This window comes from Phyllostomus hastatus, unplaced genomic scaffold, assembly GCF_019186645.2.
Source record: "Phyllostomus hastatus isolate PE091 unplaced genomic scaffold, TTU_PhHast_1.1 phas_contig_159, whole genome shotgun sequence".
Lineage (NCBI taxonomy): Eukaryota > Metazoa > Chordata > Mammalia > Chiroptera > Phyllostomidae > Phyllostomus > Phyllostomus hastatus.
In genome coordinates, this window is record NW_025333640.1 from 8,505,137 (window position 1) to 8,575,263 (window position 70,127).

General features: G+C 47.6%; 2 protein-coding genes and 1 long non-coding RNA gene across 5 annotated transcripts; 2 read left to right on the forward strand and 1 right to left on the reverse strand.

The window, feature by feature from the left end:
- Window positions 1-647: 647 nt before the first annotated feature.
- Window positions 648-28,524, forward strand: FDFT1 (farnesyl-diphosphate farnesyltransferase 1). Of its 2 annotated transcripts, XM_045831769.1 has the most exons (8): window positions 648-840; window positions 10,195-10,292; window positions 11,086-11,269; window positions 14,237-14,365; window positions 17,082-17,273; window positions 21,426-21,602; window positions 22,698-22,850; window positions 25,909-28,524. In XM_045831769.1, the coding sequence occupies exons 1-8, from the start codon at window positions 742-744 to the stop codon at window positions 26,128-26,130; spliced, it is 1,254 nt and encodes a 417-aa protein (XP_045687725.1). In that variant the 5' UTR covers window positions 648-741; the 3' UTR covers window positions 26,131-28,524. The 2 variants fall into 2 exon arrangements, with proteins under 2 accessions (XP_045687725.1, XP_045687724.1); XM_045831768.1 differs by lacking the exon at window positions 648-840 and having other exon boundaries at window positions 9,882-10,292.
- Window positions 28,525-29,320: 796 nt separating this feature from the next.
- On the reverse strand, window positions 29,321-48,607 carry CTSB (cathepsin B). Of its 2 annotated transcripts, XM_045831770.1 has the most exons (10): window positions 48,457-48,607; window positions 37,359-37,509; window positions 36,293-36,378; window positions 35,137-35,251; window positions 34,225-34,343; window positions 33,319-33,404; window positions 32,858-33,004; window positions 32,241-32,357; window positions 30,768-30,896; window positions 29,321-30,283 (listed from the first exon to the last, which is right to left on the reverse strand). In XM_045831770.1, the coding sequence occupies exons 2-10, from the start codon at window positions 37,482-37,484 to the stop codon at window positions 30,186-30,188; spliced, it is 1,023 nt and encodes a 340-aa protein (XP_045687726.1). In that variant the 5' UTR covers window positions 37,485-37,509; window positions 48,457-48,607; the 3' UTR covers window positions 29,321-30,185. The 2 variants fall into 2 exon arrangements, with proteins under 2 accessions (XP_045687726.1, XP_045687727.1); XM_045831771.1 differs by lacking the exons at window positions 34,225-34,343; window positions 36,293-36,378; window positions 37,359-37,509; window positions 48,457-48,607 and having other exon boundaries at window positions 35,137-35,210.
- Window positions 46,877-48,447, forward strand: LOC123814150. The gene is made up of 3 exons (XR_006784841.1): window positions 46,877-47,308; window positions 47,823-47,920; window positions 48,250-48,447. It is a non-coding gene; the product is annotated as an uncharacterized LOC123814150 (long non-coding RNA).
- Window positions 48,608-70,127: the final 21,520 nt, after the last annotated feature.

Consider the following 70,127-nt stretch of genomic DNA (forward strand, 5'->3'; position numbering starts at 1 on the left):
CAGCAGGTCAAGGAAAAGCTAATTTGGCTTGCAAGATAAATAAAACTAAACACGTGGAGGGCTTGTGGACGAAATCGTGCGGACTCTGGCCCGGTCTCCTAGTATCGTCTGGGTTCTCACCCAACGCCCAGGCCAGAGTTGGACTTCACCACGCTGGAGCTCCGGGAGGGCTGGGTCTGCGCCCACAGCCCCTCCAAGGGCAACCGGAGGAAAACAAAGGCCCGGCCCCAGCTGAATCACACCAGTCCAGCTCGCCTTCCCCTTTCCACCCTTCATTTGGCTTCTAAGGCGTATCTTGCCATAGTCATCCCACCGGCGGTTGGCCAGCGTCTTCCCGGCGCGAGTCGCCCTGGCCAATCAGTGTCCCTAGCCCCACGAAGGGCGTGGGGAAGAAACATGAGCCCGCCCCCAGTAGGAGCACCAATCCCGCTTGCCTGCCTCTTTCTCGCTCTTCAATTAGCTTCTAGGGTGTGGTCATCACGCCAGACTATCCTACCTCCGATTGGCCAGCGTCTCTCTGGTACGAACAGCTCTGGCCAGTCAGCGCGTGTCAGTCCATCCTACAAGCCACCGGAAGTGTCTCGAGAGCCCGGGGCCCGTTAAGATGGGCGGGAAGTGGGCGTGGCGTCGCCGCTCTGGGCCCGCCTCTATTCCCGACTGGTCCACCTCACCTCCACAGGCAAGTGCCAGCTGGAGGGATTAAGGGAGTCAGTCACTGAGGCTTCGCATCCTGCTTTCAGTATGGAGTTCGTGAAGTGCTTGGGACACCCGGAGGAGTTCTACAACCTGCTGCGCTTCCGGATGGGGGGTTGGCATAAGGCGATGCCCAAGATTGACGAGGTGGGTTGAGCATCCCTGCGTTCCTGCTGGGTTGGAGACGCTGCGCTCGACGTGGGTCTTTCCGACCTAGCCCAGCGGGACCAAAATCGGGGATGAGGGGCGCGGCGAGCCAAACGTTTCAGTCTCCCTTCTTCCCTCCGGGAGCAGACAGTTGCCATCCTGGTTCATTCACTCTCCTTAACCCAAGGAAGCACCCAGCTGGTTTTGGTCTCCTACGCAGACCTCCTCTGGCCCCTACCCTCCCTCAGGTTGCCTTGCTGCTTAAAATGTTTCTACTCGCTCAAGACATTGGTTTTCAGGTACTTTTGCTTCACATTTCATTCTTTTTACAAAAAAAAATATTTTATTTGTTTATTTTTAGAGAGAGGGGAAGGGAGAGAGAGAAACATCAATGTGTGGTTGCCTCTCCCACGCCCCCGGGGGCCTGGCCGGCAACCCAGGCATGTGCCCTGGCTGGAATCGAACCCTCATCCTTTCGGTTGGCAGGACGATTTTAAGTCCCCTGAGCCACACTTGTCAGGGCCACATTTCATTCTCCACCTTGATGATTGATTCATTCTTCGCGTTGATGATATCTTATTTTAACCTTTGTTTACACAATAGGCTATGCGGGTAGTGTAAGTGAGACAGGACCTTGGAGAGGCATATGGAGCAAAATGAACTATGTAAATAGTGTGAATGCCTTTTTTAGAATGAAACCGGACTTATCTTTCCAGTTTTCTGTTACTCCATGTCCTGCAGAAGCTTCCCTCGCTTTCCTGCGGTCTGACCCACATCTTCCTCAGCGCTTTCTCGGTTTTTTTATAACACTTATTTACTCTTCCAAGTTCTTATTAGTTACCTGTATGTTGATTAGCTACACTGTTGGCTTTTTGAAGGCCAGACCTGGTTTTTTAATTTATATTTCAAAAAAATTATATTTCATCTGCCTCATTCCTGTACCCTTTGTTAAGTGAATACTTACAAAGGTATTTATTCCAACAAAAAAGATTATCCTAAAGTGATTATTGAATGACTAGACACCTTCAGCTGTATTAGTGGGTTATGTCAAGAGTTTTAAATTATTTTTCCCCAATGGAACTATCACAGTGAAATACTGTTCTTTGCTTAAATGTACCCTTAATTGTTGTCCTTCATTAAAACACTTTAATTTCAATGAAAAAAACTTTTATCCCTTCGTCTCATGACTTAACGTCCTCATCTTTCAAGGTCTAGTTTCATTGAGTGCCACCTATTGATCATTCAGCAGTCATTTTTTTATTAAGATTTTATTTATTTATTTATTTATTTATTTTTAGAGAGGGAAGGGAGGGAGAGAGAGAGAGAGAGAGAGAGAGAAACATCAATATGCAGTTGCTGGGGGCCGTGGCCTGCAACCCAGGCATGTGCCCTGACTGGGAATCGAACCTGCGATGCCTGGTTCGCAGCCTGCCGCGCTCAATCCACTGAGCTCTGCCAGCCAGGAGCAGTCATTTTTTTAAAGCATCTGTTCTGTGCCAGGAATTATAGAGGGTTCAGCATGGCAGGCCGACATGCATGACAAATAAAACACTCGAAGAGCTCATCATCTTGTTAGGTCAGTAAAACGTTGTGAAATTAATTGTTCATAGAAAACTTTAGAAGGGCACCGTCACGAGATGCTTTTTCATGTCACCTATGACATGGAAAACCATTTTCTCTAGCGCTGTTTTTTACCTTATATCAGTAGCATAACCTTGTGTTGTGGTTATTTGTGTATTGGCGTTATGTTCCCCAAATCCCTTTCAGATGTAAGATTCTGGCTTGTAAGCATTTTGAAAACAGGAATCTTGTTTGATGTATCTTTAGTGAGTTAATGAACAAAAAGTAGATGCACTGCCCTGGAGAAACATCTAACTTTTTAAACAAGATAAACATAAGTAAATGTGGCAGATAATAGTAAATGCCATAAGGAAATTAACAAAAGTGAAAAATCACTTTTGGCTGGAATAAGGGCTTAATCTTTTGAGGAATGCCTAAAAGAAACACAGCTTTAAGTTGCTCTTGTGCCTTATTCAATAGATATTTTTTGCATGTGTCCTGACTGGGAATTGAACCAGCCACCCCCTTTGGCTCGTAGGCCAGCACTCAATCCACTGAACAATACCAGCCAGGGCTCAATAGATACTTTTTCGTTTAGAGATTCTTACTAAGAGTTCTTACTTGAAGCTTTCCTGAAGTTATTTGGAAAAATTTGTTGTGAATTTGTGTGTTTTAGGGGGAGGAGAATGGTGTCCACTGTTACCACATTCTCCCAGGAGGGAGCTGTAACAAAACAAATAGTGATTCCTTTACAATCCAGGTGGTGCAGTCACCTGAACACCTCCTGGGACTCATAATTCACTATCTCTGGAGACTGTCCACTCCATCTCCAGATAGTTGAGGCAGTGTTACCTAAGTGAGCTGAACTTCCTCCACTCTGTTCTCTCTCTGGAGCCGAGAGTCTAACCCTTGTTACGTAATACAGTACTTGCAGTGTTTTAAGGGAACTTCATATCCTCTCTCTATACAGATACACAAGCCAAATGTTCTGTGTTCTTCCGCTCGATATCTGTTCCTCTTTCCAGGTCATTTACCAACCTGGTCTGTCTTTAAAGTCTATTGTTCAAAACTGAACAGCAGTAGTTTAGGTGTGGTCTGGTTATTTCAGACTTGAAATTTCTTTCTTATGAATGTTACATATTTTTGACGTTAAAATTTTATTTATGCCCTGACTGGCATAGCTCAGTGGAATGAGCGCAGGCTGCGAACCAAAGCATCTCAGGTTCGATTCCCAGTCAGGGTACATGCCTGGGTTGCAGGCCACGGCCCCCAGCAACTGCATATTGATGTTTCTCTCTCTCTCTCTTTCTCCCTCCCTTCCCTCTCTAAAAATAAATAAATAAAATCTTTAAAATATATATATATGACCAGAGTAGCATAAAAGACTTGTTTTCCATGCTCAAAAAGAAGAAAAAGGTCTTAAGCAGGTCTGCTGCTTACCTCTCATTCCTTACCCATCCCATCCTTATGTTTCTTGGTTTTTCTGTTACACCTGTGGAGAGCTTCATTGCCATCTGTGAGGGGTGTCATAGTGCTTGGCAAGACACGTCACGTAAAAATAGTCCGTCTAGGATATTGTATTTCTAATGAACATAGGTTAAGATTGCTTTAACTTTAGCAAATGTATTTTAGTTATAAAATATTTCAAACAAATAGAAAATACTAAAAATATTGTAACAAACTATTTTGTGTTGGTCTCCAAGATTAACTACATACTAAGTTTTTGCTGTATTTGTTTCAGCTTTTGTGTTGCTTTTGTTAAGAAATGAAATGTCCAGACACAGTTAGGTTCTTCTCCCGATCTCACCCTCCCACGTCAGTGTTCAACTGGCTTTTTAGGCAGGCTCATCATGCCATGGACTTGAATCTGTGGTCAGTCCTGATCCCTAAATGTACTTGTTCAGGACCTGTTCTCCTGGACAAGAGATGGAAGACCAGCCCAAAGACTTTTTAAACCTAGATCTTCACTTTTTAGATCTCAGGCTGTCGTGATAATGCTTAATATTTATTGAGTTATTGCTGTGCGGCAAGCGCTATTTTAAATACCTCCTTCCATTTGTTGTTTAAACCTTCCCAGTAACACAATGAGGAAGCAACGATATACTTTTTCCTATCTTATCGAGGGAGAAGCAGGCACGGAAAGGTTAATTAATTGCCTGAGGTCCAACAGCTACTTAGGGCAGGAGCCTATTGTGGAGCCTGGCAGTCTGACCTGGCAGTCTGACCTAGAGCTCATTCTAGGCCAAACCCCACAATGCTGCTTACCATGAAGGGGAGGGACCTCAGAGACAATAAGCAGAGTGTTGTCCAGATTCAGCTGAAAGATGAATACACATTTTATTTTATTTTATTTTAATCATTGTTCAAGTACATTTTTCTCCCTTTTACTCCCATTCCAGCCTGCCCACCCATCCCTCCCCACTTCCCTCCCATTACTACCCTCTTCCTAGTTTTTGTCCATGTGTCCTTTAAATTTGTTCCTGTAAACCCTTCCCATTCTCCCCTGAAATTCCCTCTTCTCTCCCCTCTGGTCACTGTCAGCCTGTCCTCTATTTCAATGTCTTTGACTATATTTTCCTTGTTTCTTTGTTTTGTTGTTTAGGTTCCTGTTAAAGGTGAGATCATATGGTATGATCGTCTTTCAGATGAATACACTTTTGTATGATGGATGCAAAGTGGGAAATGCCTGCTCGAAACACAGTCTAATGGAGAATAGGTGTGCAAAAGTGAGATAACCTAAGAAGTGCCAAGTAATTTGAAGGACATTTTGATTTCAGGAATTTTTACTGAAATGGAAATGTTTCACAGTGAAAAGTTTTCAGAAAACACAGGAATCGTGCTTTGTAAGGGTTGGGGCCTTGAAGAGGTATTAGATTTTAGACTAGGAGGGAGGATTCTCAGTGGAAAAAGTCAGCACGAGCCAAGTCGTGTAGGTAGGATCCAGCATGAAGCGTGTAGAATGATAAGGAACCCACCCTGGCTGGCACTGAAGCATGTAGACTGCAAGTATGAAGTTGGGTGAGTGTGGGTGGGGACACAGAAGCTGAGCTGTGCTTGGTCAGACAGGTAATGGTTAAAGCAGAACTAGGTCATGATGAAAGCAGTGTTTCTGAACCACGCCTCTGGTAGGTGAGTAGAAGTAGGAGATTATATTGTAAGCTAGATTAATCAAATTAATGATGATGTTAATAATAATAATAGTCATCATTTATTGAGTTCCTATGTTTGCTAGGCACAGTGCTAAGCTTTTTAAGCCTGTTCCCTCAGCGTACAAGCAGCTATCATTGAGTAAGAAGCCCCGAAACTGGGTGGCTCAGTTCTGAAGACTGGTTGCACGGCAGCGTGAATGTACTGAACAGTACTAAACCCCACGTGTAAAAATGTTCAAGACAGTAAATTTTATATTATGTTTATTTACCACAATTAAATTAAAAAAAACAAACTGACCAAAAATGACAGCTGAGTTCACACATCTCTAGAACAGGGGAGTTCTAGCCTGGGCCAGCTTGGTTGATTTCTCCTGGGTTTGCTCAGCTGAACCATTCAGCTGTGGCTGGACCACCTGGTGGTTAGCACACTGGGCTATGTGCGTGTCTCATCCAGCAGGCCAGCCCCAGATGCTCCTCCTCGTGGCTGGAAGAGCACAAAGTTCAGTGTGCATGCACTTTTCAGGTCTCTGCTCTAGTTACATTTGCTACTTTGGGGCCAGAAAAAAAATCAAAAGGAAAGCCCAGAGGAGGTGGAGAAAGGTCCCATCTCCTAATCAAAAGACCCACAAAATTTTGCAGCCATTTATAGCTTAACCACACTAGTCAATGTTGACAACAACCCTGAAGAGAGAGAGTCCTATTATTGCTGCCATTTTACAGATTAGGAAATGGTGGCATAAAGGAATACAATAACTTTTGTGAGGTCACACAGCTCCTTTGTGGTCGTGCCAGGGTGCCAACTTAGGCTTGTCTGGAGGCCTCCATGTTTTCTGGTTTGGAGGCCACCTGGTGGGATAAAGAGCATAGGCTTTGGCTGTTCCCGACAGCCAATCAAATGCCAGCGCTGTCACGTGTTCCCACATCATAGCAGGCATCCTCCTACCACTTTTCTTCCCTTCCTGCTTCTGCTGTGCTTTAGCTTCCTTCCTCCCTCCTCCTCTCTTCCTTCCTTCAACAACTGGAGATAACAGCAGTGAACAAGATAGGTAAAGATCTTGATCTGAGAGTCTGAAGTCAGGGTATTCAATTTGTAATGTTGAGATTTGGGTCCGGAGACTGGACTTCTCTGTGTCTCATTTTTCTCGCTGTAAAATAAGACTGTTGGGAAAAGTGGTAGCATTGGGTACTTCTAGAGAAAGAAGTGGGTGGCCATGGTAAAGGGGTAGGAGAAAAGCTTTTCACAGTATCATCTTTTTAAATCTTTTAAACAGACACTCGGGCTAGTCCCTCTTCTAGCTCTGAGATTTGATGAACAATACTGTACGACATTATTGGTTTTGTTAGTTGCAGTTTTGAGCCCTTTTTAACCCTGTGAGCCATTTTAACATAGTTGAGTGTACCTCAAATTAGAGCAAACAGCAAAAACCATTTTCCTTCACTTAACATATTAGTTTCTCTCTTAAGTAACAAAGAAGTTAGGGGGATTTGTACTTATCAGATATGGTTATTTCTATCAGCAGGATTTGGCTATAGGAATTCAGAGTTCAATAAACTTGATTTATACCAAATTTTTAGGAGCATATCAGTAAATCCAGGGCCTACTGCCACCTGCAAGGTGTGACATTCCTGAGGGTACATAATGGGGAGAGCAGGTGTTTTGTAAACATGCAGTTCCAGCATCTGTCACGCTTCAATCCTGCTATTTAGACAAATATCGTAAGTCCGATAAGTCTAAATCCTGACTCTGTTAATCTGAATAACTTTTGGTCATTTAACCTCAGAGCAACAGTGTGTTCACCTGTGATGCAGATACCAGATCACAGTCCCTGCATCACATTTCCCAACTCCAAAATTATCTGAAAACAAGGAGTTTGGTAATAAGTCTGGCTCAAGGTTATTTTGTAGCAAAAAAAAAAAAATTGCTCTAAACTGAAGTGACCCCAGTTAGTATAAATATTCAAATGTTTTGCTGAAGAAATGTTAAGATCAATTATGGGATGCTGCTCCACAATGACTGTGGCTGTATATGCATTTTATCTCCTGTTTTCTACAACACAAAAAAATCTGAATTCTGCTGCATGCCGCTGGCCATGAAGATTTCAGGTGGGTTGTAGGTCTGTAACACCTTCCTTAAAGGGTTTTTTCAAGATTAAAAAGGTACAGCAGGTTAAGGACTTACAGTAATGTTTGTATTGTGCTCAACATGTAGCTGCCCAATAAATGGAAGCTATTAATCTTGTCACATAAATTCAGTTCTCAAGTTTGTGGGTCTTTCCCCTGCCTCTGAGGGAACCTGTGCTACCTAAAGTCTTAATGGAAGACTGTGGAGAGGGTTGGTATCTTTTCACTTGTGGAACTGTCTTTCAGCTCGAGACTGGAGCCCCAGTCCTGGGAGCTCAGACTCGCGCTTGTAGCCACCCCACAGGCTTCTAGACGCCCTTCATTCCCGTCTGCTCTCACTTGAGAGCTCTTGGGAGTGCACTTGATTTCAGCAATGGTAAACATCAGGAGGCTCTAGGGACAGGCAGCAGGAGCTTCAGCTTTTCTTTGTCTTTCCCTCAACTGGGAGTCAAGCAGTGGAAATTTTTAGTGAGTAGTGTTTTCCGTAGTGTGTTTAATAGTTTCATCTTCTTGTGCATTGGTGATCTGAGAAAATTTATTGTTCCAGGGTGAGGCACTGAAACAAATAGGTGCTAGAAGGAGACAGGGACGTGATTTATTGACCTCAGTCCCCTTTTGAGAGTGCAGGTGGTGTGCTGGAAGGGAGGGGTAGAGTGTTCCTTAAGAGCGTTGCTCTTCAGAACCAGTGACTGCACCATTGCGTTCAGTGAAACATCAGCCTCCACACCATTCGATTTCACTGAGGAGTAAACATGTGGCAGTGCGGAAAGGAGTCCCTGCAGCCTGGTCACGGCAGTGGGTGTGAAGAGCTGGCAGGGAGCTTAGCAGACAGCTCTCCTTCTCTTTCTTTTATTTTACTGTGGAGTCCTGGGAAGGAGTTGGTGAATCATCTTTAAATACTCTATGAATGTGTTTGTTTATTAATCATACCTTTACTGAATATCTGATTCTAATATAAGATGCTTAGTATATATTTTTACTAATAATTTTTATTCGACATGACAATAAAATTAAATTCTCCTGATTGTGTGATTTAAAAAAAAACCCTCCCTGGCCCCCCACACACCAGGGTTACCACTGCAATGTGACTATGGGATTTCTGGTGCATATGCCGTATTGTACTTTTTTAACCACTCCCCTGTTAGATAATTCAATTTTCCATTTCTCTTTTAAAAATAGAGTGGTGGAGATTGGGGGTGTGTAGGAGGGTGTATGGGAACTCCTCACTTTTTTGGGGGGGGACTCTATACTTTTGATTCAGTTTTCCTGTAAACATAAAACTTCTAAAATGTTAAGTCTCCATAAAACACAGTAGTTCTTTCTGATACGCTTGCATATCAGAATATGGTTTTGTTTTGTTTTGTTTTGTTTCGGGAAAAACAGTTCTTGTTTTCCTTAGGGAATAATAAAGTTAAGAAAGCAGCTAGTTACAGTTCAGATTTGCAGAGGAAAAGACTAATAGAAATCTTAAAAAGAAAAATAGTTTTCCAGAGACTAGTAGAGGTTTACTAGGTGTTAAAGAAAATGCAACTGAACAGTAGCTAAAGCGGTAAAAACAGATTTTATTCAGAAAAGCTATTGCAATAGGGGAGAGAGACCTCAGTTATAGAACTGGGCTTCTCTAACTCCTAGTACTGGGGAAAGTGGGGATTCGTAGTCAAGGAGCTGGCAGAATGGAGGGAAAAATTGTAAGGAAACATCTGGGACGAGGACTTTCTGGTGCAAGGACCTAAAGGGAGCTGGAGGCAGGCCAGGGCAATGGGCCGTCAGAGGAGGGGTCCCGTCAGATAGTGAGTGAGGTTGATCGGGTATCCGGGTTTGGGGAGTTTGGCCAAATGAGTTTAGGACTTTTGCTAAAATTGGGTGATGCAGACACAGACACACAAGTGCGGACGTGGAGGATTCAAGGGAGCCTGACTTAAGTTTGATCAAGGAGAGATGCAGTCGCAGGAAGTAAAAGCAAGCTTCTTGCAAGTGAGGCCTGCATGGTTTAGCTACCTTTGGGGTCTGGGGAGAAAGGGTTGCTCGCGGGGCGGGGCAGGGGCAGGGCGTGGGGGGGCGGCGCGGGGTGGCCAAGGGGCCGGCCCTTGTCCCTGTGCTCTGTGGACCTCACTTGGCAGTGGGTGGGGTGGGGAGGGGCAGGTGGGCGGACTTGCGCTTGGAGTCGGCCAGTCCGGAGTCTTTTAGAGTGGCAGGAGAGCTCGCCCCGCCCCGCCCCCTCGGTGGGCGTCTTCCAGCTCCGCTTAGGTCTATGGAGGAAAAACTTGGCGCTAGAGCCTCGTTTCTCATGGCCGCAGTCGCCTGCGGCACCAAGGCCATGTCCCTCTTCAAACGGACCTTGGTGCTGAGCCCCGCGGCCGCGCCCAGGGGCACAGGTAGTCCCCCGCGCTGCTGGCCCTCCAAAGAGTGGCCACGGGGAGAGGGTGTCTGCGTTCGGCTACTGAGCCAGACAGCTGCCTGCCGCCTGCCCCAGTCCCACTCCTGCTCCTCGAACTCTGCTACCTCCGTGTGTCTCTGCCCGCAGGACTCGCTCAGCAGCAGCTTGAAAACTTGCTACAAGTATCTGCATCAGACTAGTCGCAGTTTCTCAGCTGTTATCCAGGCGCTGGATGAAGAAATGCGGTGAGTGGCAGGGGCAGCTCTCTTTGGCGTGGGGAGGAAAGCTTTCCAGGGGGCTTTGTGTCATTCCGAGCAACTTTGTTTTGACAGAGCCCCCAACCGTTGCATTCTGTGTGCTTGTGGTTAAAGCACAACATGCACCACTTGAGTACAGGAGAAGTTCCCTGTTGGGACGCCCATGTATTTACTTCAGACTGCCCTTCCGGGCACCTTGCCACCTAATGATGTCTGCTGGCCCAGCTCTTTCAAGGAAGGGGGGGGTTGTTTATTCACTTTTTTTAGTCTTGGCAGCTGAACCTGTCCCTGAACAGGTCATGAATTTTTCTTATGCTGCTTTATATTTGTAGTATTCTGGGGTAATTCTTCTCAAGTTGCTCTGTGCAGATTACATGCATACGTGAATTTAGACCAATTGCCTTAATGTACAATAGTATTTGTATGAGAAGTTGTATCTCTTGACTTTATTTTTTTATCTGCAAAGTATTGGTTTCATCTATTCATTTGGTCTGTTGGCCTTTGTACAGTTGTTCTACATTAGTTAATTGTAATTCATTGTGGAGTAGTGACATCCAGCTGATAGGTTTTTTATTTTTATAAATAAACTATATCAGTCCATTGTTGCTCTATAAGAAAGGAAAACCAAGATATCTGAAGTATGAAAGGCTTTGGAAATTCTTTCATAGTTCTGCAGAGTGTAGGAGGGTTTACAAAATGACCTGGCATAAATGAGATGCTATTTTGAAAAAAATATCTTTGAGTTTGTTCTTGTATATTAATACTTCTCCATGTTTTACAGCCATGCAGTGTGCATATTTTATCTGATTCTCCGAGCTCTGGACACTGTGGAAGATGATATGACCATCAGTATAGAGAAAAAGATCCCACTGTTACACAACTTTCACACTTACCTTTATGAACCTGACTGGCGGTTCATGGAGAGCAAGGAGAAGGATCGACAAGTGCTAGAGGACTTCCCAACGGTAGTGGAATTACAGATCTCTTTTGCATGTAGTTTATAGAGTTTATAATTGATGGTAGTGTCCGACAGCCTGCACATTTATAGAGAACGGTTAAATAAGCAGTCTGTGGGCAGCATAATATAATGTGATTGGTAAGACTGCCTGGGTTGGAATCCCAACTTTCCCACTTATTTACTGGTGCTTAGTTCATAGCCTGCCAGTGCCTCGTTTTGTTTTGTTTTGTTTTGTTTTCCTTCTATAACAGAGAGGTAATAATAGTACCTACCTCATAGTATTGTTGTGAAGATTAAGAGTTAATACAGATAAAGCTCTTAGAGTCGTGTTAGCTACTATAACTATTGCTGTAGTGTTTGGTCCCATGTTTACTCCTGTGGAAAGACGCACTCAAGTTCTAGTGGCATAAAGAGGGAATCTCAAGCCAGCCCACAAAACCTATTGCCTATAACGCAGCTTAGGTATGCAGCACTGCTGGCGTCCTGGGTATCCTCAGCACAGTAGCACGGATGGGCTGCTCACCATGGGGAGAGTTGGCTGTGCTGTAGGGAGCAGTTGGGGGGAGAACGCAGAAGCAGGATGATCCTCTGTAGCTTATAGCTGTGTGGTGTTGGACAAGTTCCTTAACTTCTTGGTGTCTCAGTTTTCTTATTTGTAAAGTTAGAACTGTGAGGATTGAATAAGTTCATATGTGTAAAGTACTTGGAATAATGCCTGGTACCTACTAAGTATTCTGGAAATATTGGATGTTTAATCCATTCTGTTGGAGTAAAGTGGATTATAATTAAAATCTTGAGCTTTAGAAAATCCCACAAGTTTATGTGATATATGTGACTGGGCCCTGCTTTTCTGGAATTTGCACATCTTATCACACAAATAAGTGATTCTTTCATATCTTATAAATAAAGTTTTGATTTAGCGAAGTCTCATGTTCCTAATGACCCAAAGGAGCCCTTCTGTATTTATACATACCTGCCAGAATTTTTAGGCTCTTGCTATTGAAACAAATCTATGTTTCTGAGTGGAGAGGGAGGGATCCACCCATTACAAAAGAATGTTTTGAGAAAGACTCCTTTGAAGCGAAGCCTATTTCAAATTATTGAGAATATTTTTTCAGTGTCAAAGCCAAAAGCACAGTACAACACAAACCAAAAAGTCTGTGAAGAATAGTTCAGTGGAGTTGATACAGTACAATACAATATAAAAGAAGACAAAAGGAAAAGAATCAATGAAAAATAATTAAGTGAAGAATTAGAGCTCACACCTTTCTCCGTTACACTAGTGGACTCCTCCTGGTAGCCTTCCTCCACGCACTAAGGCTCTCCAGAGGGCTTTGACTCCTCCCGAGCAACTTCCTCACATGCCTCCGCCATTGCGGCCTCTGTGCTTGCGCTGGCCTGAGCAGAACATGCACCCCGAGTAGAGGAAAATGTTCACTGTTGGAACGCCCAGGAAATCTGTGGTAGTTGTGAAACAGAATCACCTGGAGGAGTAAAAACTAGGTCCTCCTGGCTGGCTTTCTTGGGCAGAACCCGTTACTATCAAGATCGTGTGAAATGAGCACCGAGTTTGGAGTGAGTCCTTAGTGCTCCCCTCCCTCCCTCAGGCTTCTGGGAAAACAGCTCTTCACTGACACCCTTTCCTAGATATTTTTGTTTTCATTTTGTAAATTTATATGATTATGTAACAAGTACCACAGAGTTGTTGGAGGAGATGGTTCAAATTCAGCAAGGAAATGTTTATTTTGGAGTTTTTCAGAGTCTAAGCTGCTCCTCCTCCCCCACCTCCCTGGCCTTTCCTCCCTTGTAAATAGAACGGACCTGGCCCAGGATCTGGGGGAAGAGCAGGTCCTGGGGAGATTCGGGGACGAAGAACCTTTGGTGGACTAGCTCATTTGTTGTAGCCCTGCACAGGGATTACCTCTGGGCTGGGCTGGGCTTGGAACAACTGCTCTGGAAAGAACAGAGTTCTGGCGAGATTGGGTTGATTTTTACGGATTTTGGGGGAGTTAACAGTTGATGTTCTTAGAGTAGTTCTGAAGTAACTGAGGCTGCTGATCCCTTTGCTGCCCTGCAGCCAGCTGGTTTTCTGTTAGGTCCTTAAATTTAGGAGTTTCCTGAGGAAGGTTTTCTAACTCTTCTGTAAACACAGACCAGGTCTTTCTCACACTTTTGATGCATATCAAAGTCTAGTCACTGTCTTCAATATTGTGTGTTGGGTCTAATGCTATTTTACAGCATTTTATTTAAGAAATTTCATGGTGTTTTTATATTGTATTTTCATAATTTATAAACACCTCTTTGAACTTAAGATATTTGTGCAGTAGCAATGAATTTTAAAAACATCAATAGTATTTTTTTACATCAGAGCCTGGGCTGTAGGGGAAAAAAAGTGTTGAGTAGCATGCCCGAGAATGAACTAAATTGAGTTCCAAAGCATGGCCTTGTAGCGGGGAAGACACTAGAGCTTCTTTACATACATTTGGAAACTCATGATAGAAAACGGTTTGCTGACTGCTAGAATGTAAACGCTGTAGGAACACGCATTTCTGGCTGTCTGTCCCCAGTCTCCAAACAATGCTCATTGCGCGGGACGTGCCAGAGACTTTAACACTCTGAAGGGCTTTGCCTGAAATGAGGCCCTCTTCCTCCAATTCTTGCATTTATGCCCAGTTTTATGTTGAAGCATCTCATTTACTAGAAAAATGAATGTATAGTGAGACTTGGGATCTTCTTTTGAGTCTAGAAACTACCATTTTTAGACCCTTCCACTTCAGTATTTATAAAATTTGTTGGGTTTATTATTCAGAATATAGAAAACTAGAGTAATCTAGACGATAGGCTGATAGATGAATCATTTGGGAGTCTTAATTAGCAAGTTCTACTGTTGCTTTGCTTTATGATCTAGGTACCACATTGGTTCCCAGGGTAAATACATATTTCACGTGTTCTGTTTTTTATATGTCCATTTCAGATCTCCCTTGAGTTTCGAAATCTGTCTGTGAAATATCAAACAGTGATTGCCGACATTTGCCAGAAAATGGGACATGGGATGGCAGAGTTTTTGGACAAGCACGTGACATCGGAACAGGAGTGGGACAAGGTCAGTGCCCCTCGGAAGCAGTGTGCGGTGCGTGGGGCGGAGCTGGCAGTCCTCACCGTGAAGTCAAGGAGGAGGAAGCGGTTGTCTGCCAGGTCCAGGCTTCCTGGTTTACAACCCGTCTGTTTTGCTTGAATGACTCATCGTAAACACTAAGTAAAGGTTTATAGTTTAATGCTGGAAATAATCTATGTTGTAGAGAGTTTACTATTAAGTTAGGTCAAAGTAGATATAACTTATCCTGGAGGTACAGACATTAAGCTTATAAAAGTGTCTCCGACTTGCTGGGAAATTTTAGTAAATGGCTAAATTACTTCATGTCATGTAAAGATATTAGTTTCAAATATTAAAAATGTGGGGGGTTTTTTTTGTTGTTTTCTTTTTCACCACCAAGTGTGTATGTGTATAAAACTTAGTATTTGAGTTATTTCCAGTTCCATCTTAACACAAGATTACTTTTTTAAACTGCTAAATTATATGCCGTTTCCAGAGAAACAAAAGCAGTTCATGAACATCCACAGGTATTAACTTTGAATTATGGATCTATTATGCTGAGGGGTGAGCACCTCTCTAATACTTCTTTCTTTCCCATCATCTCCTTAACAGAAATAAGACCATATGAGATATTCCAAGTTTCTTGACATGACCCCATTCCCCAATTCGTATTGTGATTATAAACATATTTATGTGGGAGTGGCTTTCATTCGGCCAGAGTTCATTCCTGACCAGCAACTGTGAAGGCTATTGACTGGGGAGGAGTTCAAGGCTGGGAGAGTGCTTCTCTAGATAAAGTGACCTAATTGATAAGGGGACTAAACAAAACATCAAAATACCAGGTAGGAGGGAAGGGGCTCACCGCTTTTAATAGGAATGATGTTTGTGAGCCTTAATTCCTCACCCCAGTGGAAACTACGACATTTTAAACATCAAAACTGTGTATGCATTTTGTATCTGTAATAGTATTTAGGTTAGGATCACAAAAGGCTACTGTTGATACATACTCACTGAGTAAGCACAAGTCAAAACTTGATGGCAACATCTTCGGAACTGCTGGTAGGTGCTCCCTGTTAGCTAGCCAGTGCTGCAAGTGACTGCTGCTGGGATATCAGTTTAGGAGTTTAAAGTTAAAGCTGAGACTCCTGGCCAGGAACCAACACTGGCTCTCTGCACAGTAACTTCCTTTTCTGCTGTGGAGCTTTACAGGAAATGTAATTATAGATTGTTGAGTGAAAGTTCTGATCAGATAAAACTGACTACTTGGAGAGATATTATTTTTCCTTCAACTTTGGAGAAAGTTGAATATTTCTATTCCAGGAATATTTATTAACAAAGACACTATCTTAAGACATATTTTTCCTTAGACAGCACTGTGGATGTACTAATGCTTTTTAATTTGTAGTAATTCTTTTAAAATTTTTTGTAGTTGTCCACAGCTTATTTCTTGCTCTCTAATTTCAGCATATCTTTACTCTTTCCAGAATCTTCCTCTCCTAGAATATTCTCTTTGCCATTTCACTGTGCCCTTGACTAGTCTCTGGCATTGTATTACTTGCAACCAGAGACCCTTTACTCTTCTGTCTTTGCATAACTCCTCTCCAGAGGTACCTTCTTTAACTACTCTACACTTCTTAAATTCTCTGATGGACATTCATTTTATTTTATTACTTACTTTTTAATAATTTTTTATTGTTGTTCAAATACAGTTGTCTCCATCTTTCCCCTGCCCCACTCACCCCCACCTCCCACCCTCAATTCTATTCTTCTTTGGCTTTGTCTAATGGACATTTATTTTATAAACGCATTGCATTAACTTGCTTGGAATACTCTTTTCAGGAGAGGATAGCTGTGACAAACCACTTTTATGGGAAAAATTCTATGGTAATTATTAGTTTACTAAGATCTCTGTAGAGAATGACAGTTTTAGCAAAGTTGTTAAAGCCTACCCCTTAAGCCAGAGGACCTGGCTTTGCATCGCTAGCCTCTGACTTCGCAGATGAGTGATCTTGGGCAAGTCAAGTTACTTGACTTCTCTGCCTCAGTTTCCACATCTGTGAAATGGTAATAATAGTTGTATGTACTGCCTAAGATGTTTGTGAGGATTGAATACACAAAGTAGGGCAAAAGTAGGTTTACAGTTGTTTGTAAGGGAAATAATATAGTAATTAACAAATGATGATAAACTGTGTTTCACATATTCACAAGTGTAATGCTGCTTTTGCCCAGACCTGTATGGAGTGCTTAAAGCATGTCAAGAACATCCCAGTAGCACTTTGTTCTTCTGTGCAATGAGGACTTTGAGATGCTGCAAGATCTCGCAATATCTTCAAGATTGAACTCACTATTCTAGCTTCCATTAGAATATATTTGATTCCCGCATTGCCTTTACTCCCACTTTTGGATATCAAAAAGGTTTTTTTGTACTACTTTATTTTCTAAATAACTTTAATTCTAGAAGCAGTGCATGCACATTGTAGAAATACAGAAAATACAAGTAAAAAAATAAATCACACCAGCCAGAGGTCACCTCTATTAAATCTTTTGTGCACGTCCTTCCTGGATGTTTTTACTTACCTGCCCCTAGTGTACATTTGTGTTTTTAATCAAAATGAGATCTTGTACATTCTGTTTGAAACCTGTTCTCTTGTAGCTAATGATCTCTAGCACTATCACTTTAGTAAAATTTTTATCATTGAAGTACTTTTAAAATAATCTTTTACAGTACTGTCACTATGTTGCTGGGCTGGTGGGAATTGGCCTTTCTCGTCTGTTCTCGGCCTCGGAGTTAGAAGACCCTGTAGTCGGTGAAGACACAGCGAGTTCCAACTCTATGGGCCTGTTTCTGCAGAAAACAAACATCATTCGTGATTATCTGGAAGATCAGCAAGAAGGAAGAGAGTTTTGGCCTCAAGAGGTAACAAACCCAGGGGACTTGGGGAAAGATAATTTTAAATACTTTCTGAAAACAAATCCCATTAAACCCTTTTGGTTGCAAGTGACAGGCAGATCAAACTACCTTAAGCAACATAAAAGAATGTATAAAGCAAGTTAAGATTCAGCTTTTTTTATGTAGGTAGACTGGCTGAATCCAGGAGTTCAGACCATGTAATCAGGCTCTGCGCCCTTTCTTTCTCTCCTGACAGGCATTCACCAAGTGTTGGGTGCAATAACCCATGACTCTCCACCTACTAGCTTAACAAAAAGTCCTTAGGTAGGCCTGATTCATAGGGCTGGTTCCTACAAATCATTTACTGTATCCCTTAATCATTTACAGAACCCCAAGGCTGAGTGGTATGTCCATACAGACCCGGGTCATACTGCCCATCACACACACAGTGGATTCCCCACAAAGCAAGAAGGATTCTAGGGCAAGAAGAGGGAAAGGATGCTAGGTAGGCGAGAACTACAGGTGTTCACCTTAACAGACAAGAGCTGATCTGTGACAATTAAAAAACTAGAGAAAGGCAAGGCTTTGACACTGATTTTTATTTAGAAGGAAAACTAGAAAATCTTATGACTATTTGCTGATTTTATTCCAGCATTTACCTTTTACTTTCCATAAAATAGTTTCCTAAAACCAAGTGTTTTTATTTTTAAATTTTATTTATTTAAAGTTTCCATTCAATATTATTTTGTATGAGTTTCAGGTGCCACAGCACAGTGGTTACACAGTCATGTGCCTTACAGAGTGGCCCCCAGCTGTTTGCAGAGCCCCCCAGGCACCACCCACAGTTATTACAGTATTACTGACTCCACCCCCTGTGGTGTACTTCACGTCCCGTGACTGTTCTGTGACCACCAATGAACATGTGATGCTGGATCCCTCCACCCAGTCCTCCAACCCCTCTTCCTCCTGGCAACCATCAGTCTGATTTCTGTTGCTGTGAGTCTGTAAAACCAAGTGCTATCAAAGTGAAAAAAGGCAGGTGGCAAAGTGGGAAAATAGTTGCAACTTACACTGCAGATAAAGGGTTAATATTCCTAATATTTTATTTATTTAAATATTTTTAAAAACTGCTAAAAGTTAAAAAGATCAAGCACCCTGTAGAAAAATGGGCAAAGAGATAAGAACAGTTAGCTCACAGAAAGAAACATGCAAATGATCCTTAAACATCTGAAAAGATGATTAGTTTTACTCTCAATGAGGAAAATCCATATTAAAACTACCCTGAGCTGAGACATCAGTTTTTCAAGCTTCCCAGGTGATTCTATTATGCAGCCAGGGTTGAGAACAGCTCTTGACCACCCTTCTTTGACACCATGGCTCAGAGAAGGGATGAGGGTTCTAAGGACGGCCACTGAGTCCATGGTCGCCCCTGAAGGGAAGCCGCAGCTTCCTGGGTCAGCCCAGTGCTCGTCCAGCCTATCTGACCGCCTCTGCAGTAAACACCAGCCCTGCGATCCTATGAACTGCCTCCCGTCCCGCCCCCGCCCCACTGCTGTGAAATAGAAGCACAGACAGAACTGCAGTTGACCCTTGAACAGCACGGGTTTGGGCTGTACAGGTCTGGTTGTACCCTTGTTTGTTTGTTTTTTTTCCAGTAAATATGTGGTCGGTCCTCTGTGTCCTTGGGTTTTGAATCCTACAGTTCAACCAGCAGTATTTTCAGTTGTGGTGTGGAACTTCTGCATACCAGTTCCAAGTATGCAGAAGGCCAACTGTATGCATTAGTCTGCACCATTTTACACAAGGAACTTGAGCATCCTTGGATTTTGGTATCTGTGGGAATGCTGGAACCAGTCTCCCGTGGACACCAAGGGATGACTGCAGTTAAATTTGGGGGGAATCAAAAGTTAATGTGGATTTTCAGCCAAGTATGATTACTAACAATAACTGATATTTTTTATATATGCTAGCCTAACTCCCTATTTTTTATGGTTGTATTTCTAGCTAAATTGTCATAATAGATAGCCATTACCTACTATAATATTTCCCTCACTCCACTTACGTAGGCTTGGTTTTGTGCTCACCACCCATCTTTATGTTGGTGTCTCTGGTCATTTCTGTTTCCTGAAGGTCCTGCCCTGGTAGATGGAAAAGATCCCTCAGAACATAATTTGCTATGTTTACATATATTGATAATAGCTTACCAATATATTTGTATATTTAAATCCTGTATAAACTATAATAAACATTGTATTTGAAGATCAGTTTCTTTGAATATAAAGCTTTTAGCTCTCATTGTTGGAGATCCTAAACGTTTTACTACCATTTTCTTCTGCTTTAAAGAAGAAGCAGATTTTTCAACGGGCTCTTGAAAAATCTAATGGCCACTTAACTTCATTTTTCCTATAAGTTATGGGTTCTTTTTCTTTTCCTTGGTGGTCATTGTCTAGATCCATTTTCATTGGAGATACCAAATGGTGCAATCTTAATTCTATCATCCTTTCTGCACTTACCAGCTAGAATTGTAAGTTTCGTGAAGATGGTAATGGTGGCAGCAGCAGCTTAGTTTTCGGATTTTCCCAAATTCTCACACACAAAAAAAGAGGAAAGCAGCTCGACCAAAAAAAAAAAAAAAAGAAAACTAAACTAAACCTCCAGAATCCAGCTCATGGACAACATGTACCGAATCACTAAGTGACACATTGTGCCAGGACTCCAAAACACGAGTGGGCACAGACAGAACACCAACACCACAGACGAAACCTGTGTGCTGCCAGAGCCTGCGCGGGAGACAGCAGGGTGGCCACGGGGTGTCTAACACACCTGCAAACAGGAGAGGCCCCGGAAGAGCTAACTGGTAACCCCTGGACAGCAGGGTGGGCCCCTTGGAGAAGAACAGGTGAAACGGGGAGGGTTGTTCTCCAGTGGGTGAGCCCACGGGGGCATGGCGACACCTGTGGGAGCTGGAGTGGACTCACCCCTTTGCACTGGACAGTGACCAGCCAGGATTCTCTTCCAGGATTGGGCCCCTCCTTGTGGAGTGGAATGAGAAGTGACAGAATAGACCTAAGGAACACCCACCAAATGCAATATATGGATTTGTTTAGATCTTTATGTGAATAAATCAAGTGGACAGAAAAATGTAGATAATGGGGTCATTTGAACACTAACTAGATTGTATTATATTTATTGTTAATTTTTAGATGTGATAAGATAGATGTATAAGAAAGGTTCCTAGTCTTCTAGAAATCCATAATGAAGTATTTGTGGATAAACTGATGTATCAGGGCTTTAAAAAAAATAACACTGGGCTTGGGTGGGGGCACATACAGATGGAACAAGATTTGGCCAGGTGTCAATCATTGCTGAGGGTGGTAAATGGATGCCTGGAACCTCTTTTCTCCAGGTTCTGCAGAACGATCAAGTACGATCAATCTCAGTGGGTTGAGGTACGGGTTAAAAATGGATAACAAATTTGACTTTCCATAGAATTTCTTAGTCCTTTTAGGCCTACTCATTTATTTTGGGGGAGTGTTATTCTTTAGGAAGTTTAAGAATTATCCAAGAATAAAAGTAAGTTACTTTCTAGCTTCAGAGAGTCCTCTAAATATTAAAAAATATCAATGAACCTCAAATTGACGATGTTATTTCACTTTCAAGTTTCCAAGATCCAGGGAGGTAACGTTTGTTCTTAGTGTATAAATCTAGCTCTTTTTCCCAAGGTGTGCTCATTCAGTAGCATTCTTACTAGAATTGAGAATGTGATACTAATCATTAATTATTTTGAAGCCTGGCAAACTTAAGAATATTTACCTTGAATTGTTGTAGTCAATTTTGTATATATCTGGTTATTTTTTTCAATAGACTAATGCCTTCTGGACATAGGAGATGTCTTTAGTCTGAGGTTACAAGGTATTGCTCAATACCCATGGCACTAATTGTCCTAAAGGGACACTTTCCCAAATACTTCGTGTACTCTTAGGTTGTAATTAGATCTTGATTTGTAGTCATAAATACCCACTGGGTATAGTTTAAAATGGACTTGATCTTGGTGAAAGATGAGTCAGCAGCTAAAGAACTATATCATAGCTCTTACTCTCAAAAGATTTTTTCATAGTGCTTGAGCATTTTTCCTTTGTGCACATCTTGACCTGTTTATTGATCTTTTCATCTGTCTAGGTTTGGAGCAAGTACGTTAAGAAGTTGAGTGATTTTGCTAAGCCAGAGAATATCGACTTGGCCGTGCAGTGTCTGAATGAACTTATAACCAATGCACTACACCACATTCCAGATGTCATCACCTACCTTTCCAGACTTAGAAACCAAAGTGTGTTTAACTTCTGCGCTATTCCCCAGGTATGGGACAAGGCTGTGCTCATTGTATGTGGGAGAGGGAGGCCAAAGGGAGTGCTGTAGTGGGGGTGATGGGGGCGGGTGCAGTGCAACTACTGCTTTGGTCTGCTGTGTTCAGGAGCATGGTTCTTGAAAAAGATGACTCTAGTTTTTCTTTATTTGCTGGGGGCAGGCAGTGTTTCATAATACCTCCCCTTTGCCTCAACCATCACACTCGGCTAAGCCTTGATGTGAAGTCTACTCCTGTCCTAGGTTTATGGGGAGAGCCATGGAGGTGAGGCTGTAGTAACTAAAAAGTCTTAACACCTAAAATTTGCTGTTATTTTCTTAGACTCGGGCTAACAGAACCTGATCCTATGGACCTAGCTCCTTGATATCCTAGGAGCTTACACTTTTAAAATGCCTTTACCAATTCCATTTTTAACTCAGTTAAGTGAAGAAAGGCATAGGAGTTAACTGATCTGCAAGCTTGGTTTGATCATGTCCTAGTAGGCAATCTTGAATTTGAATGGTTGTTGGAACTGAGACCTGTGTGCCTGACCTAGGTTTTCATTTATCCTAGAAAGCATTTCCCTTTGAACATGGGAAACTACCTTCTCTTTTCTTTCTTTTGTCCCCTACCCACCTCCCCTGTGCTACTTTTTTTAAGTGTATAATTATTATCTTCATTGTAGGAAAAATAAAAAGAAAAGCAAAATAGAAAAATCTTATCAGGCATTATTTTCTTGAGATTAGTTTTCAGATCTAGTGACTGATTGCCCTAGCATGGAAATTGTGTCATTGGCTTGTGTTTGTTGCTTCCAAATACGAAAGAACTTTGGTGTTTAAACCACAGAATTATTGAAGACTGCAGACACCACCTGATTGATGTTTGCTGTTGAGAAAGGGAGGAGTGGGAAAGGCAAAAGTCTTGACATACTTTCTTCGTGGGTATTTTTCCTTGGTTAGTTACAGCTCTTTGGCGGCTCTTTCTCATTCTAAAGAAGGCCTTGTGACCTTTTCACGGTGCTGATTGCTTCCAGTGCCGTTTCCTTCTTTTGTTTTGTGAAGCGAAATGAATTAGTGTGTTTTTTTTCCCTCTTCCCTATTTCCTGTTAGGTAATGGCCATTGCCACTCTGGCTGCCTGCTACAATAATCAGCAGGTGTTCAAAGGGGTAGTGAAGATTCGGAAAGGACAAGCAGTGACCTTAATGATGGACGCCACCAACATGCCAGCTGTCAAAGCTATAATATACCAGTATATGGAAGAGGTGGGTTGTATTCAACTACGTAGGTAATTTGTAACTATTTTTATGATTTAAACAGTGCTCACTTATGTAAACATTTTACCTTTGGTTGTTGGATGATCATAGCAACTCACCGTACTGTGGCATAAAGAGATAAGATTGTGGCCCTGATTAGGAGAGGAGTGTACACACCGGGAGCTAGCTGGTTGCTCGGAGCCGCACAGACCTCTGGTTAGAGGAGCTCAGTGAGGCAAGGCTGGAACTAAGTAGAATCGTGTTTTTTGAACTAGATGATGTTAGGTCTGGACCAACCTGGCCGCTTGTTTACAGGTGAGGAGTGCGTGGCCAAGTCTTGTGAATGCTAATGCGTTATCTGACCGGTGGCTCTTGGACCCCAGTCCTCACTTCCTGACCGCAGTCCGTACTTCCCATTACAGCATGGGCCTCAGTTGAGAAGCCGCAGTAGGAAATTTTGGCAGAGGAAAACCATCAAGTTGCAATTATTTCTATGTTTTCTAATGCAGATCCCATTTCACATACCAAAACTATCCTGTAAAATAAAACATGCTGGTTTAGGTCAAATCTCTAATAAAATATGGCTAGGTTCAAAAGAACAACTTTTTAGTTCTAACGCTGATCGCCAGCCCTAGAGTGGTGGTCCTCAGATGGAGGTGGTTTTGCTTCCCCCCTTCCTGCAGGGGACATTGGGCGACATCTGGAGACTTGGCCACCTGGAGAGTGGAGGCCTCGAGATCTTTTTGAAGTCTGAGACACTAAGGAGTGTCTGAAACCATAAAATGACCCTCCCCCGTCCCAGAACTCACCACTGCCGGTGGTTTTGCGCACCCCGCAGTCAGTCTCCTGGTTACGCCCCGATGGGAATGCGATTTGTGATGGAGCTTTCATCCCGACCGAGTTCTGCACAGCCATCATTCCCCTGATTTCTGTTGCATATGGCACGTACTCCTTGTAGCTCCTTCCTTTTTTTTTTTTTTTATCTGACTAGCTTTGAACCTCAGTTTTTATACCAGAGGCACCTGTAGTGGGTAAAAGAGAAGACTGAATTTTTTTAAAATCCTAAAGTTCTTTTAGTGACTGAATGAAAGTGTTAAGCCATCGACCAAAAAATCTTTGCCGGCAAGACTCAGAACTGTCCCGTTCACCACATAGGCAGCACTCATTTGCGGCTTACTGTGTGCCTGGCACAGCAGCCGGATGGGCTGGTGCTGTTAGGATCAAGGGCACTTGAGGCACTAACCCCGCTGGAGCTATAATTTGGACCCGGGTCGTGCTGACTGCAGAGCCTATGCTGTTCACGATTCTAAGGGGTTGAATTAACCTTTTGACGCTGAACACAGTCGGCCCTCCGTATCCTCAGGTTCCACATCTAGGATTTAACCAACCACAGGTCAAAAATAATTGGAAATAAAAGTTACCTTGTTGCTGACATGTACTGTGTAGTTAAATCTGCAGTGGATGTGTCTCTACTGAAGACGTACAGACTTTTTTCCCCTTGCCATTATCCCTAAATAATGTAGTATAGCAACTATTTACATAGCATTTACATATTAGATATTACATATACATAATCTGGAGATTATTTTAAGTGTACTCAAGAGGATATGAGTAGGTTATATGCAAATGTGGTGCCCTTTTACATAAGGCCTTCGGGCGTCCTCCAGGCCTGGTGTCCTTGGGCGTGTCCTGGACCCAGCCCGCTGTGTGTGCCAAGGGGCGGCCATGGTGCCGTCCTGGGCATCCCTTCTCCATCTTCTGTGAATTAGGGACACTTGACGTAGTCTGTGTGTAGTTCAGGGAATATTTTAGTTTTGCCATTTTATTTTTTCACTTATTTTAGAAAATCATTTTTTAAAAATGCCCTAGGCAATTCTGTATTAAACATTTGGATTTTATTTGGTGTTTTTCTTAACCTTTGGAATTAAATCCTAGTTGTGATTGACAGTTGCATTTAGGGTAAGGGTAGGCCAGCCACAGCTGGCTGACCACCCGTTTTTGAAAATAACTTTTTCTTGGAACACAGCCACACCAAACGTTTGACCGCCATCTGGCTGCTGGTAAACACGGTGCAAGAGGGAGCAGCTGCAGCAGAGGACAGAGGGTAGCCAGCAAAGCTGGCCTCTGATTGTGGGCAGTAGTTACTTTGTTTAAAGTAGTCTGTCTTAGCAGTATATACGACACTTGATACATTTATATACATGCAGGCTTATAAAACAGCATAGTGAGAGTAGGTGTAAAAGCACCTACGCCAGCCTGTGACTGAGGAGGAAGAGTGTAAGGGAAGTTTGACGTTATACTTTTATTCTTATAGTCCTTGTTTTTATAGGTACAATTCCATCATCCAAATTTTTTTAAAGAAATTAAAGAAGAAATTGTACTTTCATCCTCATTTCTGTTTTATACTGTTGTCCTTTCTAGCATAATATTAAATGTTAGACAGCACTAGTGTATTCTTGTAGTCATATTCTTTATTTCTTTGTTTTCTGAAATTGCAGCTGTGCTTTTGGGGGTTGGTAGCGGGTGGCATGTGGAGGAAGACTGGGTTCAGGAGATATTTCAGAGGTTTGCGGGGGGCAGAGGTAGGAGGTGTGGAGGTGCAGGGAGAATTCTTGGTTGTCTCAGTGCCCGCTCCTGCTCCGGCCTTTCTTCATCTAGCCTGCTGCCCATCCCACAGGTTCAGTCTGCTTGTCCTAAGCTGCCTCCGCTAGCCTTCCTGCTGTCATTCCCCTTCTTCGTGGTATTCTGCTTCAGTCTGAGCGCTGTGCTCCCAGCTCTGGGAGCTGTGGGGACAGGCGATTGGTGAGGACCATAGGAGCTCCCGGTGCAGCAGGGCTCAGGCCTCCCTGCTGCCATGGGCTTTGGGCTTCCACAGGCCTGGGATGACATCCTGCCTTACTAGTGCAGTGACTCGGGGTTGTCACTTCCGTGTTCTGCTTCCTCATTGGTAAAATGGACTCACAATCTCTCCCTGTTTGGGGCTGTTATAAGAAGTAAACACAGAACGTGTTTATAAAGTTCTTAGGAGTCAGTAAGTAGCACTTACCATATTTTCTTTCTTTCACAGATCTATCATAGAATCCCCGACTCAGACGCATCTTCTAGTAAAACCAGGCAGATCATCTCCAGGATCAGGACACAGAACCTTCCCAGCTGTCAGCTGATCTCCCGGAGCCACTACTCCCCCATTTACCTGTCATTTGTCATGCTCCTGGCTGCGCTGAGCTGGCAGTATGTGAGCACCCTGTCCCAGGTCACAGAAGACTATGTCCAGACCGGAGAACACTGATTCGTTCCCCCATGGAAAGGGTTGACCTTTTTTCAAGGACAGATACTTGCTTCCCCCTTTTTCCCCTCCTGCTTTAATCCTGTACGAAATCTGCAGGCTTGGATCTTGGGAAACTGTGGCAAGCAGCTGAGAAGAATAAGAGATTACATCATCCTCAGCACCTGGTCTTTGTAGCTTGTTCTCACCCAGGCGTGATGGCTGGTGGCCATGCCCTGGGTGCTGCCAGCCCGGGGAAGTGATTGCACTCGGACTGCCGAAAGATCTTAGCATGGGTCCTGGCTAGAATTATAATGGAATGCATTTAATTGGAAGCAACTTTGAACACCCACCCTAGCAGCAAAGTGAAATGAATTTTCTTTGTGTGTTTCCTGTTTTTCTCACCGTTTTGCTTTCTTCGGTTGATTTGAATGTAATAGCTGTAGTTTATAGCGCTAGGTAATTTTTCTGTTTTCTAAGAATGCAGACTGTCCTCTGCACATGAAGGCTAGGAATTAACTTCTGGGTGTTCTGGTTTATTTTCTTCTTTAAAGAGAGTTTAACTCTCCAGAAGAAACAGCAGGACTACCTTGGCCCCATTGTTGAAGACTAGGCTTCCCTTCAGGCTGATGTGTTTGAGAAGATTTTTATAGTAACAAATGAATTACTCCGCATTTGTCAAGGGCAGCTCCCTTGAAAGCCAGGGTGATCATGGCAGAGAAGGAACTCAAGAATGGGGTTAGTGCTTGAGGGGCAGACAGCCAGCTGCTGCCACCACCAAGCCACTCAGAGCAGTGCCGGGAGAGGGGGCACGACTGCCTGCCGGGGAAGGAGTGAGTGGCCGCGTCACCTCCCGCTGCAGCCTGTAGCCTGCACTAACTGTCAGCCTTCTGGACTTCGGACCAGTTCTCTTAGCTCCATTTAGGGCTTTAGGTTCAGCTTTTGTTTTTAAGTACGTTTATACACTGGGGTCTCAAGAAAGGGCAAAAGCCGTGTTCAGGTGCTTGAAAGCCGAGCACTACTCGGCCTGATTCTCCTGGCACTGCGGTTCACCTTCCCCCGGGCCCAGCACGGCCAAGGTTGGTGACGGCCGAGGTTGGTGACGGCCTCGACTCACAGTGACTCGCTGAGATCTCAGCCTGCACTCGGGGGTCGTGGCCCCTCACTAGGGTGTTTGAAGAGGCCCGCAGCCTGACAGTCAGAGGTGGTAGGGCCTTCGACTGCTTTCTGGAAGCTGTCAGTGCTCGGTGTATGTAGTCTAGTCTCTTTTGCGGCAGTGATGTTCAGTGACTTCTTGAATTTGAGGTTTTCCCAGCAATAACGTTGGATTGCATTGTTACAGACACATCCACACAGACTTCCCTCCTCTGACAGCCGCTCCCACCTGACGTAGTCTGCTTAGTGTTTCGGTGCATGGAGGCTTCAGTCAGGCGGTTCATGTGAGGCTCAGTCCTCAGCACACTGAAGGGACTTGCCACGTACCTACCCTACAGCTCCGAGTCAGACCCAGCAGTAGTCTGCCAAGTCCTTTAATGCATCAAAACTTGGTTTGAGACTCTAGGGTAGGGTAAGAATCTTGAAATCTAAGACTAGTTCTGCTGAAGTTCATGGTAGACAGAACCTGGATCTGAGGTGGACGTACTGGACTCCTCCTGGCTCAGCCATGGCCTGTGGGACTTGCTGAGCTGCTGTGTGGTTTAGGTGATCTCAGGTCCCTCCCAGCCGTGAAGCTGTGTGGTGTTGACTGTCTCCCACTGGCGCAAAGGTCTTAGGCCTCATTCCCTCTCCAGAGTTCTCTGGCAGATGCTTCCCTTTTAAGTGTTTCTCTACTGAAACTGCCAGATAAAATGCAGGTCAAAACTTGGATTTCAGATAAACTTTGTTTTTAGGTATAAATATCTAAAATGCTTCATGGGACATATTTATGTAAACATTGTTCATCTGAAGTTCAAATTGGGCGTTCCTCATTGGCAACCCCGCCCTCACTTTAATGTAGTGCGTCACAGGGCCCGTTCCTGGCGCACAGCCTACCCGATTCCTCCTCGCGGTAGAACGTTTTACGTTTTCCTCAGGGAAGTAATAGTTGAGGTTGTCAGTGAGGCAATAATCAGTGGCGGTAATTTGAGGTTTACTGAAGTATTGATATTGCTCCCAGTTATAAACTTTTTTTACGGATTTTCGTTTCCTAACAAGACTCTTTAAGCCAAGTGTGGAGATGACCTGCAATGTGTATTGTTGCACCATTTATCACATCTGTGCGGGCTTCCCAGGTGAGGGTGGAGTCGCAGGGGACACGGCAGAGGAAGGGGAAAGTGTGTGGAAGTGGGATTGTCCAACTCAGTGTGAGAGTGGGTGGGACATCAACTGCATATGCACATACTCTAATTGAAATGTTAATAAAATGGTTACACATTTGTAGCTTTGGTAATTCTTGCTAACCACTTCATAAATGTCATGAGTTTCACGTGTTTTCCCTACAATGTTCACGGGGTGTTCTGGGTCACGGCAGAAGGCAAACTCACTCGGCGTGATTTTGGGAGGAGCTAGTCCAGCTCCTTTGGGGCAGGGAAGTAACTTGTATCAACAGGCCAGGGAGACGGGTTCCTGTTCTAGTTTCCTGGTCCCTGAGAACTGGTGGACTTGTTGGCTTATGGCCCTTAATGAGGCCTATCCAAAGGAAGTTACTGACCAGCAGTGTAAACTGAAGAGTCAGAGGGAACTCCAAATTCGGCGCACAGGCTCTGCCTCCACCCCACCCCGTCCCAGCACCGGAGGGGAGCAGCGAGAAAGCTGGTTGGTCAGCAGGACACTGGGGTTATGACATCACCAATACACATCTATAGAAAACCTTAGGTGTCCGCTGGTTTGTGGTTAGTTAAAAAAAAAAAGGAAACTTAAGTTCTTAGCACTTTAAGCAAGGGCAGAGCTCATCATGCATGGGGTGCACTGTGGAGCTGTGTTTACAGAGAAGGGTCAGTGAGTGACAGGGAACTAAAGAGACAGGAACTGTGGCTGGAAGTACGCTGGAGCAGTGAGAAGCCAAAATTAGGTGCTCATTTCATTCCCTCCCTGCGAAGCAAGACAGCCCTGACCGGAGTTTAAAGAGCACCCGGATCCACGAGAACACGGTTCTTCTCGGGGTCAGGGACAGGCAGCGGCAAGTCTGCAGGCAAATGACCTCTAAGATTACACATACACATACACACACACACACTTCCCATTGAAGGAAACCTTTTATTGGCACAGTCATTCCTTTCCTTGTGATTTAATAGGGGGAAGCAGTGGTTTTTAAACAACAAGGGCTGGTTTCTCCCAAACTATTTTCACTGTAGTATCAGAAGTCAGTAGGTCAGTCAAATCAAGACCACCCGGGTTTAAGGAGACAGTCTGTAAAACTAGCACAGCTCTTCCAACTGCTAAGACTCATTCTCATGATCAGCTGAGGCGCACAAAAAATAAAACTTCTATTTAAAAAGAATCATGCCAAGGACAAGATCAGAGCAGGTTAGCAACATTGCAAAGCCTGACAGATGCAGGGGCCCTGGGAGAGAGGCTTTTCTCCCAAAGGGCTGCCCTATCAATTTTCTTGTAGACCTATTTCCGAATCTAGAAGACTAGCTTGGAGGCACTGCCGATGGAGGGGAAGCTATCTTGTTAAGAAATCAACCTTTTGTCCTGGAAAGTCTACAAACCCTCTAGGTCTGTCCTGCTCCCTGGTGATGCCAGACAGGGAAGGATGGAGGATGTGGCGGTGGTTGCAGTGACAGTCGGAGCAGCACTAGTCCTGGGGAAGGGTCTGCTCTGCTTGCAGCAGTGGCTTATGTGGGCTAAGTGCATTGTGACAACAGTCCATCGGATGGCTGGGAGGTAGCCCGGCCTTGGGTGTGTCTCCTTGGAAGAGAGTTTGCGTGGTGGACACGAGGTTTGGCCCAATCCAGTCCTTCAGGCCTTGTCTACAATCTCTTGAACGCTACTTGAACTCAAAGAATAAAAGACATTCCTATCCTTCTCATCCCCAGGCCCACTGGCTGCGTTTAGGGGAAAACTGCCCAGGACTGGCTGGAAGGACCCACAGCAGGTTAGATCCTTTCCGAGGAGTGCTCTGTGCATGGGACCCCAGCCACAATTTCCGATTCGATTCCACAATGATCCCGGCCTCTCAGGATTTTAAAGAAGCCTAGAAAGCAAAAATAAGGTACCTTTAAAGTGAGCCTTGAGTGCTGGCTTTTGCCAACATGTTCAGACTCATCCCTGAAAGACCCAGGAGCCAAAGTCACCAAGCTAGCCCCTGAACAGACCCCAAACCAGGACCAAACCAGCAGGGTGCTCTTGTGGGGTCCACTGTTTGCCCAGGGGCCCAGCTCCATCCACATCACGGGGCCCCTGGGTGCTACTTCCATTAGGCCTATGTGCCCCATCACTGCAGCTGGTGTAAAGGGAATGGGCAGGCACAGGGATCTGAAGCTGGAACCGGCTCCCGGCCACCCTCCCAGGGTCAGAAGCTGTCCCCCAGCCCTAACACCTGGACACCTGGAAGGTCACGGCTAAGCCTGAGACCCAGGGTTGGAGTTCTGCAGTGGGCAGAACAGGGGAAGGGAAGATGACAACTATGTTCTGGCTCTTAACACCCTCTGCTTAGCAGGAAGGGAGCAGCCACTCACCATTGTCACCCCAGTCGGTGTTCCAGGAATTGCCAACCAGCCAGTAGGGGGTGCCGTTCTCCACTCCCCAGCCCAGGATGCGAACTGCGTGGCCTCCCACCATTTCTCCAGTGACGTGCTGGTACACTCCTGAGAAAGGAAAAGTAGTTCCGGCTGAGACCCAGCCACAGCCCCATCTCTCACAGTGTACCCCAACTCAGCTGGCGCCCCCGTCAGGGCAGATGGGGCCCAGGAGGCCCCAAAGGCCTGCCATCGTCTTCAAACAGGATTGTATAGGCAGCAAGTTATTTAAATGTATTTTTCAAAGACCAACACACACAGGTATGTTGTGTAAATATTAAAATGGAGCTAACAAAACATTCCTGTTGGTTGCCTTTAAAACCAGAGTTTCTTAAATTCTAATTTAAGAAATACAATGTTAAAATACCAATGATATGTTTCACATAACTAGAACTCCATGCAACATTTTGTTTGTTAAAAGCCTTCTGGGGCTGAAAGAGCTAATTGCTGCTCTGGGGTCACCCTGGAGGCGATGCAGGAGAGAGGCTGGCTGAAGAGCTCCAACCCGGCTAGCCCCTCATGATTCACTTGGTCAAGCTGGAAATAGAGCCTTTTGTAACATGGGTGAGGACTGTGTTAAGAACTAGCAGCTTTACAAATATAATTTTTTCTCAGGGGAGTAGAGTATAAGGGGACTGACTACAAGGCGATGGGGAAAAATACAGTAAAAACTGAAAACAAGTTATTTTTTTTGCTTGCCAGAATTATCTTCCTTTGTGTAATCCTTGTCTATAAGGGTTGAGAGCTTTAGAGTTTTCAATCTGGCAGAATGTACATGAGACAGAAGCGGTCAGCCCAGACAGCTCATCTGGAAGGAACCAGGGTTTCTAAGACAGCTCTTGGGCCGAGGGCAGTCCAAAGTCCCCACCACGTGGCGCACAGCAGGGGCTCCCTGCTTCCTCATCCACTAGATGGTCAGCATGAAGCCAAGGCTTTGCCAAGACAAAGACGAATCAGGAGAGCCGCTCCGTCCAGACACCCAAAACCCACAGTTACACTGTGATGAGTAAGCTGACAGAGCAATGGAGGTGAACGGAGGCGGGGCCAGGGCTGCAGGGAGGCAAGGACAGGCTTCCCCGAGAAGACACTTGAGCCGGCTGTGAAGGGATGAGTGCCACGAGCAGCGATTGGCCATGTATTAATAGAAACACCTTGGAGAGGGGATCTGAACAGCACACGCAGACAAGGCGAACAGGTGCAAGAGAGCAGAGCAGGGGCAGCTGCTGAGAGCAGAGATTGTGAGCATCGGCCCAGCTGCAGAGGGGCCTGCAGAGCCGGCCGAGGGGAGGCCCGACGCCGCCCTTCTCCTGCACACCCCGCCTTCCTCCTCTGCTCAAGCCCTGTTGGCCCGCCTGAACCCAGACCTCCCTTGCGTGCCCCCCGCCCACGATGCCACCAGGGGTCAATACACACCAGACTTGTACAGCAGGAAGTCTGTATACACGGAGAAGGCTGCTTCCACTGGGCCATTTTTGTAGATCTCTGCCATGATCTCCTTCTCGTCACTGGGGACGCTGTAGGCGTCACATCCTGACAAATGAACCAGGAAGTGGGGTGACACGTGCCTCCCACAGCTCCAATCAGCCAATCACGCACTGATTCACGGGAGCCACCAGGGGAAGACGGAGCATCTAGAGGACCTGCCAGGCCTGCAGTGGGGTTGAGGAGGCTGGGGGCAGTGGTGATGAGTAGGGACCCCCAAGGGAGGAGTGATTGAGCTGGATCTGGAAGTTGAGAAGCGGGAGACCACGGCCTTGGAGGGCACAGCGGGACCCAGGAGGACTAGGCCAGGCCACTCCCCTGTAAAAAGAGGGCTTTGGGCCCCTCCAACTCCTGAGAGTCTGACTTGAAGGCAACATTCCTGAGATGGAATTCAGGGTGGACACAGAACACACAGCAGGTACGCAAGAGAGGCATGAATGCCCTTCCTCTCTCCGACGCGGGTTGCTGGCTCTCAAGACTCAGCTGGCCTGGCCTCTCTCCCTTTGGCAGGGGGAGGCTGTCAGCAGGTCTCCGGCCGAAGCGCTTACCGAAGTGTTTGTCTTCTTTGTACGATGGGCTGTAGCCTGGCTCGCAGATCTTGCTGCACTTGGGGGTGTCCCCGCCCTCCCCTGAGCATGGGGGCCGGGAGCCATTCACGTGGTGCTCACAGGGAGGGATGGAGTAGGGTCTGCAACCTGTCACCAAGTAGAAAGCAGGGTGTCGGCCAGCAGCCCCTACACAGTCCACTCAGTGCCAGAAAGGATTGGGGTGATGACTGGCGGGAACAGTAGTCACCCGCCCCGCCCCCCCCGCAGGCTGTAGCCTGGGTCTGTTCTCCCACCCGTTGCAAATTCTGCCACTGAGGAGAAGGGCTTGTCTTTCTACCCTAAGTTTTGGCCCAGCACTCTTGCCCTTAACCCTCAACCTTCACTTCATGGTGGAAAATGAAACCGTTATTATTGCTTATAAAACCCATCTGGCCAGATAGGGACTCAGGGCAGACACTCACCTATATGGGAGTCATACAGGCCCCCGGAGACCAGGCCTTGTTTCTTCCAGAAGTTCCAAGCACCAGAGGGAAAGCCCCCATTACAGCTAAGAAAAGAGCCATTCATTAAAAGTCATCGTGACAGAGGTGCTAGGTGCTCACAGACCACTGCCTGGGGGGCCCACCACTGCCTTCAGCAATGGGCCCAACAGTCTCCCACATCCTGAGAGACCCCCAACTCACCCTCCCGGACTGTCCCTTCTTCCAGGGAATTGCCTGAGTTCCCCCATCCCCACCCATCAAGACTCTCCCATCCCCACCCATCAAGACTCTCAAGAAGAGAGAAGGACACTCACATTCACGTCCCCTCCAAACCAGGCTGGGTCCTTTCTACGGCAGGGACTGTCCCTCGGGCAGCCCAGAGAATTCTCTGGGGCCCTTACCAAGACACCAGTGCCAGAAATTCTAACTCAACGGGTGCAGGGCAAGGTCTGGACACACAGGGGTTTTGTTATTGTCCTTGTTTTTAAGAGGGCACCACCAAGGCACTATGACCGACCTGGGGACCCATTACTCTTAGTTACAGATAAGGAAAAAGGCCCGAGGCACTTCCTTGGGCAGGAAAAGGGAACAAGGTGACAAAACCAGATCATGAGATCAGAAATTTAACGGCACACCCTGAGCCTATCTGTGGCACCCAGAACCCACTGTCCACTGTGGGCTAGTCTGTCCACCGTCCCTGTGGGGCCAGTCTGGTTTCAAGAACCTTCCAGAAAGCAGCAGCCACGCTCTACCACCCACCATCCTGAAGGAGCGCCACTCCCATGCCAGGGGGCCTCAGTCGTCCCCCACCCCGGAGGAAGCCTCAGTCCAGGCCTCCCCCATGCCATTCCTGGGGCTGGGGTGGGGGGGGTGCCTAAGACTCACCCTTCCCCACACTGGAAGCCACAGCAGGTAAGCAGGTCCTCAGCAGACACCTCCACGTTTTGAAGCCCATTGCTGACGATGCAGATCCGGTCAGAAATGGCTTCCACAGCCCCAAACGCCTGCAGAAACAAGCCCCACTCGGGTGAGCCCCACTCCTGGACCGTGGGGCCCACCAGCCACCACCTTGGAGGACCACAGTGGGCACCTCAGCACGCCCTTCATTTCTGAAACACGTGACTTTGATTTTTAACGTAAAACACAGCTCGTGCAAAGGACAAGTACTCTATGATTTCAATTCTATGAGGTACCCAGACTGACCTAAGTCGCAGAGACAGAAAGCGGAAAGGCAGCTGCTGGGGGCCGAGGGGCGGGCAGATGGGGACAGAGTTCAGGGGGGCGGTGATCTGGTTTTACAACATGACAAAAGCTCTGTGGGTGGACGGACGGCAGTGGTGCCTACACAATGGGGATGTTTTTAATGCCACTGAACCGTCCACCTGAGAGTGATGAAGATGGTTCCGTGTATATTGTTTTACCACAGTTAAAACAACAAACAAATTAAGACAGCTCATTGATTCAGAATGGCTGAGTCTCCATGACGCCGAGAAGTCAAAACTAATGCTATCTGCCGACAGACCAGCACAGCATGTCAGACAGAGAAATAAGCACATCTCACATCCCACACACGGGCTGCGCCCTGTGCGGGGCGCCTTGCACATTCTTCCTTCCGCCTCATCTCTGCAACAACTCCCGGTCAGAGGGGCCTTGATTACGCTCCTACTGGTGAAGACTGAGCCTCAGGAAGGTTACGTGTTGTGCCTAAGTCACAGTTGGTCCACTCCCAACTCTCCGGATCACTCCCAGACCGCCCCCATCCCTTGCTCCAGCCACTCCCGCCCGGCAGAGCCTCACCCAGCAGGAGCCACAGGAGCCTTGGTCTCTGATCTCCTTGATGGTTGGGCACTGTGGCCACTGTTCTCGAGCATCGAAGTTTTCAGGGAGAGCTATGTCCCCAGCAAGCGAAACTCTGAATAAAGGAAGGTCTCCATTAAAAGCTTGCACCTTACCCAACATGTGCCGCCCATCCCATCCCATCCCATCCCATCCCATCCCTACCAAGGCCAGCTGACGGCGGACTGCCACCTAGAAAAGGAGTGAGGCCCATGGCATACAGAAGAGGGATGTCCCCTTGGAATTTTAATTTTTTAATCCTCATCTGAGGATATGTATTTACTGATTTTAGAGAGGAAAAGAGGGAGGGAAGGAGGGGGAGGAAGAGGGAGGAGGAAGAAGCGGGTGGAGAGAAAGAGAAACATCAATCAATTGCCTCCCATATGTGCCCCCAGTGGGGATCACACCTGGAACCTAGGTACGTGCCCTGACTGGGAATCAAACCCACAACATTAAGGTGTACAGGATGATGCTGCAACCAACCAAGACACCCAGCCAGGGCATCCCCTTGGAATTTTAGAAAACAACACTTGATTCTACTGCTTAACACAACTTTTCATTCCATAGGCTTCTTTTTAGACTAATTTTATGGGTATTTTTCAAGAGTTTTTAGACACAGGGTCCAGACAACTGTGTTTCTTGCTTCCCCCACCCCACAGCACATCACAAATGTCTGCTCACATCATTGTTAACACTGTCACCGCCATGTGATGTCCCACACCTTCCCTAGCCCATCCTCACTGTTATGTTCTTCTAATGCTTCCTACGAGAATGATAAAGTCTACATGAAAATGTCCAAAATTTCCTAGAAAAACAAAATTTGAATGGCCAATCACATGGCTTTTCTTCGATTTTCCTTATTCAAGATCAGGCCCACCCAGACTGTGGTGCCCCAGACTAGGGACCTTTCGCCCTGGGGCTCCCAGCTGCCTGGAGAATGGAGAAGCACAATAAACACAATAAACAAACAGTGGTGTTTGGCGCTGAGCCCTGCCCCTCCAGCAGGGTCTCTGGGAGAAGCGAGCCGGGCAAATGCCAGGGAGGCCTTCTCTCCTCCCTCCTTCCCACTGTCCCAAACACACACCAGCTACTCACGCCCCAGGGGGTGGGATCTCACCTCTGGGGCAGCTTGGGCCCGCCCAGTTTGGTGCCACACAGCTTCTTCACATAGCTCGGGTGCACGTTGTAGAAGTTGTGTCCGGCCTGGAAGAGAGCCCGTGCACAACGGTCACCCACCAGCAGAGCGGTGTGTCCAGGGACACGGCGTGTGAGGGTACGCACGCTGCCCTCATTCAAGCCCTGACCAGGCCAGGGGTCCCTTCCAGCTCAGCAGAGCAAGGGGGCTGATCTCCTGCTACAGACCGAGTTTCCCCAAATTTGTGGTGAAACCTACACCTGCGATGGGATGGTATCGGGAGGTGCACTTCTGGAAGGTGCTTAGGTCCTAAGGCTGGAATCCTCAGGAAGGGGGTTAGTGCCCTTTTAAAGGAGACCCCAGGGATGTCCCTCCCACCAAGTGAAGACACAGAGAGAAGCCAGCCATCCGCAACCTGGGAGAGGGAGGGCCCCCACTAGGACTTGACCATGGTGGTACCTTGACCCTGTACCTCCAGCCTCCAGAACTATCAGCAAAAAAGTTCTGTTTATAAGGTACCCAATGTATGGCATTGTGTGGTCATAGCCTGAACAGACTAAGATGGGCACCCAGCAAAGCAGGCCGGGGCCCGCCCAGAGGGACCTCGTGGGTAGCATGCAACACGCAGTGCAGTGAGTGTCTCCTCTTTTTGCTGACGTCAAGAGAGACGCCCAGAGCCCCGAGCATGTCCTATTCCTCATTCTTGGTTCCCAAAGTCCCAGGCCTTAGGACTGGACAGAAGAGAATCAAGGACCTGCTACTATGGATGAGCCGTAACACCCACTCCGGTGGAGCTCACACGTTACCCAGTTAGGGACACTTCCAAAGCTTATTTACTCCCACGCCCCTCCTCACACACGGGCAACACACACACAGGCATGGGAGGGGGCACGGAGGAGGTGGGCGAGGTCTTGAGCAGCCTTGACTCTGAACCAGACTTTCAACCCTCCCGTGGGCCGCAGCTGCAGCCCCCTCTGCTGGGAGTCAGAGTGCCCAGACTGACAGCCCTTGGACGGGACACAGACAGGAAGCGGCCCCCACAGCCCACCTTCCAGGTGGTGTTCTGTTTATTAACATAGTTGACCAGCTCATCCGACAGGGACTGGAACTCGAGCCTGCTCCGCGCACTGGTCAGCACCGCCAAGCAGCTGAGGGTGGCCAGGAGCTGCCACATTTTGGATGCTGGATCCTAGATTCACCTAGAAAGGAAAGGACCCAAGACATCAGAGGCTGCTCCTCCCTCACTCAATTCAAGTGCTCGACATACAACAAGGGTGTCCCCTCAGGCAGTGTGGGCCTGGGACCAGGAACAAGCCAGTGGGCAAAAGACCCATGTTTTTGTCCTGGCTGCCACTTGTCCCCTTCTGTCCCCCAGTTTCCTCTTTTGTCAAGCCTGGATGTGGCGACAGAACCCTCCAGGACCTGGCTGCCACTTGTCCCCTTCTGTCCCCGTTTCCTCTTTTGTCAAGCCTGGATGTGGCGACAGAACCCTCCAGGACCTACGTGCTGGCAGGCTCCTGGCCTGGTCTCGGTCCCAACCTGTGCCTATGGCACACAGGACTGTGCTGTGGTCTGAATGCTTGTGTCCCCCAAATTCAAGTCGGAATCCTATCCCCCAAGGCTGGGGGGGTTAGAAGGCGGGGCCTTGGGGAGGTGATGAGGCCATGAGGGTGGAGCCCTCATGAATGGGATTGATGTCCTCACAAGAGAGGCCGCAGAGAGATCCCTCACGCCTTCCACCACGTGAAGACGGCGAGGAGTCTGTGACTGGGACATGCGCCCTCACAGACCTGCTGGTGCCCTGACCATGGACTTCCAGCCTCCAGGGTGTGAGGAATAAGGTCTGTTTAGAAGTCACCCAGTCTGTGGTATTCTGCTGGAGCAGCCAAAGGACTAAGCCAGACTGCATGTGCTTCTCCTGCAGAGAACCAAGACAGAGAAAGCTGGGGAGCAGGTCAGCTGTGTTGCCTGTAGTGAGGCCCCTGCGTGCTGTTTCACTGGATGGATGGTTTGTGGGCCAGACTATCTAGAGAGCTGTGAGGACCAGTCCAGGGCTAACCTGCTGTCTGTCAAGACCCCAGGGCCCAGGCAATAAGCAATATCAATACGTCTGTCCTGCACCAATGAAGACATCTGCACCTTCAGGCTAAATTGGGTCCAGTGCCCTCTCCGCTATCTCCAATCTGTCTCTCCATGGACCTGTGGACACCGTTGAGACTCTTCCCAAGTTAGTGCTCTGAAAGAGTAAGCAGTCTGTCCCTGTGATTATGTCGCAGGTGGATTTAAAAAAATGCAAAACAAAATAAATTTTATGAGCCACATTTTGGATACAAAACAAGCAAAACACAAGCCAAGCTAAGGCTGGCATGTGCCAGTCTCAGGAGAGCCAGGGAAGCAGAGCTGGTTTGGCTGGTGGCGCCAGCCTCCTGGGATTTTCTCTGGTTTTTCCAGTCGGCCAAGGGCTCTGCTTCCGGTCCCAGAGATGGGCCCTTCCAGGAAGGGAAACCACCACCTCACAATCACCGCCCCTTGATCCAGGACTAGCTTGTGAGTCAGGAGGTCAGGGGCTGCAGGTCAGCCCCCGAATCATGCTCTCAGGCCAGCAGCTCCATGAAAACAAGAAGTGCATCCTGGTGCCACACCACGGCCGGGCCTTGGGAGGCACCCACCGGTGGGGCCTGTAGGCATGTGTGTGTTGGGAGATTTCCTGTGAAGGTGACATGAAGATATATGACTTGGGTGACAGTTCTTAACACACCGCCTCCCACACAGTGCATTGTATTTGAGGGAATAGTTAAACCTAGTTGTTGCGTAAGCAGCAATTCATCTGGAAGAATAAATGCATAAGGATAGCAAAAAAAAAAAAGGAAGACAGTTGTGGAAAAAAAGCAAGGAAGGCGGCCTGGCCCTTGGGGTAGTTCCCCTTGGGGTAGTTAAGTGTATTACAACCCCCCCCTCCCAGGCTGGCGCAGGACCAGTTTCATCAACAGAACAGAAAACAGACCATTCAAATGCATATCCTGTGTGGGCGTCCAGCGTGTGTGGGAGAGGCGAGCAAGCACACTGAGTGTGCATCAGTAGATGGTGCTTACCCAACTGGCTACGCACTTTGAAGAAAAAAAAAGGCTGAATCTTTACACTTGATTCCTTACACACAAAAAGGAACAAAGATCTTGAATAAAAACACCGAAGTAGTATGAAGAAAATAAATGCACTTTAAAAAATGTAATATCGGAGTGAGGAATGCCTACGGTTGACATAAAACAGAACCTGAAAGGGAAAATGTCTGATGACGTAAAAATAAAGCCTCTCTTCTAGAACAACAAAAAGTGGCATATACTTAAGGCTTCCGTATACTTAAGGTGTTGTTTCCTTAGCGTGCAAAGGGCTCTTAAAGTCAGAATAGAGACAGTGGAAGAGAAAAAAGACAGAAGGACCCGCACAGTGAATTTACAGAAGAACTACAAATGGCCAACACAGACATTAAAAGATGCTCAACCACAGGCAGGCACAGACAAGACTGAGGCGATATTTATCTTCCACCAGAGTGGCAAAGGCAGGTCATCTTGATAGTTAGTTCTGGGCAGGGGTCAGATGTAGGGAAGCAGACAGGTCACACTGCCCCCGGTAGAGACACAGCCTACCCCGCCGTCTCCATTGGCTTTTTAATCTGCGTGTCCTCTGACTCAGCAATCTGACTTTTGAAACTTACCCTACCAGCATCGCAAGGCAAACATACTGGGTCACGGATGCTCCCTGACATTCTCTGTGTTAGAAGACCAGAAACCAAGCAAGTGTCAGATAACAGAGTAACTGTTTAGGTATAACCAATCGTGAAATGGTTGGATACAAAGCAGCTCCTTGAGAGACGAACTGGTTGAAATGAATCACCGCACCACTGGACCTATACCGTAAATACATGCAAGACCTACGCTGCAGGTGAGTCATGCTAAGCTTGTGAACCCAGTAAGCAGTGTACAAGTACATTCCTGTCATGTCACTACGTGTAAAACGTCAAGAAAAACGCACAAAAGCAGTCACTGCAACAGGGGCACTTACTTTTCACTATGTATCTTTGTTTTAAAAAGTCAACATATTATATGCGAAGCTGTTTTTAAGAAGGACAGCTAGGGCTACAGAAGACCCCCTGCCGCCCACCTGGCGTAAGCATGCTGGTTTCAGTGAGCCCCCAAATGCACTTACAGTCACCTCCCCGGCCACCACTGAGGCTTCCTCCCTACCGCCTTTCCGCTCAGAACACGTAACCTTCCCCTTCAGTGACTCACGGGGAGGCTTCCATTCACATGACCACGTGCCAGGGACCCACGCACCCTCCAAACTGCTAGGGGACTGTCTCGCTGTGTTCTCACATGGCAAAAGGGGTAAAGAGCCACCTGGGGAGCAAAGCAGTCAGGTTCATTTCTTTTTATTGACACCCTCTGACTTACACTTGGCATCTTAACATTCTTCCGAGATAGGAGAACCTTGTGCAGGGGGCAGTCCCAGTGCAGTGCTCCCTAAACGTCGACAGGAGTGTCCCCACGTGCCCCCTGGGTGCGCAGCCATCTGCTGAGACCTCAGATCATAAGCAGGTGGAGAATGAAGGTACTTCCATGGCAACTCCGATTTTAAAGCGAGATTCTGTGGTTCGGTGGTGGGAGAGAACATGGCACCTCCCACCTGCCAGATGGCTCTCGGCTCCTGCACAGACAACCGCCATGGCCGTCCCCCAGCCTGAGCCCCGAGTCCCGCCAGACCCCCCACTCGACGGCACCAGAGAGCCTTTCACGCACTCACTCTGCTTTTCGTTTGGTTCCACAGGCCCTCCTCCATCTTTCTTGCCAACTTTATTCTCCCTCCTTATAACCTCAGTGGAGGACCAGGACCCTCCAGCAAACTGCAGACCTTGACCCACCGACTCACAGCCCATGAGGACTGAGCACCGGGGAAGCTCTTCCTTTAGCCCCAGCTCCCCGGGCACAGTGCCACGGCAGTCTGGGAGCGTGTCTGGGCTGGGCTTCAAGTTGGGGCCAACAGCCACCTTAGCACCGCAGTGAGGATGAGCAAGGGACTTGGAGTCAGGAGACCTGAATTCAGATCTCGCCTCTCCCAACTCACTGACCGCAGCCTTGAGTGCCAACCTGCACTGAGCCTCAGTTTCACCACCTGTAACAGGGAGCTCACAGCCACAGTTCCTCCGGGCGGAAGTCCAGAGGGAAATGAGGGTGGGTGGGCCCTGGCGCAGGCTGCTCTGCGGTCAGGAGGCCACGCAGGGCCGCTCACTGGGGCCCGTTCAGCTTCCAGGTCCAGCTCACCACCCTTCTGCCTTCCCTCCCTCTTTCTTCTTTCCTCCACCTCTCGCCTATGCCAGAGAACTCCGGTCCACTCCAAACCTGTCCAAAACGCCTCCACATCACAAGGAAGAATCTGAGTTAAAAATGAAATTTTAACCTCAATTAACCCCTCAACGGGCTTCCATTTTGAGGGTCTTGAGACTGTTGAGAGCCCAAAGAATACTAAGTCAAATGTCTCCTCCCCGAGGGGACAAAGACAGCAGTGGGGATGTCATCTCTGTGAGCACCAGACAGCCTTCCTTCCCCCACACCCACGCACACCACGCGCACGGGACAGACTGCACACAGGTGCTGGAAACAACAGGCTGTGCTGGTGACAGGCAGTTCACGAGTCCCGTGGCCTTGGCACTAAAAGAAGAGCTTTCACTTCCCCTCCTTTTGGCACCTACTTCCCTTTTATTTCTCAATTCTGTGCATTTTTTCCCTCTTAATTACAGGAGAGAATGGACAGAAAGTTCTTACTTCCTGGGGGAGAGGGGCCCCCACGGGACGAGGACACTGCAAATCACCACCCTGCCTTTCAGGGCGTGGGCGGTGGAGGGAAGTTCTCGGTGGGGCCAGCATTACTTCTGGTCCTTGGTCAGCAGGACTAACTGCATAGGACCTGGGATTCCATCACATCCCGTCCCCCCTTTTCCAAGGTAATATCTAGCTAAAAGGGGGTGGGGGGTGGGGGGGTTCTCTCATTCCTTTCCTCTCTAAACCTCTATAGCATTTACCACTTTACATGAAAACACATCCCACAAAAGTTCTGTAGACCTTCCTGAGAACAAAAGGGCCTCTGGCCAGGTGATCCTATCTGTCTCCCCTCAGAGCAGAACTGGTCCCCAGAATGCCCTGAAGCCATTCCCGGGGAGAGAGAGAATGCACACAGGAGGGGAGCGGCTGATGCCACAGGAGGCTTTGAGACCTGACATCCCTAAGGACACAGAATCAGTTCTGGCTGCCGTCTGCCTTGGTTTCATTTTTTAGAATGTGAGTGATTATAGAGCCCTGGAGTTGACTGGATTCTTTTTTGTTTGTTTTTTTTTTAATCCTCACCCAAGGACAAGTTTATTGATTTTATAGAGAGGTGAAGGGAGGGAGAGAAACATCCATCGGTTGCCTCCAGTACATGCCCCAACCAGGGACCAAATCTGTGACCTAGGCATGTGCCCTGAACAGGAATTGAACCCGAGAACTTTGGGTTTATAGGATGATGTTCCAAACAAGTGAGCTACACTGGCCAGGGCTGGTTGACTGGATTCTCAATCTATATTGAATCTGGTGAGAGAGGACATTTCTACTTGAACTTTCCAAACAAGCCAGCTGCAATCTCCTGGCTAATGCAGAAGAAGAGTGAATATCCAGCAAGTCTTTCACAACCAGTACTTTGCTCTTCCTTGTCCGCTGCTGTTCATATACTGGTGACCTTTTGCAGCTGGTTCTAAAGAACCAAAAGATCAAGTGCCTGCACTTTGCTAATAGCCACACATTAGGTTTCACTATCTCTCTCTCTCTCTCTCTCTATATGTGTGTGTGTATGTATAGAGAGAGATTTATACACACACACACACACACACACACACAAATTGATTAGGGGGAGAGGAGAGAGGTGGGAGGGGTGTGAAGATTTAGTGAAACCTTGCTAGAGAACTTTGTAAGTCTCTCTTCCACAAAGACTGGTCTTGCCTCTTGCTGTTGTTAATGGCAGTGATTCTTGAACTCCTGACCACGCCAGCACACACACAAAACAAAAGGAGGCAGGTCTCCATTTCCCCTTGATCTGTTTGCCCAGTTACACACCTCAGTGTTGGGGCAGCACCTTGGCAACCCTGCACAAGTGCCTCGACTGCAAATACACTCCAATGGCCCTGAAGGAAAGAAACCCAAGGCTTTTCCTTCTGGACTCTGAATCACAGCCTTTGATTTGGTCTTTTCTGTTTTATGGCTTTGCTCCTAAAGCAAACATGGTTAACTGCTTCTTAGCTTACCATCTTTAAACTAGAAAAACAAGACAAAACAGAAAGGGCTTCCAGCTGTCACCTGTCTCAGTGCTGTGAGGACGCACAGGTACCGGGTAGGCTATCTATCCCCCCCTAGAGCCTGGCTTCCTGCAACTGAAACGCCCCCCACCCCAAGCAACTGCTGGGACCCAGAAAAGTCATCACTGTAGTTGGCCGCCAGCAGCACTGCTCATCAGCCCTGCAGGCTCCAGGGGAACCCGGGGAGGCAGGGGAGGCAGTGTGAAGGCCCCATTGCCTCAGCCTCTCACAGGTACTTCGCCTGCAGCCCACCTGCCAATCACCCGTCTGAAATAAGTGACTAATTCCCACCAGGTTCAGCAGGGCTGCTGCGCTCCCAGTGTCTGGAAACGGTGTAGCTACAGCGCCCACAAATGGAACATTGCTCAAGATCAGCCATGACAGCCCACATCCTGCAAACAGAAGAAAATTACGACCATAGGCTTAAAACAATGGACCCCAGAAAGTCCCCAATCAGCTCAAAAATGTTGTGTTGTTGAGAAACAAAACACAGTTCAGACAAAGTTCTGGAAAGTTCTGGAAGCCTCTGCTCACCAGCTGAAACTAACTTACTGAAATGCTGAAAGGGGCACCACATCTCCATGTCTCAGTTTCTAAAATGGGCACACTGCGTGGTGAGGGCACAGACGAGAATCAGCCGATGAACGCATCAGTAAGTGGAACAACAAATTGATGTCTCTCTCCCTCCTCCCCCACCCTCCCTTCCCCTCTCTCTAAAATCAATCAGTAAAAATAGAATAAGATAAACTCGGCATACTGCCTGGACTCTGAAAGCCTGTGGAGCTACTTTATCAAAGCTTTTAGAAACCCTTGGATCTTTAAATGAATTAGTGCCCCGTGATGCAGGAACACAGCAGCTCCCTCATTCAGCCACAGGCTAGATTACGTCTCCCTGCTAGGTGGGTCCAGGGTGACCGAGGTGGTGGACCCCCAACAGCGAGCAACAGAAAGGCTTCATCTCTCCGGCTCAGTCCTGGTTTCCTCTCCTGAGGCCCCAGGGAAAGAAACTCACCTCACAAGGCTGTTGGGAGACAGAAGGAGATGCCCTTTTTCAAACAGCTTTTCATGCTGCCTGCCTTAGGCAGCCCTTACGATGAACTGCCACTAGGAAACAGCCTCTCACTCGCTAGTGGGGTGACTATACACCTCTCCCTCTCCACAGGCCAGTTAACTGTTGCTGTCTCTGGGTAATTCTTTTTATTCTCAAAATATCCCAGTATGGATGAAAAATTATGATCCTCCAACTTTCAGGGACAAGCACTCAAATGACGGTTTGCGGTGCTATCGTGACCACCAGAACCAAGCACCTCCCAAACACCTGCAGGGTTAAGTGGACCGAGAATGGGTGGCAGATGGCTCCCAGCTGAGGCTGGACAATGCCTCAACCCTGGAGTGACTAAAGCCGTTGGCTGGCACCACCTACCCAGGTCTTGTGCAAGCCTGGAAGCTATGTGACGTGTGTGTGTGCGCACACATTCTGCCCAGTCCAGGTCAGCAGGTCAGAGAGTCAGAGAAGCCCAGCCTCCCCCGGGTCTCTCAGCAGAATACCCAGGTGTTTTCAGAGTGCTCCAGGCTGATTCTGTTTACTATTTTGGTTTGGTTGTATCTGTCCCTCCTTCCTCTCCCCAACTTGCTAGGTTATCTTGATGACCAGACTAAATGAGTTATTGGCCTGTGGGAGACAGATAAGGCAGTCAAGAATGCTCTCCTGCCTTCTTCCTGGTACCCAGTACTCACTGAGCAGTAACACTGGAAACATCTTGTATAGGCTCTTGTTCTACAGGTAAGGGAAACCAGTGCTTGAGAAGAATCAAAGTCTGATAGTATCCAGTGTTGGGAAATAGGAGGAACAGGAACTCTCAACACTGCTGGGTGTACAGGTTGGTAAAACTTTGCCTCCATGCACTGTTTGGTATCCAGCAAAATGGAAGATACACACCCATGATGACCCAGCAATTATTCAACTTCTCCTGCTTTTGCCCCACAGAAACTCTTGAAAAGTGTCTAAGAGATCCAAAGATATTTAATGTAGCACTGTAAGCAACAGTGAAAAAGCAAAAATGACCTAAGTGTCCCTCAGTAGACAAATACAGTGTGCATTTAAAATGAATGAACTAGAACTGTATCTGTTAACATAAATAACTCTCATAAACACCAGTGGGAAAGGATACATGCAGTATAATGAAAGTTAACACTAACTTTCATAACACTGTTCATGGATTGATACAAAGTATTAAAAGTGGGAAAAAATGTAGGAGAACTATACAAAGAGCAGAAAGCAGCTACAATGTCCCTTAGGAAGACCAGAAGCCAAGTGGTGCTGAATGTGGATCAAAGAAACGGAAACCTGCTCCCCTGTGAAGGGAAGCTGTGACAGAAAGGGAACCCACTCACACACAAGCCTGAGACCTGGAGGCCCCGGTGCTGTGGAAAGGGAGTGAGGATGAGGCTTGAGGTTAAAAACAGGACTGGTTCAAGTCTGAACATGTAATGGCTTTTTATCTAGGACCCCCCCCCCCATCTAAACTAGGGCAGAATAGGAACACTAACAGCCAAGGAAGGACGCAGGGCTCATCTCCCTCTCTCGGGCAGCTCCTGGAGTGCATGTCGAGTGTAGAGATGCCCACATGGGCTGGGGCACACTGCTCACTGCCTCCCTGCACACTCCTCACTGCCCAGCGAGCACGACCAAACCTGTGTGAGCCTCAGCTTCATCAACTCACTGCCAGTCCCCTCATCTCTCTACACGTGAGGGTGGACCCCATGAAAATGCCCCATTTCCATCCTCGGCGTTCACAATAGCCCACTTCATACAGTTCGACCTCATGTACTTCTAATACTTTCCTTATGCCAAACTCTCAAAAATAGGTGGCAGGCACTATTGTAAGTTGTCACCCCTATTATTTTAGTCCTCATTTAAAAAAAAATCACCCAGCACACATATCAGGGCTCGCCTGACATATGTGCTCTCCCTTCACTTCTCAGTCCAGCTGCCACTAGTCACACAAAGTGTGTGTCACCCCTAAAATGTGGGCAACTTGCTACTCCACCTCCCCAGCTCAGCAGCTGGGAAAGAACCACAGGCCTCGGTGCAAGCTGCTGAGTCAGCAGCACATGGGCAGGTTTTTCCTGGAGCCATAAAGCTTCCCCTCTCTCCCTCTGACCCGGTAGGAAACAGGGTTGTCCAGAGCCCCTATCCCAGGAGGGAGTCGCTGCAGCTGGGCTAGGTCAGGCCTGCGAAGCCCCCAGATGAGGAACCTGCACCTTTCCACTGGGCATTACCCCGGGCCTGGGACAAAAGCCCAGAAAAAGTCTGAGCAGAACCTTTCTCCAGGGTGCCTTCAACTCTCTCTTTGGGAAAGCCCCACAGGGTGCGGACAGCCCAGCCCCATTCTCCGTGCTCAAGGGCCCTTGCTCACCATCACCAGTGCCAACAGGAAACAAGTCTCCGTTACTGTGAGAACATCATGGAAGAAAAGGAAAGTGGCCTTGGCCAAGCCGGACACCCTTCTAAGCCTTTCACCTTCTCACTCAGGCTGCACGGAGAGACTCATCTAGATGAATGAATCTCAGCAGCATTCACCTCAGGGTGAAGGCACTCGGGGATCATGTTTCCCAAGGTAACAAAAGATGCTAGGCCCTCTTCCCCCATCCCAGAGGGTTTCTATGGGGTTGGGCAGCAGTATATGGGGCCTGGGCTGTTGCCCTTCTCCCTGCTCCTGTTGGCCTCCTCGGTGCCCAGGGAAGGGGTTGACCAAGGCCCACTAAGGTGGCAAATCCCAGCCATACCTACCTGGACGGCCTACTGGTTGAGCCCCCCAAACTCAGTCACTCCACAATGCTCCCTATATGCTCCCTCTCCCAGGGCTGCGGGGTCATTAACTGAAGGGAGAGGTGATGCCCCAGGGATGCAGCCCTGCTCTTCCCTTGCCCACACCACCCTGGGCCTGAGGTGCCCAGCCAAGGAGTAGGAGTGGCCTCTTCCTCCCGCCCCCACACTCCCCGGGGCCAGGGGGACTGGGACCCTGTATAGTCTCCTCTCCTCCTCTCCGTCCAGTTTCTCTTCCCCTCCGTGGATTTAACTTCCATGTGGTTTCCACCCCCATCCACCCAGCCCCGGATTCCTGTTTTCAGGTTTCTGTCTTCTGGGGCCCTAAATTGTCCAGGATTGTGTGCAGACAGTTGCCCAGACAACCATCTGGTATAAGAAAACACCCAAAGCAGATGCAGAGGTAGGTACTATGATTTCCGAAGTTTGCTAGGGAAACTGAGGCCCGGACACCCACCAGGCGCCGGCAGCCAGATTCTAGCTGAAAGTCGCGGGATCCGAGCCAAGCCATTCCTCGCAGGCTCCTCCCTCCGACCACCCCTGCAACTGCCCGGCTCCGCCTGGGCTGCCTCCCGGGCCAGCCCTGGGGACCGGAGGGTCGTGGGGTCCGCAAGACCCCGCCCGAGACCAGAACACAGCCCTAGAGGAGGCGGCCGGAGGGAGCTTCCCGGCCGGGTGGGGGCTGGGACCTCGGCTGCTGGCGATCGGGTGGTTTTCTGCTTTTCTCCCCAGGGCGACTTTTTAGCAGTGCGCGGCCGCCATCCCTGCTGGCCGGGCTGTGATAGCCTGAGCGTCCCCGCACCGCCCCGCGGGGCGCGGGAGGCGCCGAGTGGGCCCGACCAGGGGCGCACCGGGCTCGTCTCCTCATCCCCTGCCAAGGTCACTTCCGCCGGGGTGGCGCTGCGCTCGCGCCCCGACCCGCCGCCCACCCGGACTCACCGAGCTCCGCTGCCTAGAACCTGGGCCTGCAGCCGGGAAGGACGCTTCGAGTCGGTGCCGGTGCCGAAGCAGCCGCCGCAGGTCCCCCGGCCGCCCCCGCTCCTATTTACCGCGCCGGCCCCGCCCCGGGCCCGGCTGACTCATCACGTGACCGGCCCGGGACCAGCCCAGCACCCCCACCCCCTACTCTTCCTGTTGGCTGCACCCCACCCCGTCCCAGGCTCGCTAGTGAGCTTGGCACCCCCACCCACCCCCTGCTTGTCCTGCTAGCTGCACCCGGTCCTCACCCCGGCTCCCCGTGGAGCCTGGCACCCGCACCCCACCCCCTCCTTCTGCTGGCCGCCCCGTGGCCCCTGCGCCAACCGCGCCAGCCTCAGCTTTTGGAGAACCCGCTCTGGGTGGACACGCCGGCTGGGGAAGAGGGGCTCTGAGCCCCGCCGGCCTCTAACTCTGTGGGCTGGGGCATGTGGGGAGCAGAAGGGAACTGAAGGTGTCCCTAAGGGGCTCCACCCAGCCTGCGAAAATTACGCAGGGCCCGCTGCAGCCGGAACGCCGCGCATTCAAAGCCCTCAGATCCCTGCTTGGGGAGGGGGTAACTGTTCCGTATTTCATTCATTCAGAAACCACTGCCGGAGCTGGGTATCAAGACAGCAGAATTACAAAAAGAGCTTTAAAAAGCTCCTTTATCAAAGGTCAAAGCTCTTTTATCAAAAAGCTCCTTTGATATCCTGAGGCCGTGCCAATAAGACGCTCCAGCTATGTAATCATAATGAAAACAATAGCTAATACCCCTGAGTACGTGCCCCTGGCAGGAGCTGAGTCAGAATTTACATACAGAAGGACCTGAAGACCAGGATCGCTTAGCAACCAGCTCCAAACCTGTTACTCTGCAGCCCCTGCATCACTCGTGTCCACTAGGAAGTGGACAGAGTTTGGAATGTGCCACGTGGAGCTGTGTGACTTTGGATAAGTGACTTAAACGCTGTCTTCTTCCGATTCCTCATCTGGCTAATGACGATGATGGTATTTACCTCATACAACTGTGAGCACTAAGCGGATGGGGCTCCATTCCGTTTCCTCTCCACCTGTATCCCAAACCCCGGCACTGACACAGTCCCCGGAATAAACCTGGGTGGTCTCCCGGGACGGATTCGGCTCTCCTTGGGTCGAACCGCTCACGTGGGGGCTATCACTTAAGCCAAGCAGAACTGTAATTGGAATTTGAGTTGGCAACTAGCACCCCTTAGCCCCAGATGAGCCTTGTGCCTTCTGTGGAAGGTTTAGGGCAGCCGATGAGACCTTCTAGGGCAGCCGATGAGACCTTCTGCGGATCTCCTTGGGCCCCTCATCCTCCCCTCAGGCCTTTTATGAGCCCGAGCCTGAGAGCTTAACCTCCTGAGACCTCTAGCAGGGAGAAGAAGTGTTTGGAGAATGTCTTCTCTCCCACCTTCACCCCATCCCCTGCCCCCAGTTCATCTAAACCTACAGGGCCAGAAACACCACCAGACTCTCCCGTAAACCAGAATCTCCTGAGCTTCCTGGGGGGCTCTGACCAATGGGAAAAGGTTGAGAACACTCCTTGGCCCAAGAATCTCCCCTCTCAACACCACCTTGTTTCACCAGTCCCGGCCAAGGTGAAAAAGGAAATGGAGCCAGGAAAAACCTGGGCTGGATTCCTAGTTCCTCGGTTACTTCACCTCTCCCAGCGTCCGAGCAGGTGGTTTCAAGGAATAAATTTGAATTAGCTTCTGTCTAGTGTGTGCCAACCACAGCTCCATACATGCTTAGTGATGAAAAAGCCCTTTGCATTTTCTAGTGTTCAGAGCCAGACATGGTATAGAAAGACCTGGACTTACTAAAAACAGTGACAACCCCAATTGTTGGCAAGAATGTGGAGCAATGGGGGTTCTTATGTATTATTGGTGGGAGGGTAAAAGGGAACAGTTACTTTGTTTTAAGAAATGGTCCACAGCCCTGGCTGGTGTAGCTCAATGGATTGAGTGTAGGTTGTGAAGCAAAGGGTCGCCGGTTTGATTCCCAGTCAGGGCACCTGCCTGGGTTGTGGGCCAGGTTCCCAGTAGGGAGTACATAAGAGGCAACCACACATTGATGTTTCTCTCCCTCTCTTTCTCCTTCCCTTCCCCTCTCTCTAAAAATAAATAAATAAAATCTTTAAAGAAAAACACTCTACAGTTGTGTTTTTTATATAAAAAATTAAGTATTCCCTCACAGTATTACCCCCAAATTCCATTTTTATGTATTTACCCAACAGAAATGAAAATATATGGCCACAAAAGACTCGTACAATAACGCTCGTAGAGGCTTTATTCATAGTAGCCAGAAACTGGGAACAACCCTGATGTTCATCTGTAGGAGGGTGGACCAACAAGCTGTGTATTCAACAGTATTTCCCAAAGAGAAAAAGGGGTGATATCGCTACTCGTAACTGAGACCAGAAAAGACACCGGATTTCGGGCTGCCTGTCACTACCAAACTCAGTAAGCAGAGACAAGGATTGAATCTTATGGGCGCTTTATTCAGATGACTGATGATGACCTGAGAAGATGGTAGGTTCATACCCTAACAGACCATCTTGTCTTTTCTTTCCACGCCAAGGTTGTTACCGCAGGGACTAAACAAGGTGTGGTGAGGGGTTTTGAAATTCAGGGAGGAGTTAACTGGACTGAAAAAAAAATGACTTCAGCATTCCTGCCCTGGGCAGTGGTCTTAAACTGTGCCTCAGGCAGTGGTCTTCTGCTGTGTGCTGGGTGGTGGTCATCTCACCCTGGAGCACAGTGGCTCAGACTTCATCTTGAATTGCTTGCAGTTCTCCTGAGGAACAGAGGTGGAACTGCTTAGGGTCTCCTGGAGGCAGGGTGGGTCACACCTTCTGTTCCTGCGACAAAGCTTTTACTTGCATTGATTGCTAAACTTACTGGTTATTACTTAAAATAGAATTTCCCAACTCTTAAATCCCCTATCATAACCACAGGTTCAGTCTCAAAATGTGTTGAGTGAAAGAAACCATCCGAGCCCTGGCTGGCATAGCTCAGTGGATTGAGCTCGGGCTGTGAACCAAAGTGTTGCAGGTTCGATTCCCAGTCAGGGTATATTCCTGGGTTGTAGGCCATGACCCCCAGCAACTGCATATTGATGTTTCCCTCTCTCTCTTTCTCCCTCCCCTCCCTCTCTAAAAATAAATGAATAAAATCTTAAAAAAAAAGAAAGAAGGAAACCATCCATAAAAGAATGCATACTATACATAGTTCCTTTTAGATGAAGTTCTAGAACAAGCAAAACTAATCTACTGTGGAACAAAAATTATACCGGTAGTTGCCGCTGAGGGTTGGTGAAGGTGGGAATTGACCAAAAGAGACTTGAGAATTCTCTGGAATGATGATTATGTTCTCGATAAGGGTTCAGGTTACAAGTGAATGTTCTTATCAACACTTTGCCAACACACACTTCAGATTTGTGAATTTCATCACTGTGGGTAACATTTTACATTTAAAAAAAGGCCATAAGCAAATACAGTGGAAGCTTGAACATGGGTTGGACTGTGTAGGTCCACTTGTACATGGATTCTTTTTCAATAAATGCTGTAAATATTTTTTCTCTTCCTTATTTTCTTAATAACATTTCTTTCTTCTAGTTTACTTTATTGTAAGAAAACAGTTTATAATACAAAAAAATGTGTTAACTGACAAAACATGTTAGTTGACTTTTTGTGTTATCAGCAAGGCTTCAGTCAACAGTAGGCTGTTAGTAGCTGAATTTGAAGGGTCAAGAGTTACAGGTGAATTCTCTAATTCAGGGGATGGGGTTGGGGAGAACACCACAGGCCAAACAGCCCCTGTGCTATTCAGAGGTCAACCGTACTGGAGCCTGGTTCTGATGAAAAGGAAGCCACAGATGTCTGCAATGTGGAATTTTAAATGCATTAGGATGATGGGTGGATGGAGGAAGCAAGGGAAGGACGAGTCGATGCCTAATGTGCAATAAAGCAAATTCAGTAGGGTCCAGTAGTCCCTATTAAGGAAGAATCTAGGGAGGTATTAGAGCAAGTAATACAGAGATACAAACTGCTGTAACACACAGACCTGAAACCAGAAATGTCGGCGTTCGGGCTGCCTGTCGCTACCAGAACCAACAAGCAGAGACAGGGCTTGAATCTTTGTGGGTGCTTTACCCAGATGGCCAGCGATCTGAGAAGATGGCGGGTTATGTGCCCTTACAGACCAGTCTTACATTTCCTCTCTACCCAGCCTTTTTTATAAGGAAAAAAAGGTGTAGGTAAGGGAATTGGAATTCAAGGGGAAAAAAATGTAGATAAGGGATTTGGAATTCAGGAAGTAGGTTAATCAGATAAAAGATCTGGTTCGGCAATTTCCCTAAAGCCCCTTCCTTTGTTGACCCAGGATTTTTTTTTTTTTAATCTGGGTCTTTTGTGCTGTATCCTGGGTGATTTTCTTTCTGTGCCCTGGGAGTCTCCCCGTGGATCACAATGGCTCGGATACCACCTTGGCTGCTCACGGTCTCTTCTGGAGCACAAAGGTTGACTTGTTGTGGTCCCCTGGAGTCAGGGTGGGCCGTACCTTCAGTTCTGAAACAATGGTGTTTTACATTCATTAACTACTAAGCTTATTAACTATTACCTAAAACTAAAACTTTCCAACTCCTGAGTTCCTCCAGCAGACCTATCTCAGCAACAGTTTATTTCTTATTCAAGGTGGAGACCAGTGAGGCTTGGCTGGGCGGTGGTGCCCTGCTTCTTGATGTCACTGAGGGACCCAAGCTGCTCCCTTCTCGTGCTGCCATCTTCTACACATGGACTCCGAGGTCCCTGCCAAAGGAAAGGCGGGGAATGGAATCACTCTCCACGTGCTCTTCCCGTCCCCCTCCTGTGGACAGTGGGCAATGCTTTCCTTTCACTTACGTTCCACTGTAGAAAACTCCCTGGATGCAACAGGGCTGGGGGACGTGGTTTTTTAGCTCTGTGCCAGGGATAAGAAATGGTTTAGGTGAGCTCTGGCTGGTCTCTGCGACGAACTCGTAATCCTGGTTCCCCCACTTCCCAGCTGGTGACCTTGGCCTTGGGCAAGCTCATTAAACTCTATGGGCTTCTCTTCTCTCATCTGTAGAACCGACAGTAATGACAGGGTTGACCTTACAGGGATGTTATGAGATCAGGGGAGTGTCTTAGTCAGCTGAAGCTGTAGTAATAAAACATTAAAGACTGAGTGCCTTCAACAGCAGGACTTTATTTTCCACGTTCTGGGGGCTGGGAGTTCAAACCAGGGTGCCTGCAGGCTTGGCCTCTGGTGAAGGTGCTCCCTTTGGGTTGCAAATGGCCTCTTTCCCACTGTGGCCATGCTTGTACCTGGTCTTTCCTCCATGTGGGGGTGGGAGACAGAGAGGAAGCAAGCTCTTCGGGTCTCTTTCTTATAAAGGCACATTTGTCACCTCACCTAAACCTAATCACTTCCCAAAGGTCCAACCTCCACAGATCATCCATTGAGGGTTGGGGCTTTAACGTGAAATTGTGGGGGAACACAGTTCAGCCCGTGGCAGGGAGGTGATACTGGTAAGGCACCGAGCGCCCAGCACAGAGCGAGCTCAGTAAAGACGAGCTACCGTTCCTCCAGCTCCAGATCAGCAGTCCCGGCAATGCACGTGAGCCTGTCTGCAGTCACATGGCCCTGAGAGTTTACAGGAAAGACAGTTTCACTCTCACAACATTTTCTACTTGGAGCCTCTTAACTTACCTGTGAAGGAGGCTTTTTCCAGCTGAGAAAACTTAGAAGAGTCTGGGCTGGGCGCCAAAGTCACGTGCACTCAAGCAGCTAAGCCTCCCTGCTCGGTCCAGTGTGTCTCCCACCTCCTGTTCCGAGATCTCAGTTATCACCTTTGGCACAGTGTGGCCCTCTGGACTCTCTCACTTTTTGCTGCTGAGAAGCTTGCAAAAAGGGTCTGAGTTACAGAGAATCGCGGTATCTATTTTAGGTCCCATATTTTGGGGTGTCATGGAATGTTTCAGAGGGTTTGTGTCCTAGGCACTAAGTTCCCCCCGGGACAGGCCTCCTGACCTAGCGCTCTGTGAGACGGCAGCCCCGCGCCATCCGCAGCAAACACTGAACGTCCAGTCAGCACAGTTACTGGGAGGAGTGACAAGAGGAAAGCACCCTGGTCAGGGTTTCTCAATCATTCTCGGCCCAGCCCATAGTCGGAACGGGAGAAAATGAAATGCCCTACGCCAGCAGGAATAGCTTCTGCATCCGAGATTCTTTTTGCTAAGAAATGAGGAAGAGTGAACTGTTCCCGTTTAAACGCATAACCACTGCTCTGACTCATTTTAGACAGCGGTGGGTCATCCGTGGGGAAGGGTCTAATATTGATTCCAGACACATTGGCTCATTTGCTATAGATGGCCAGTAAGTAATTCAAAACTCAACTGAACTTCAAAGGAGGGTTTTTATCTTTTGTGAATTCTGCTTTTGCTTGAGGATGTCTCAGATTTCAGAAACCCATAGTGAGGCACGAACTCCTGGGCTTCCTCCAGATGTTTACCTGTGTGAGCTTCTGTCCTAATCTGTTTGTCTAGGGTTCTGTGTAGGTGAGAAGTCCTCCTTTAATTGCTCTGCGTGTCTGTGACTGGATGTATAAAGCATTTTTTGATTGTTAGTCATCTCGCTTGTGTGAAGGGAAGTCATGGGACAGTCCGTAGGGAGTAGGCGGGGAAGTTGGTGAATTTTGCAACAAGAGCTGAGAAGGGCTTGAACATTCCACGGGGGCAGGGTCCGGTCTTGATTCCAGCTCAGTTTACTGTCTTTCGTTCAACCAGAACGTGGCCTTCGGTTTTGGAATGGGAGCTTCATGGGGTTATGGGCTCACGAACCTGTAAAAGAATGTAGCTTCCTGCCAACAGAGGGAAATGACGTATGGGAGGCAGGGTTCCAGCATGACCAGGCTTGTCATCAGAGTTTGCTACTGGCGCTGAGCCAGATATAGGTCAGAGAACCAAGTGGGGAATGCTCACATATTGACTTAAGCCTGGAGCCAGGCTTCGTGATGAACCGGCACATGAGCTCAAGACCAGGAGGCAGGAGGGGAACCAGGCAGGGTGTGCGTGTCTGGGACAACCTGAATTAATTAAGGCAAACATCCGTGTGCTTTGTTCCCTTGTCCTTTTCATGCTGTTCTATTTTCTTTAAGTTTTCAATGGGGGCCTCCCCTCCCTGGAGATCCAGGTAAAATGGGCGAATACCTTCCATTTTCATGCTCTCGGATATTTAAAGCTGTCCCCAAGGTGTCTGCAGGTCTCAGGTGATGGACAAGTGTTGGGGGGGGGCGTTCTTGCATTCTGCACATGGAAAACTCTGTTCCTTACTTGATTTCCTCGCACATCTGAAGCTCACACAAATCCCAGTGAGTGTAGTAGACACTCCTGGAGGTTTGGGGGTAGGCAGTGAGGATGCAGGAGGGGACCAAGAGATAGAAAAGGATTTTATCCTTTTTCCAGAGCATGAGGCATCTCCTTTCAGAACGTGTTGTTTGGTGACCCCACCCGGCAGGACTTCATTTACTCCTGACCTCTCCTTCTTTCGGGCCACCCCCCATTTCACACCTCTCCCCTTACCTTTCCATTGCAAAACAGCCCAGCCTTCCCCTGTCTCCCCATTCTCTGAAGTCTGAGTTCTTGCTGACTTTCATCCCCCAAAGGGCCCATTTACCTCAATCTGGCCTCTCCAGGCTCAAGGTCATTTCAGCACTGGCTAGAGTTCCGGGGCCAGCTGAACTTTTACATTTCACTTCTTTAGGAAATTTACTTTTGGGGATTTCAACCTTGCTCAGCTGAATTAAGGGGGTCAGAGCAGGACTGCTGGTGGGGCTGTGCATGCCTGGAGACACAAGTTTGTCCTGGGGTGTGCCCATAGAAAGCAGGCCAGCTGGCCAACAGGGGAAGCCAGCAGCGGGCTTGGGGTTTGGGGTGTGGGGTGCAGCTCCTTCTCAGGTGGCAGGATTGCTGCCCTGGTGTTTCAGAAGCCCTCCTGGGAGAGGGACCGTGTTCTAGACGCACACACACACTTGGAGAGAAAACTTGTCCAGAATTTTTTTTCAACAGATTTTAATTTTTAGAGTAGTTTTAGGTTCGTGGCAAAGTTGAGAGGAAGATACAGAAATTTCTCATATACCCCTTGCCCCGTCCAACCTCCCCCATTATCAACATTCCCCGCCCCCCCCCACCAAAGTAGTACATTTGTTATCATTGATTAACAACCTGCATTAACACAACATTATCACCCAAAGTCCACAGTTCGCATTAGGGTTTCCTCTTGGTCTTGTACATTCTATGGGTTTGGACAAATGTATAATGACATGTATCCACCATTATTCAGTATCATCCAGAGTGGTTTTACTGCTCTAAAAATCCTCGGGGCTCTAACTACTCATCCCTCCCTCATCCATGCCCCAAAGCTTTCATCTTAAAAATGAATGTGAAGTTTGACTCTCATGTATAATACATTCATGGTTGTATTGATATAAAAATAATGTATTTTGCAAGGTGGCAGGGTTGGTACTTTCACCTTGCACACTCTGTGCCAGCCACTACACTGGGCTTTGGGAATCAAGTGGCAAGGGTGACTGATGCGGAATTTGGAATCCAGGTGCACAGACAGATGTCAAGCAGCCAGCCCAACCAATGAACATCACCAGGGCCGTGGCATTTATCTGGAGGCTGCGTACCTTCAGGGTCTGGTAAGCAGGGTTGTTAGGAGCATCATACTCTTCCCAAGATGTTCTATAGCTTCCCTTACGCTTGGCTCACAGCAGACACTTAGTAGAGGCAGTCTAAAGATTGAGCAAAGTGGTAATTGCCTGAATCAAAAAGTGTGACTTGGATTCTCATGTTGGAGTATGATGGTTAACTTTATGTGTAAACTTGACTCTCCAAAGAGGTACCCAGGTAGCTGGTGAGCATTATTTCTGGGGGTATCTGTGAGGGCATTTCTGGAAGAAATTACCATTTGATCAATAGACTGAGTAAAGACCACCCACACCACTGTGAGTGGAAATCACCAACCCACCAGAGGCCCGAATGCAACAAAGAGGCAAAGGGAGAACGGATACTTCCTCTTTTCTTGAGTAGGGACCTCCTTCCTCTGCCTCAGACATCGGGGCTCCTGTTTTTCAGGCCTTTGGACTTTAGGACTGACACCAGGTGACCTCCTGGTTCTCGGGCCTTTGACCTCAGATTGGGACTTCCACCATCAGCTCCCTCTGGGTCTCAGGCCTTTGAATACTGAACTACACCACCAGCCTTCCTGGGCTCCAGCTTGTAGGTGGCAAATCATGGGACTCCTTAGCCTCCATAACTACGTGGGCAATTCCTACCATAAATCTCCCCATCTCTCTCTCCCTCTCTCTCTCTCTCTTGAGAGATAGCTACAGCTTATTGGTTCCGGTTCTCTGGAGAACACTGCCTGTTATAAGAAACCTGGTACAGCTACTCTGGGTTAAAGTAAAATCTGGGGAATGGAATGCAAAACTGATGCTTTAATGTCTTCAGAGAGGATTGAGCTTAACCCCTTAGCAGGGAGTTGAGGAGGCTGAGGCCTAGAGAATGAATACAGACATGAAACCTATTCAAACTAGAACTATCTAGGACCCAAGTTCCTGGATTAGGCTCTGTGCATCTGAATCCACTGCCCATGCTGCCCGCCCTTGCAGGCACACTCGGATGACTGACATCACCACGTGTGCAGATGTCCATAAACATAGTGTAGGTGATCACCTGATAGGGACCATCACCCAGCTGGTGTCACCATGGCCAGAGTCAACAAAAGCCAAGGTCATAGCGTCAATGCTGGCTGCTTCCCTAACTCCCTGGCCACCTGCTAGAGTGTGGGACAGGGGCACGGAGCTGAGAGAAACAGGGTACTGGGAGCCAGTGAGGTAGCTGGGCAGGAATGTGCCATCTGTAAGCTATCTTTGCTCTGCTGCTGGCTGGGTTCCTGTCTTAATGAGATGGAAGATGAGGTTGCCATCCCTGGAGGTCTCCTGGCTCCTGTAGTGGTAGTTCCCCCACTGAAGCCTCTTGGGGGGTTATTCTTAGGGATCTTACGGGAAGCACTAGTGAGCTGCACAGGTGTGTCCTATGAGGTCTGTCGGTGTGAGGCAGGGCGATGTAGAGAAAGGACAGGTCTTGGTGGCAGGAATTCGGGCTCTGTGCCCTTGGTGTGTCCTTCAGGTTTTCTAAGCCCCAGTTCCATCCTCTGTGTCATCTGTGACTCAGAGGCAGTACCTACCTCACAAAATAGATGTCAAGATTAGAAATGACGTATGTCAAGTGCCTAAGCACAGTGCGTGGCAGGTGAAAGTTGTAGGTGACCGTCACCGCCATAATTGTTAAGTAGGAGACCCTACTCTCTGCTCTCCATGAGGCTAGAAGCTGAGGTCAGGGCTTATACAAGAGCATCCCCTTCAGAGAGAGCCAAGGATGCCTACCCCCACCCACAAGTGCTTCCTGTCAGAGGCTATGGGACTCCATGTGGTTCTGACACCATGGGAGGACTTCATGAGGCGTCTACTTTCAGGTGGGCATCAGGCCTCCTTGCCCAGATGACGTCGCTGTGAGTGATGGTAATGCAAGTCCAGGAGATTAGACTGGGTATAGCCCAGTCGCCCTATGGTATTAGCAAGAAATCCCTCCATTAGCTTTACTAGGCAACTTGGTGTAGTGGAAAGAATGTGGGTTTTGCAAACCACAAACTGGATATCAAATCCTCTTGGCTCTACCACTCCCTTGCTGTGAGAACTGGGACAGATTAGCTGACTTCTCTGAGCCTTGGTTTCTCCCGCAAAATAAGGAGAACAATCAGAGTATTCATAAGAACAAAATGGAATATCCCAGGCACAAGAGTTTCCTAGGGCAACCGTAACAACGTGCCACAGACCAGGGGACTTAAACCACAGACACTTACCTTCTCATAGTCCTGGAGGATGCAAGTCCAAGATCAAGTGGTCAACCGTTTGGTTTCTGAGGAGGCCTCTCTCCTTGACTTGTAGCTGGCCACCTTCTCTCCCTGTCGTCACATGATCTTTCCTCCACGTTGAGCATCACTGGCATCTCTCACTGTGCAAATTTCCTCCAAGGACACCGGTCAGATTGGATTGGAGCCCACCCCAAAGGCAGGGCCTCATTTTAAGGCCATCGCATCTTTAAAGGCCCTACCTCCAAACACAGTCCCATTCAGAGGTGCTAGGGATTAAGGCTTCAACACAGAAGTCTGAGGGGGCACAGTTCAGCCCTGTAATGGTCCCCATGGCTGCTCATTAGTTTGATAGCCCGCCGTTTCTACCACCAGCCTTTCTCGCTGTGCCTGATTCTGGAATGTTTCTGTGGTCTGAGAGTTGGTAATTCCATGGGGTGATACTGATACTTTTCACAGAGTCTAATAGTAAAAGCCAATTAATGGCAGAAAGAGAGAAACCTAAAAAGCCTGCTCAGCATCACTCTACAAACACAGTCTACCCTCAGGTGCTTTTCTTGGGCTCTAGGTACTGAGAAATTGTTGGCTGGTTCGGGGACCAGGTAGAAAATGTGTTGCAAGCAGGTCAAAAACGTGCTGTGGTTACAACCCACTTCTTAGGCCACTAGCAATGAGCTGTTTGCCACACGTGTGAAGAAAGGGTGTTCAGTGGATATTTCTATATCCATATAAGTGGAGTCTGGTGAGAAGGTCTTTCTCTGCAACATTAATAGTTATGTTCTAGTCCTCGAAAGAGTCTAAGTAACCTTAAAGTTGAAAGGCCCCTCACCCATGACTGAGGGCCTAGTGTGTGCATACAGATTCTGTACGGAACGCTGGGCGGGCAGAGTGGGCCCAGAGCGACTGTCTGCTCTGAAGGAAGGCTCCCTCGCACCCTTGAGGCAAGGCAGTAACACTTTCTATATGTAACTCGAACCCTGGCTTGTGGTCACCGGCCCTGTGCTCGAAAAACTGGGGTGAAAAATTAGGGGGCTGGATGCTTGCTCCCTCACGAGGCCTCTCTGGTTTCTGAGTTTCCTGAGACAAAGTTGGATTTCTGTCCTACCTGCATGACCCCCACCCCCCAGCCTCAAATATCACTTCCTGCGCAGCGAGACTGCCGCATCTTCTGACAGAGAGCCAAATGGCCCCAGCTCCATCAGCGCAGGCTCTTGGGATGCGGCTCCCAGACCTGACATCATCCTCGTCGGGCGTCTCGCCATTGGCCACTGTCTTCCTGAAAGCGCGACCTGCAGAATGTGCAGCTCACAAGGTGGGGAGGAGGGACGGCACTCCCCACTGAGACCCACTGAGAGCCACCTCCTCCAGAAGCAGAGGGGTCCTGGATAGTTTTTCTGAAGGCAAGAATCCTTTTTCTTTCTCAAATTTCTAATGTTCAGACTCCTCATTAAGTCACTGGAGTTCTCTCTTTTGCACTTTAGGATGGCATAGTGAAGTCATATGTCTCTCATCCTTTTGATTATTATGAATAATAATATTTGTTTACTTATAAAAACATTGACCAGCTATGGGAAGTCTGTTGCAGCCAAGGCCCTGCCCTCACTATTTTATGACTTCCTAAAAGCTTGACCTGTGGTTTGACCTGCAAAGAGAATGACAGGGATTCCTTTGTCTTTCCAGAATTGTCCCATGTCTCTGGCCCCAAGGTGACAGGTCAGTCCCTCTTGTTCAGTTTGTCATGGGAACAAATTCTTCAAGGTGAAAAGGACTTTGGAATTCTCAAAGACAGAATTTAAAATATATGTGATGCATACATGATAAGTATTTTAAATATAAATGATAATAATCAGTATGCATTTTCAGTTAATAATGTCATCCGGTGTTTACATCAACCCTGTAGCACCTTTTAACAGATGGGGAAACTGAGGCACAGAGTATGAGGTACTCCGTCCAAGGACCCAGAGTCCCTTCAGCAGTAAAGCCAGGGTAGGGACTCAGCTCACGAGGATGGGATTCAGCAATCAGTGGAGCAGCGAGGAGACCAACCCAGGGCTGTCTCTGAGCCAGTTGCCAGAAAGAACACAGGCCTGGGTCCCAGGAAGCCACGAGGCAGTGCCCCAGCTGGGGAACCAGGTGAATTGCCCTTCAGTGCCACGCACACCCACACGCAGCGTCCAGCAGAGGAGGGGGAGAGAGACTGTGATTGGAACTCTGACTGGGAGAACCAGGGAAGGCCTTACAAAATAGACTCTGAGACTTCGAATGGCAATAGGCTTCCATTAGGAGGAGGGTCCGTGGGAGCAGATGGCAAAGACCCTTTCAGGCGAGGAAACAGCATGACCAGATTTTCCTGGGGAAGGACACCGCATTGCATGTCCCTGAACAGGCCTGGATGTGGCCAGCATGTGGGACCTGGCGCGGGGGGGGGGGAGGTGGGGAGCGGGTTACACTGGGAAGGGACACAGGTAAGAAAGACTCAGGGTGGCTTCCGTTCTGAAGGATTTTCACATGCACTCTTCCACGGCTACACCTGAAATTTGTTTTTGCCGTGCCCTCGGCTTCAAATGCTCTTCTCTCTCCATTTCCAGCTCAATGTTCCAGGCTAAGAATAAGTGCATTTCTTCCCTGAGGGGGTTATTGATCCTTGTGGCAGGAATTGTGCGCACCCTCTCCTGAGTCTGCTGGGCAGGGTTCTCTCCAGTCACTTAGCCCTCTCCTCCTGGCTGGATGCCCTGCTTGTCTCTTTCCCAGGTTTCTGGCCCTGCACTTGGGGTCTGGGCGCTGGTCCCGCCTCCCTCCTCCCTTTGTCTTCCCAGACACCTCCTACTAAATTAGTCCCCTCCCTAGTCCCTCCTGGTGCCTGAGAGGCCGCAGCACTCACTGTTCCGTAAATTCATTATTCTCTGGGGAGCAGATGGAACTAAGCTGTGACTGCTAAGCTGTTTGGTCTTGAGACCCTGTCACTAAGGTTGGTATTCACCTTCCGCAGAAAATATGTCAGGCAAAGAAAGGAGAAAGCCCACTCTTAAAACGTATTCATTTTGCCCTGGCTGGTGTGATTGAGCACCAGACTGCAAACCAAAGGGTCACCTGTTCGATTCTCCATCAGGGCATATGTCTGGGTTGTAGGCCAGGTCCCCAGTAGGGGGCACAAGAGAGGCAACCACATGTTGGTGTTTCTCTCCCTGTCTTTCTCCCTCCCTTCTTCTCTCTGTAAAAATAAAATAAATACATAAAATCTTTTAAAAAATGTATTCATTCCTGACTTTATTTAGATAATTTGTAATAAAGGAAAGGGGGTGTTGGGATAAGAAATCCAGATTTGGAGGCAAACTTTTTAGAGCAAAACTTTTGCAAATAGGGACTTGCAGGCATCCGTTGACCAATCATGGTTGTTGTTTTCTTGTTCAGTCCCCCAGTTTGCCTGTTTCCTCACATGCTGTTGTGTGTGATTTACCCAAGGCAGCCCCAGGCGGGTCCTTGCAGCGGGGGGCGGGGGGGGGGGTGCTCAGGGTGAGCCACAGGCTTCACAGCGCAGTGAAACTCCTCTCCTCAGAGCTCATCTTTATTTTTGGCACTTTTGCTTCCTCTCTGGATATTGGGCCACTTAGTGACCTCAGTGTCTTTTGACCAGGAAGTCACATGCCTTCCTGTTCTTTGAGGTTTGAGTTTTCTCAAGCCCCAGCTCTTTGGCAATAGACAGAGTGTATAGACTTGATGTCAGCAGTGGGGAAAAGTCTTTCTGCAGGTTTCCATCCACGTCCACATGATCCCAGTGACCCCAGGTGGACTCTCCAACAGAGGAAGCTGGAAGCTGCCCTGGGCACAGTCTCCTGAGAGGCCCTTACCTTCTGGTCACAGTACGGGGCACCTTGGTCTTAGACTTCTAGTGTCCAGATTGTGAAAAATAAATGTTTGTTGCTTAAGCTGCCCAGGTTACGGTATTCCTGTGAAAGCAGCCCCAGCTGCCTGAGACAAAAACTAGGCTTGATGGATAAAGCAACACGGCAGTAAATAGAAGGACAGAACTGAAACCCAGCCCTTTGTTTCATGTTTCGGGCCCATCACCCGTAGTTGTTATCTTTTGCTGGGCAACTGATTACCCTGAAACTAAATTGTTTAAAACAAGGGCCATCGTTTAGGATCTCACAGGCTCTGTGGGTTAGGAATTGGGGGGCAGTTGTAGCTGGGCTCTTATGGCTCAGGGTCTCTCCTGGCACCCCCACTCAGGATGTGGGCTGCGGGCTGCTGCCATCTGAGGACGGGGCTGGGCTGGAGGATCGCTTCCCGGGTGGCTGGCTGACGTGCGGGCAGGTGAGCGCTGGCTCTCGGCGGGAGGCCTCCACTGCTGGAGCGTCCTCACCTCATGTCGAGGACAGGAGCCACAATGTCTTCTATGACTTTGCCTCAGAAGCCATATCGTCATTTCTGTGACATGCCATAGGTTGTGAAACGCCAGCCCTATGCAGTGTGGGAGAGTACGACGCAGAGTGTGAACACTGGGAAGAAGGATTATGGGGGCCATCTTGGAGGCTGAGGACCATATCACACGTTACCCCGCTATATGGAATATCAGGGCTGTTGCTGAAAAGCCCAGTGCAGAGATAGCATTTTCATACTGTTACATGGGTTCCAGAATCTGAAAGCAAGAAGTGTTTAGGCGTCCACAGTTTTATAATAAAAATTGGACTCAAGGGCTTTTGTTCACTGATAATGTGAACATTGGAAAGGATCAATATATACATAGATAGTAATGGGGGCAGATACTGGACAAATTAAACATTTTAAACATTCATATATGTTTTTCTGCAAAAGAACATTTCCCAACATACTGAAACTTACATTATTATACCAGAAAATGTAACCAAATCTTTCCCTGAGTCTTGTGAACCATTCTGGCAGATTGCTGAAACTGAACAGGAGGTTGTGGGATTCCCTGATGTATAACTAATTGGTCAGAAGAACAGGAGGCCTGCACTTGCAATTAGCATCTGAAATGGGGGGCAGTCCTGTGGAACTGAGCTCCTAACCTGTGGGGTCTGGGCTAACTCAACAGTGTTTGAATTGAACTAAATTGTAGGACTTTAGGGAACCAGTCTGAGAGGCGATGGCAAATGTAGCTCAGCCCTGGTTTGGAAAACCGACAGGCATGAGGCAGCACACAGGAGCCAGGCCCACAGATCTGCTTTCCCATGGGGAGCCGGGCCTACATTATATCTAAGCTGCTTTGAGGCTTGCTTTTGCTAAAACTCCCTCACCCTGAGTTAAGGCAGCAAATGTTTAATGCATATCTTTGAAGTAACTTCTTAAAGTCTGTGCTAAACCTCCCAAAGAGGTAGTGTAAGCAGTTCAACCACTTTTCCCCTTGCATTTGAAACATCCTTTCCTTTGTTATCTGGAGTGTAACCAGTTCAACCACTTTTTCCCTTGCATTTGCAACATCCTTTTTTTTTGTTATCTGTGAAAGGCAATCACCTAAAGCAAACCTGTGCATAATGAATGAGGATCTTTCTTGATGTGATGCTCCCAGAAAAGCAATAAAAGTCTGTCCAGAGAGGGGTCAGGGCACTCTCTTACTCAGAGAGTGGCCCTGCTGTCCCTTTTCTCCACAGGACTTCTGCAGTTTGTGTGATTTTGTTCATCGCATCCACAACACTGAGGACACTGCTGGCAGGAGTCCACATCATAGGACCCCTGGTTACTGTCCACAGGAAATTGGAGAATCCTTGATAGGATCAGCAATCTTATTGAGATTGAGTAATAATGATTTTCCAATTCTATTAATCCTTTTATTAATCAGCTGGCATTTTTCTGAAAGGCAGAGCTTTCGTCATCAACTAAAATATAGCTCCTACTGGAAAAGTAGAGTAAACGTTAATTCCTTCCCTTTCAGTGATTAATTTTCAATGTAAGGGGTTAGTTTTATAGTCACCCCAAATCGTAACAAATGAATGTATTTTTTATTGCCTTGGGTTTATTTCTCTTCTTTGATCATTATTATGAGCTTATGGATTTTTCTTGATTTATGTTTTTTAACAACTGTATTAATAATTTTTGACATTCTAATGCATTTTATCATTTAAAAAATTTTTTGTTTATTTACTTTCAGAGAGAGGGGAAGGGAGGGAGAAAAAGAGGGAAACATCAGTGTGCAAGAGAAACATCAGCTGGTTGCCTCTCGCTCACCCCCAACCAGGGACCTGGCCTGCAGCCCAGGAATGTGCTCTGATGGGAATCGAACCGGCAACCTTTTGGTTCACAGGCCGGCACTCAACCCACTGAGCCACACCAGCCAGGGTGATGTTCTAATGCATTTAAAAACAATTACTTTGAAGTATAATTGACTTATGGTAAACTACATGTATGTGTAGCATAATTTGATAAATTTGACATAAGCCTATACCAGTGAAACTGCCACCATAATGATGATAATGAATACTTCCGTCACCCTCAAAAAGTTCCTTATGCCCCTATCAAAATCCAGCCCCACTTCTTCCCTTGTTCCCAGGTAACCACTGATACGCTGTCTGTTGCTAAGTATTAGTTTTCATTTTCAAAAATTTTTCTATAAATGGAAACATACAGTGCATTCGAGTTCATGCCTGGCTTCTTTCACTGAACATAATGACTTTGAGAATCACTCGTGTCATGTATGAAAAGTTTGTTCCATTTAAAAAATTTAAGAATGTTAACAACTTTATTGAGTTTTAATTGATGCACAGTTAACTGCACATATTTAATGTGTGCACGTTGATAAGTGTTCACCCATTAATACACACCATGAAAACATCGCACTAAGACAACGAAAACACCCATTATTCCCCAAAGTTTTCTTTGCCCCTTAGGGTTCCCCCCTTTCAGCTTTTCTCTTGGTCCCCATTCTCACGCCACCACTGATCTTGCTGTCAGGACAGATTCAACTACATTTTCTAGTCCATACATGGACTCATAGAGTATGTGTTCTTTTTTGTCTGTCTTTTTGTTCCGAGAATCATTGATGCAGGTGCATTACCAACAGCTCACTCTTTCTTATTGCTGAATAGGATTTCATTGAATAGACCACAGTGTGTTGATCCATTTGCTGCTGGTGCAAGTTCGTGTTGTTTCTTAGGCATCTTAGGGCATCACAGCCTCTGGAATAAGGCCCTGGTGCCTGGGAATGTCATTGAGTCTGGCCACCTCTGTCTACTTTTTGGTCCCAGCACTCATAGGGCTGCGGATTGAAATGCCCTCAAAGTACAGACATAAACATTACCAGGAAATTTGATGGCAAAATGTGAACGGCTTAATCCCATCTCCAGGATGATGTCTGTGTGAAGGGGACATGGCAGGAGTGTGGCTGTGGTGGTCTTTGCCCTGCCACCTCAGAGAGGGTCTGTGGGTCCCTGGGCAATGACCGATGATGTCATTGCAGTAATGATGATCAGGGTGAGGGTATTAGTGACTCTTTACACTTACTGAGCATGTAACAATTTAAAAAGCATGCCCTTCCTTATTATACTTCTTCCCTTTGAGATAGGCAGGGCACTCACTGGTCAGTGCTCCTTCTTTACAGGGGAACAAACTGAGGTTCTGACAGGTCGGGAGGGAGAGAGCCAGCATGCCTTCTCTGGCCCAGAAAGACCTTGGTGGAGTCATTTCCAGGGCAAGCTCCGGTGTCCCCTGGATTTGACCCCGCACATGCCTCCGACATCAGGGTTCATGTCCTATCTTCTCTCTGTGCCCTGTTAACCCACCCGTCCCATTTTTATTTTGTTTTGTGAACAGTGCATGTTTGTGCAATAAACAGCAAAAGGAGAACTGGACTTTGAAACCAAAGAAACCTGAGTAACTCCTAGGATTTCAACGGACCAGTTTCCTGGACTGTGAAATGGGCAGCCCTCATTCCCGCCCTATCATCTTACGCAGATTCTTCTGAAACCACTCTGAAACCAGCCAAGAGCTGGTGCCCCGAGTTCTAATCCTGGACTGCAGGTGGGTCTCTGGCCGTCACCACAAGCTTGGGTCTTCCTCCACTCAGCCCCGCAGACCTCCAGGACCCCGTCACTTCCTAGCCCTCCCAGCTACTGAAGAGCCCAGCGTCACCCCCTGTTAATGCCGACAGCGCCACCCTGCGGCCAACATGGAGAACAGTAGCCATCAGTGTAAATAAGGGATGTTCTCTGCGTGGAGCGGGTGGGCAGAGGACAGCTTTAGTCCGGATCCAATCCCATTGCGTGGAAACCTTCTCGGGCAGGGCGGGGCCTTCCGCCACCGAGGAGGAAGGCGACGCGCTTGCCAACTGGAGCCACTTTTGTGGTTTCTGTCCTTGTGACTTAAGCGTTTCTCTTTTTCCCATCGCCCCGGGAGTGGGATTCGTGAACAGGGCTGTCCTGAAATCAGTCTCAGAATCCTCCAGCTGTGCCTGTACGGCCTTCACCGACCTGGCCTGAGGGATACCTCTTCTTCCCTTCAGGCTTCGCTGGAATTCCTGGCCTCTCGGCCCCTTCCCCTTATTTAACTCCTCCGTTTTCTGGACACCCAGGTGTTTGTCTGGCTGCTGAATGACCCAAGAGACTTGGGATCCAGACACAGCTGTGTCACATGTGAGCATCTTATTATCTTCTGTAAGGTGGGGGCTGAGAAGCCTGGCCATTGAAAACAAAGCCTCCTTGATTGGCTTGCACTCTCCCAGCCCTGCTGTGGAGCCCCTGAGCCTGTGGGTTAGAGGAGGAAAGCAAGGCCAGCACTTGCAATTCCAGACCCCACAGGCCGGCCTCAGCCTGCTCTTCCAGCCTTAACTCCAACTACTCTCTACCCAGGCAGGTGGGCCCCCTGTACCCCCAAACCGTACCATGATTTCCCACCTCCACACCACGGGTGGTGCCATTCCCTCGACCTGGAAGGCTTCTTCCCCCTCTCCCCCAGCTCACTCCGCCTGACATCCGCTTGCCTCCCAAGCCTTCCAGGACCAAAAGCTCATATTGAATGTGTGGATTTGCTGTTAATTATCTTAACATTTTCTAACTAAAAGATTAATATATGTGCTGTTTTAAATTTTAAAAAATTTAAAGAGAATCAGCCATTATCCTACTTCCCTGATCTATTACTATTTTAAAATTAATTGTAATTATTATATTCCTCTAGACTTAGTTTTTTTCTGTGCAAATAACACATATTTTACAAACATAAGATCATATATATTAGCTATCTTCAATGTGCAAAAGTTATGCTTCTGCAGCTAGTTTTTGAGCTTCCAGGAAGCAGGAACTCCTACCCACCCATCAAAGCCCAGCCCATGCCACCCTGCCCTATAGGACTCTCTGCTTCACACAGGCAGTCACAACTTCTCTCACCTGGGGGATGATGACACCTGGACTACAGTTTTGTAACAGGACTTATTATCTGGCGTTTGGCTGTGGGTTTGTGCATCTGACTTCTCCCCTGGAGGGGAACTCTTTGACGCTGGGACCCTGTCTGGTAGATTTGTTTGTATTCCCACCTGTTAAGGAGAAATCACCCTGACACTTGTTAAAATGGTGAGGAAGACTTTATTCAAGGATGCTGCAGTGGGGTCACAACTACTGCCGTAGGGGAGACAGATGGGGCTCAGCTCCAAATACAACAAAGACAAGCGGATTCACAGCCGAGGACCAGGATGGGTGGGGGGCAGTGGATGGAAAAGTACTAGGAGAAGACCTTACGGGGAGGGGGAATTCTTGCTAAAGTGATCCAGCAGGTTTCTGGCTACCAGTGGGGCAATCAAAGACTTAGATATCAAGGGTGAAGTGTGAGGGCCTTGGTCAGATACCCAGGGTGTTCAGTCGTCAAGGTGAGCAAATACTGAGAGTAGGGGGATTCGTGTTAAACAGATTGAGCAGGATTGTTCCAAAAACTGGGTTAAGCAGCCTGAAGACAGGCTGAGGCCAAGGTCAGTGAGGCCTGGTCAGGAGGAGGGCTCAGGGGAGTCAAAGTAAAGTTCAATCGAGGAGAGAGTTTTTGTCATGATACTTGTTCACTGAATCTATGTACAGCATGGGGCAAAAGTAGGTTTACAATTGTTTATATGGAAAAGAGTACAATGATTAATAAACAATAATACAAGAACAAACTGTGTTTCACATATTCAAACTGTAAACCTACTTTTGCCCCACCCTGTATCTTGAAATAAATAGCATGCACTTAATTAACATACATCACTGGATCTTTTTAGCTATATTCTAAAAGAGCAACACTCCAAGTTCTTCTTAGGGTTTGCAGAATCGAAAAGGAGTTTGGCACCCTATCACTTGCTGCCAGAAGCCTTCTGTACAACAAAGAAAATTTATGAAGACCAGGGCTCCCCAGCCTGGCTTCTATCTTGGCATCTCAAACCCCTGAAGTCTATTATTTGTTTTACAAATGTTTATTGAGCACCTGCTATGTGGCAGGCACCTTCATAAGCACAGAGAATATGACAGTGAGCAAAGCAGATCCCTGCCTTCTTTGAGGCTGACACTTTACTGCAGGGAATCAGGCAAAGACCCAAATAAATTAGTAAAATACATAGTCTGTCAGATGGAAAAAAATAAGTAGGGAAGGGACAGCCCCCTCCTTAGACCTGGGCAGGAGGGACCCCAGCGCTCAGCCCTGCGCTTCCGAGACCTGCCCTGGTCCTCCTGCAGAGTGAGGGTTTTGGCAGGCCAAGGGGATGTGCCCCTG

What these genes read in the sequence shown, in the direction of transcription:
- FDFT1 (XM_045831768.1), top strand. Translation starts at nt 9,922, where the DNA reads ATGGAGGAAAAACTTGGCGCTAGAGCCTCGTTTCTCATGGCCGCAGTC. An exon ending in GAGAGTTTTGGCCTCAAGAG is followed by an intron (nt 17,274 to 21,425) that starts GTAACAAACCCA and finishes TCATCTGTCTAG; the next exon opens with GTTTGGAGCAAGTACGTTAA. An exon ending in ACTTCTGCGCTATTCCCCAG is followed by an intron (nt 21,603 to 22,697) that starts GTATGGGACAAG and finishes ATTTCCTGTTAG; the next exon opens with GTAATGGCCATTGCCACTCT.
- CTSB (XM_045831770.1), bottom strand. Translation starts at nt 37,484, where the DNA reads ATGTGGCAGCTCCTGGCCACCCTCAGCTGCTTGGCGGTGCTGACCAGT. An exon ending in AACAGAACACCACCTGGAAG is followed by an intron (nt 36,379 to 37,358) that starts GTGGGCTGTGGG and finishes GCTCTCTTCCAG; the next exon opens with GCCGGACACAACTTCTACAA. An exon ending in GCTCCTGTGGCTCCTGCTGG is followed by an intron (nt 34,344 to 35,136) that starts GTGAGGCTCTGC and finishes TTGTTTCTGCAG; the next exon opens with GCGTTTGGGGCTGTGGAAGC.